Source organism: Lepus europaeus, chromosome 3 (genome assembly GCF_033115175.1).
Source record: "Lepus europaeus isolate LE1 chromosome 3, mLepTim1.pri, whole genome shotgun sequence".
NCBI lineage: Eukaryota > Metazoa > Chordata > Mammalia > Lagomorpha > Leporidae > Lepus > Lepus europaeus.
The window spans coordinates 108543877-108605952 of record NC_084829.1 but is presented as its reverse complement, the minus strand read 5'-3'; the positions used below and the strand labels follow the sequence as shown (position 1 = coordinate 108605952).

The 62076-nt window shown below is 44.9% G+C and overlaps 1 protein-coding gene and 1 pseudogene across 3 annotated transcripts; both read right to left on the bottom strand.

Annotated features, from left to right (window-relative positions):
• Window positions 1-13866: 13866 nt before the first annotated feature.
• On the bottom strand, window positions 13867-14942 carry LOC133756620 (large ribosomal subunit protein uL18-like; annotated as a pseudogene).
• Window positions 14943-21426: 6484 nt separating this feature from the next.
• AMD1 (adenosylmethionine decarboxylase 1) lies at window positions 21427-41987 on the bottom strand. 3 transcript variants are annotated; one of them, XM_062186605.1, is made up of 10 exons: window positions 41551-41638; window positions 39945-40102; window positions 28033-28119; window positions 26937-27063; window positions 26178-26280; window positions 24672-24714; window positions 24430-24574; window positions 24214-24306; window positions 23975-24130; window positions 21427-23608 (listed from the first exon to the last, which is right to left on the bottom strand). In XM_062186605.1, the coding sequence occupies exons 4-10, from the start codon at window positions 27051-27053 to the stop codon at window positions 23468-23470; spliced, it is 798 nt and encodes a 265-aa protein (XP_062042589.1). In that variant the 5' UTR covers window positions 27054-27063; window positions 28033-28119; window positions 39945-40102; window positions 41551-41638; the 3' UTR covers window positions 21427-23467. The 3 variants fall into 3 exon arrangements, with proteins under 3 accessions (XP_062042589.1, XP_062042587.1, XP_062042588.1); XM_062186603.1 differs by lacking the exon at window positions 39945-40102 and having other exon boundaries at window positions 41551-41987; XM_062186604.1 differs by lacking the exon at window positions 39945-40102 and having other exon boundaries at window positions 26178-26259; window positions 41551-41987.
• Window positions 41988-62076: the final 20089 nt, after the last annotated feature.

Sequence of the window (62076 nt, the reverse complement as noted above, 5' to 3'; positions counted from 1 at the left end):
TCTTTCAAATAAATAAAATAAATATAAAAAAAAGAAAAAAGAAAGGAAAAGCACCATGGGAGCTCTGAACAGCATAGGAAGGAAGGTCAATGATGATTCCTGACATTTACTCAGCCTGTGGGACACAGCACCCTGGAGGAAGAAGTGAGCTAGCATCACTGCAGAGTACCATGTGATCAGGGAAAAAGCTGCAGCTGTAAGCCAAGCTTGTTTCTATGAGCAATTTGATGGCAACAATTTCTTTTTTATAGATTTACTTATTTATTTGAGAGGCAGAGTTACAGAGAGTGGCTGCAATGAATGGAGCTGGGACAGACCAAAGCCAAGAGCCAGGAACCTCTTCCAGGTCTCCCACATTGGTATAAGGGCCCAAGCACTTGGGCCATCTTCCACTGCTTTCCCAGGCCACAGCAAAGAGCTGGATAGGAAGAGAAGCAGCCAGGACATGAGCTGGTGCCCATATAGCACAGTGCCAGCCCCGATGGTGTCAGTTTAAGAGCAACAGTTAGGCTCTTATTCCTGGTTCTAAGCACAAACCTTTGGAACACACCTGTTTCTCATCTGAAAGAGGACAAATCTGTGAACACACCTGAACCTGAGCTACGAACTTCATCATTCTGTGCTCCCCAGTGTGGAACTGGCTTCTCACTCAGACAACAGAACACAACCTGCAGTTGTAGTCTTGTCTAATTGTGAGGTTCCTACCATTTTCTGGTGCCAATGTTACTTTGGTTAATCTCTGAAGAAAAATATTTTACTATATGAACACAAGTAAAACCCACTTTATCTTTATTGCGTTGAGAACTAATGGTGAAAAAGCCTGAGCTAACCTGTTGCCAGCTGTAGGAGTGTAGCTTCATTAAATATTTATTGAGTACCTCTGGTGCGTATTCTTTTATGTATTCATGAGTGTAGGGAGAAATCAAACAGTGGAGATGCAATCTGATGAGATGCATTATTTATGAGGCTGTGATTTGCCCATCAAGATGTTTCTTTTCACGCTTTGATTGAGGCAGGATGGCAACTACTTAAGGATGAGAACACTAAACAGTAAGCAGATTACCAATATTAAGAAGACTTTAAGTCATTATCATTGTATCTTCCTCTTGCTATGTTTCAACTTCTTCATATTTTTTAAAGATTTTTTATTTATTTATTTGACAGGTTACAGACAAAGACAGAGAGAAAGGTCTTCCATCCGTTTGTTCACCCCCCAAATGGCCGCTATGGCCAGCGCTGCACCAATCTGAAGCCAGGAGCCAGGTGCTTCCTCCTGGTCTCCCATACAGGTGCAGGGCCCAAGCACTTGGACCATCCTCCATTGCCTTTCCGGGCCACAGCAGAGAGCTGGACTGGAAGAGGAGCAACCAGGACTAGAACCCGGCGCCCATATGGGATGCCAGTGCCGCAGGCGGAGGATTAACCAAGTGAGCCATGGCGCTGGCCCTCACCTTCTTCATTTTCAAAAATAATAATATTTTCAAAAATAACTAATATGCAATGAATACAATAGGCATCATCTTAACTGGATTCTCTCATGTTCTGTTTTTTAGTTTATATTTATTTTTTCAGGTATTACATACCTGTTTTCTTTAAAATAGGCAGGGAGAGAGAGACAAAGATCTCCCAGTTCCCTGGTTCACCCCCAAGTGCCCCCAACAGCCAGGGATGGACCAAAGTCAGCAACTCAGTTCTGGTCTCCCTCATAGGTGGCAGGGACCCACCCACTTGAGGCATCACCTACTGCCTCCCAGGGTGTGCGTTAGCAGAAATCTTCAGTTGGAAGTGGAGCAGGGACTTGAACCCAGGCACTCTGATGCAGGATGCTGGCTTCCCAAACACATCCCAGCCTCTATGCCAAATACCCACCCCCATTTTCTTTGTTTTCAAAGGAGAGAAACTCACCTCAATGCTAGAGTTCCCATACTAATTCATCATGTAATTGTCTTTTTGGAAGTCACTGTGTTAACTTGGAAGCACCAGTGGGCATCTTGGTTTCTCATTAGGCCATGATACCCTTAGACACACTTCTGGAACAGGAAAAAACATTTCACGTGCATTGTGCTATGTTAACAGGATCCATTTGTCTTTCATGGAACTTGTGTTTCACGATCTGATAAGCAGTAGGAGAACAGAAGACTACGTCTTACTCCTGTGTGTTGTGGTGTCAAGAAAGAAATAGAACATACTGTAGAGGCTTGACATATATTTAATGAATTGGAACAAAATCTACTCTGCAGACAAAAATTCAGCACAGAGCGGCACAGAGGCATTGACTTGGGGGAGTAAACCCTCAGTTCTTCTAATGTTCCTCACATCACAGATACACACACACATACACACACACACGTATTTGTGCCTGGGACCCTGCCACCACTGTGGAAGGCCTGGATGCAGTTCTTAAAAAAAATTTACACTCCTCACAGGGGTGTGGGCATGGGACAGTAGGAAGTCTAAGACATCCTAAAAAGACTAAGTCTAATAGAAAGCAGAAATATCGTGTCCCTCATCCATAGGAAAGAAAAAGCCTATGACCTCGGATAAGTTCGTCAACAGACCTCAGCCGCCTCATTTATAAAATGAGAAACTTGGATTGTGTGCAACTAGGGTTGCAGCATCGTGCTTTCTCAGGAACAAACATCTCGTGGCTAAGACAGGAGCTGGCAAAAACCAGCACGATGTGAAGGATGATAGAATAAAATGTGGTGGCATTCATTCAGTAAGTCACAGGCACCCTTTCATCTACCTGATGTCATCCACAGTTACGACATTTTGCCAGAATTTTCCATTGAAGGGTTTTCTGTGTTCCAGAGATGAATGCCTGACGGTGTGGCAGTTGGGAAAGCTTTGAGCCAGTCTCGGCTGCAGCCGCCTCATTACGCAAGGTGTTGGTAGTCTCTCTGTCCTGCGATCCCTGGGAAGGCAGGCGTCACACCCTGTCACATCCATACCCCTTTCTACCGTGCTTTGCTGATAACAGGTATTCAATAAGTGTCTTTGATGGTCTCCTTGTCTAGAAGTTCATCTCGAAAGCCAGTTTTTAAATGGCCTTTTGTATCAAATCATATAAGATCCATATAGTGTCCTTCACCTGAAATATTTGGTTTTCTTTATCTCATTACATGAAGCACTGCCCATGATCTAATGATCAGTAAGAGAACACAAGAGCCGGCGTCATGGCTCACTTGGCTAATCCTCCACCTGCGGCGCCAGCACCCCGGGTTCTAGTCCCAGTTGGGGCACCGGTTCTGTCCCGGTTGCTCCTCTTCCAGTCCAGCTCTCTGCTGTGGCCCAGGAAGGCAGTGGAGGATGGCCCAAGTGCTTGGGCGCTGCACCTGCATGGAAAACCAGGAGGAAGCACCTGGCTCCTGATCGACGCAGGTGCCGGCCACAGCGGCCATTTAGGGGGTGAATCAAAGGAAGGAAGACCTTTCTCTCTCTCTCTCTCTCTCTCTCTCTCACTAACTCTGCCTGTCAAAAAAAAAAAAAAAATGAGAGAACACAAGACCACATCTTACTCCTGTGTCTTTTGGTGTCAAGCAAGAAATAGAACATCCTGCAGGGGGCTTGTGCTCTCCTTCCTGCAGAAGTTGGAGTGATATCGTCTAACTATAAGCCAAGATTAACATCTCGAGCTCTTCTCTCAAACTTAGTGAAGCATGCTAAACATAGACAAGACAGGCAGCATGGTAAAACTCAGAATTTATTTGGGGAAGTGAGAGAAATACACAGGAACGTGAGGGCTTTATTTAAAGGAGCAAGTGGTCAGAAAGATGAACCAGGAGTTCCGTACCAGGCAGAGAGCAGACCAGGGGCCACGTGTGGGAGTCCACAGGCCAGATACGCGCTGGCAGAACCAGCTGCAAAATACGATGGTGAACAAAGGTGAACAGGGGACACAACCAGGGGACAGGCCAGGGGCCCTCCACGCCTTTTATTCATTTCCAAAAGGGCGTGGTTACCTAGTCTGATTGGCAGGTGGGCATATACAGATGAGATCAGGTTGGAGCATGGGGCGTGGTCTCCAGCTCAGGAATTTGATCAAACGAATCCTATCTGCATCAGGTGGGGGGCACAATCAGGTTCACCCTTCTCTATGAAGCACTGAACAACAGCTACAGCCCTCAGTGCTGGCAGCCTCTTATCTATGGTGCCTTTCAAGTGGCTTAGCACACTGGGGAGGGTCTATGTTGCTACTTTTGATTTCTGGTTCAGCACAGAGAGGAAGCACTGAATGCCTGCTTGAATCCTGTAAACATGGTGCCTTCTCCACAAAGGTGCGGACTATTTATTTGATGATGATCACAATGATCAATACATGGCTTACTGTTAAAGGTTCATGTCCATTGCCTGTCACAACCAACAACATACTTTAACTGCATATCCTCTGCAGAGAAAGTGCTGCGCCAGTGACAGCGTCCCTCCCAGGCTTCTGCAACCTGCCTCAGGTCATAGCCAAGGAGTCCTGTCTGTAGCAAGGAGGGAAATTAGAATATTCTTCTGGTGGCAGGACTTTTGGAGCTGCATAGAAGATGCTCGTTGGGATCCCCTCTGGGGGACTCAAGCCGGGGTTCAAGTCCCTACTCTGCCGTTGACTCAGCTTCCTGCTAAAGCTCACCCTGGGAGGCAGCGGGTGATGGCTCAAGTCCTTCAGTCCTTCCACTCCTGGGGAGATCTAGATGGAGCTCCTGGCTCCTGGCTTTGGCCTGGTCTAGCCCTGGCTGTTGTGGACACTTGGAGAGTGAACCAGTAGATGGAAGATCTCTCTCTTGCTCACCCTCCTTCCCTCTATCTCTGTTCTCTCTCTCTCTCTCTTTTTTTTTTTGACAGGCAGAGTGGACAGTGAGAGAGAGAGACAGAGAGAAAGGTCTTCCTTTGCCGTTGGTTCACCCTCCAATGGCTGCCGCGGCTGGCGCGCTGCGACCAGCACACCGCGCTGATCCGATGGCAGGAGCCAGGTGCTTCTCCTGGTCTCCCATGGGGTGCAGGGCCCAAGCACTTGGGCCATCCTTCACTGCACTCCTGGGCCACAGCAGAGAGCTGGACTGGAAGAGGGGCAACTGGGACAGAATCCGGCGCCCCAACCGGGACTAGAACCCGGTGTGCCGACGCCGCAAGGCAGAGGATTAGCCTATTGAGCCACTGCACTGGCCTTCTCTGTCCTCTCATTGACTTTCAGATAAATAAAATAAATACAAATTTTGTAATTTTTTTCTGTGATTTAACTGTGAACATAATGCACAAAAGGTTAACAAAAGAATAGAAAAACAGCTTTAAAAAAATGATTTTAGGGGTTGGTGCTGTGACACAGCAGGTTAACATCCTGGCCTGAAGCGCCAGCATCCCATATGGCACTGGTTCGAGACTTGGCTGCTCCATTTCCAATCCATCTCTCTGCTATGGCCTGGGAAAGCAGTAGAAGATGGCCCAAGTCCTTGGGCCCCTGTACCCTTGTGGGAGACCTGGAAGAAGCTCCTGGCTTCAGATCAGCACAGCTCTGGCCATAGTGGCCAATTGGGGAGTGAACCAGCAGATGGAAGACCTCTCTCTGCCTCTCCCTGTCTTTAACTCTGCCTATCAAATAAATAAATAAATCTTAAAAAAAAAAAAAAAGACGAATACCATATATTTTCTCTGATTTGCAGTAACCAAGATACAGAATACAAAGAAGATGTGATGTGCATGAGCAACATTGGCATTTTGAGATTTGATTATTGTTTGCAGCCCTTGTTTGTACTCTTGAGGAACAGTGGTTTTTCCACTCACCATTTGTTGACTTCTGTGTTGCATCTGGTGAAGCCGCCGTGGAGGGTTAAGCTTGTGATTTAGAAGGTAAACTGAAGTATGTCGTGGTGCACTTTAAAAGAACAATCAGAAAGGAAGGAGGAGAGAGTGTGGGCAGGAGGGAGGGCAGGCTGGGAAGTATCATAAATCTGTATCTATGAAGTTCATGAAAACTGTTCCCCTTATACAAAGCAAAAGGACAAACGGTAAAAATGTGTGTAACACAGAAAAACATAATGCACCAAATATAGAAAACTGGATCTCTAGACCCGGAGCCAGTACTGCACAAAGGAGACAGAGTCGGGAAGAGGAGAGGGGAAGGCAGCAGCGGGGGGTTAGGAGGAGGTGGTGGTGGGGTGACAGGAAGTGCTCCCCCCCCCAGGTGCAGAGTCAGCAGGCTAAGAAACTGGTTAGGTAAGCAGCAGGAGGGAACATTGTTAAGGGACCGGAAGGCTCAAGGTAAACAATTTACAAGGAGCAAGGAGTGGCTAACATCCTGCAAAGGTTGAGGATGAAGGACTTAGGTGTGTTGGAAGGGTGACTGAGGGATATGAGCCTTCTCTCTGACCGAGCAGATCATTAGGAAGTGGCAGAAGTCAAAGGCACATGGTCCTTATACCCTGAGCTTGGCCCCCTAGGAGAGGATAACGCTTAACCAGATATGGGTAATATGTTTGAAATTGTTAGGTAGGAAGTTAGGTATGAGCTTATGTGTGTATGACAGGCCTAAAGAGAAGACATCTATGTCCAGCATATGCATCTGCATCTCAAAGTCATCCCGATAATGTTTCAGGGCAGCCCGGCCTTCGCATCCTGCCCTGCCCCCTTCTACCTAAAAACCTGCCAGGTGGAGGTCCCCACCCCTTCTGCCTGACAAATCTTCCACAATCTCCCAGATGCAGCCCAGTATCTGCATTTCAAACACCCTGCTCCGGATCCCCATTCTCTAGGGGGTCCTGCTCACCCTTCCTCTGAACCCAGGATGATGCCAGCTAGGCTTCCTCCTGTCTGATACCTTCAAGGGAAAACTCAGATAGGAGCTTCTTAATAATTACAGCCATAAAATCCTTTGTTTCAGGAGGAGATGTGTGAAGACAAAGATCCATCTCATTCCCCCCCCCCCCCCCAACTGGACTGAGCGCTCAGCCCTCTGCCTCTATGCTGAGTCGCCTGCCTGCCTGGTCAGGTGTAATCTCTCTACTCAACCAAGTAACCTCCCTCCCTCCTTCCCACCCCCTCCTTTCTGAGCAACTGGGCACTCTCTCAGTCTGAGGCTCTGTCTGGAGAGGTGCCCATCCATCCTTACGGATGTCCCTTCCCTAATAAACCTTGCTATTTTACCTCCTACTATTCTGTCTCATGCCTGAATTCTTTCTTGCGCGAAGACAAGAACCCTGCAATTCTCCGGTAACAAAATGAAGATGAGGGCTGGTGCTGCAGCTCAATAGGCTAATCCTCCACCTGCGGCGCCAGCACCCCAGGTTCTAGTCCCAGTTGGGGTGCCAGTTCTGTCTCAGTTGCCCCTCTTCCAGGCCAGCTCTCTGCTGTGGCCTGGGAGTGCAGTGGAGGATAGCCCAAGTGCTTGGGCCCTGCACCTGTGGCGGCCATTTTGAGGGTGAACCAACGGAAAAGGAAGACCTTTCTCTCTGTCTCTCTCATTAACTCTGCCTGTCAAAAAAAAAAAAAAAAAAAAAAAAGAAGAAAAAGAAGAAGAAAAGAAAGAAAGAAATGAAGGTGAGAGAGATTCCTGAGACAAGGGTGCTATAATATGTTACTCCAAGAAAAATATCTTTTTTTTTTTTGACAGGCAGAGTTAGACAGTGAGAGAGAGAGACAGAGAGAAAGGTCTTCCTTCCGTTGGTTCACCCCCTAAATGGTCGCCATGGCCGGCGTACTGCGCCGATCCGAAGCCAGGAGCTAGGTGCTTCTCCTGGTCTCCCATGAGGGTGCAGGGCCCAAGGACTTGGGCCATCCTCCACTGCCTTCCCAGGCCACAGCAGAGAGTTGGCCTGGAAGAGGAGCAACCGGGATAGAAACGGTGCCCCAACTGGAACTAGAACCCGGCGCCCCAACCGGGACTAGAACCCAGGGTGCCGGCACCTCAGGCAGAGGATTAACCAAATGAGCTGCGGCGCTGGCTGAAAAATATCTCTCGACCACCTACCTTGTGTCAGGAACAGTGTGAGGTGGAGAAACAGTAACCAGACAGACCGCGATCGTGTTGTTAGAAAACAAGCGCTGTCTGCACAGACAGCATCTGTATGGGAAACCAACTGTGAGCACTGGCTGCGGAGACCAAGGTGGAAGCAGGGACAGGGGCCGAAGAAGACCCACTCAACTGTAACACATGCACGTGTTAACTTGAACGCTTTATACTTTGGGGGCTAGCGTTGTGGGGCAACAGGTTAAGCCCCCGCCTACAAGGCTGGCATCCCATATGAGCACTGTTCGATGCCCAGCTGCTGCACTTCCAATCCAGCTCCCTGCAAACAGCCTGGGAAAAGCAGTGGAAGATGGCCCGGGGACTTGGGCCCCTACACCCATGTGGGAGACCTGAAAGGAGTTCCTGGCTCCTGGTTCCTGGCTTTGGCCTGGCTTAACCCCAGCCATTGTGGGCATCTGGGGAGTGAACAAGTAGATGAAAGATTCTCTCCAAGTCCACCGCCCCCTTCTCTCTTTGTAATAAATAAATAAATAAATAAATAAATCTTTTAAAATAGTTTTTTTTTTTTTTTTTTAGAAGATGAAGGTCCTAAGGTATACTCACACACAGGTATGCAAACACTTTTGCCTGTGTATGCTCTGCAAATTCATACTGTTAGGTAGGAAGTCAGAAATGAGCTTCTGTGTGTGTGACAAAGGCCTAAGGAGTTGACATCTAGGTCCAGCATCCGCATCTCAAAGTCACCCCAAAGTCATCCCGATAACCTTCCAGGTGTAGCCCAGCATCTGCACTTCGGATCCCGATGACCTTCCAGGAGGTCCTGCCCCTTCTACCCGATAAACATCCTTCCTCTAAGGCGGGGCTATGCCAGCCAGGCTTCCCCTGTCTGATAACTTCAGTGGGAAAACTCAGACAGGAATTTTTCATATTTACATCCAACAAGTCCTTTGTTTGGGAGGAGGAGAGGGAGAGGCAAGACCCATCCCCTTAAAAGCCCCAGCCTAAATGTAAACTGCGCACGCTCTCAGGTCCTGTCTAGAGAGGTGCGCAGCCGTTCTTACAGATGTCTCTACCCTAATACACCTTGCTATGTTGCTTTCCCCTGCTCTCTGTCTCACACCTGAATTCTTTCTTGTGCGAAGACAAGAACCCTTTGCTTCTCCGGTGACAGCAACTAGCAAAACCTCTGGGCCTCAGGTATTGTGTAGGTGGGGAATAGAGGTAGGAGAAGGAGTGGCTATTCACTCTCTACCATTTTTGGTACCATTTGCATTTTTGTGAACTCAATGATTGAATAACCAAGGTACAAGTATTACTCAATAAAAAAGTGAGTTTGTTAAATAGTAAGCAGAAACCTGGGAATGAATCATAGTTTCACGGAGACAGAGAATCCCACAAGTTTTGAATGTGTTTTCTCTACCAGCGTGCTTTCCCTAAGTTGTAACTTTTCCCAAAATTAACATTCAAGGGGAAACAGGGTGTGTGCACAGGGCAGGGGAACCACAACAACTTCGGGATTTGCCAACAGCAGGGAATCAGAATATTTTGGCCTTTGGCTAATGTGGGAACACCTCCTCAGCTATCAAAATGCCGTAGATAAGGTTACATGACTGCCTAGGGCAGTTTCACTCCAGACAATAGACACTGTGTGGAAATAGGTTCTGTGGGGGCCAGCCTCCTCCACCCAAGGCTGCAGGGATTTGGTGCTTTCTTGTCGACTCACCCTGACAGCTTGTACTGTGTTCTCCGTCTACACGGACTCACGGACCCACACCCCACACCATCCCAGACAAAATGCGGACGATGAAACCCATCATTCTAGCATGGATCAGGGATGGCCAAGTTGGTGAAAGCATTGACTAGCAAACTTGCTTCATTGGAGGGGGAAGTGACACTCAGGAAATGAGACACGCTAACAGGTTTACAACTTGGCACATTTGGTGGGGGGGGGAGGTCTACAACTGTTGCCACTTTGGAGGTAATGGACCCACTTCCCCCCCACACCCCCACCCCCGTGTTATGATCCCTTCCTGCTGCCCCTCCAGGCTCCTCTCCTCTCTAAGCCATCACTGATCTTTGTGTCACCATAGATCGGTTTGCATTTTCTGTTTTGTATAAATGGAAACCTACTGTATGTATTTTTTTGGTCTGCTTCTTTCACTCAGCATAATTTAAGAATATTTCCTCCCATTTGATTTGAAAGCCTAGAGACAGAGATCTTTCATCTGCTGGTTCACCCCCAAATACCTACAGTAGCCAGTCTGGGCCAAATCAAAGCCAGGAGCCCAGAACTCAGTCTGGGTCTCCCACAGGCAGGGCAGGGACCCAAATACTTGCACCTGTATTTCACTGCTGCTTCTCAGGATGTGTAAGCAGGAAGCTGGATCAGAAGCAGGCCCTTGGGGGTGGCACTGTGGTGTGGTGGGAAAAGCCACTGCCTATGACACTGGCATCCCATAGGGGTGCCAGTTTTCGTGTCCCGGCCACTCCACTTCTGATCTGGCTCCCTGTTACTGTGACTGGGAAGGCAGTGGAAGATGGCCCCAGTGCTTGCACACCTGCCAGCCACGTGGGAGACCTGGATGAAGCTCCTGGCTGCAGCCTGGCCCAGAGCTGGCCGTTGTGGCTACCTGGGGAGTAAACCAGTGGATGGAAGATCCCTCTCTCTTTCTTTCTCTGTGTAATTCTGACTTTAAAAATAGATACATCTTTTAAAAAATGTATTACATAAAAAAAGAAGCAGGCACTTGAACCAGGTACTCTGATGTAGGTGCAGGTGTCCCAAGGAGTGACTTCAATGCCGCACCACATGCGCACCCTCATTCAGCATGAATATTTTGAGATTCACCTCTGTGGTATATACTAAGATTTTGTTTCTTATTAAAAATTTTTATTTTCAGTTCCCATTCCGTTGTAAAAAAATAATGCTGAGAGCTTTCCCATTTACTCAGTTTCCCCAAATGGTAACAACGTGTTACGCCGTCACAAAACACAACAAACACCGGAGTAAGGGAAGGGGTTTATTGGAGAAAATCCAGCAGACCGGAGGGAAGGGGCGAAGAGGGAAAAAGGGAGAGGAGAGTATAAGAGAGAGACAGAGAGGAGAGTGTTAGGAAACTGGCGCAGTTTTAGCCAGGTGGCCACTTGGCGCAGCTACCTGAGCCAGGCTCTACCCCCATCCTAATGGGATTCGCTGCTCCTGCTTCCCTGCCCGCCCTCAAGCGAAGTTTTAAAAGGGCCTGTTCCTGAACACGTGCTCTCCTGGTTTTCCTCTCTTGGCCCCTCTCTCCTGCGCCCTCTCGGTTCTTCTTTCTAGCCTCCTCCTCTGGTCTCTTGGCTCTCTCTCTCGGCTCCTCTCTGCTCTCTCTCTCCCCTCTGTCTCTCTCTTATACTTTCTCTTTCCCTTTGCTGCCCCTTCACTCCGGTCTGTTGGGTGTTCCCAAATAAACCCTTTCCCCTACTCTAGTGTTCAGTGTGTTTTGTGACGGCTAACATTAATATATAACAGAGGCCGGCACTGCAGCTCACTAGGCTAATCCTCCGCCTTGCGGTGCCGGCACACCGGGTTCTAGTCCCAGTCGGGGCACCGGATTCTGTCCTGGTTGCCCCTCTTCCAGGCCAGCTCTCTGCTGTGGCCAGGGAGTGCAGTGGAGGATGGCCCAAGTCCTTGGGCCCTGCACCCGCATGGGAGACCAGGAGAAGCACCTGGCTCCTGCCTTCGGATAGGTGCAGTGCGCCGGCCGCAGCGGCCATTGGAGGGTGAACCAACGGCAAAAGGAAGACCTTTCTCTCTGTCTCTCTCTCTCACTGTCTACTCTGCCTGTCAAAAAAAAAAAAAATATATATATATATATATATATATATATATATATATATAACAGAGGAGCTAGTGAGGAGAGGAGAAGTGAGAGCGAGCAGGAGAGCAGAGAGAGGAGAGGAGAGGGACGAGAGGAGGAGAGGGGAGGGGGGGAGAGGAGAGGGACGAGAGGAGGAGAAGGGAGGGGAGGGACCAGCGGAGGGGAGGGGAGGGGAGGGGAGCAGAGAACACGTGTTCAGGAACAGGCCCTCTTAAAACTTTGCCAGAGGGTGGGCAGGGAAGCAGGAGCAGTGAATCCCATTAGGATGGGGGGTGGAGCTTGACACCGGTGGTTGGGCCACGTGGCCACCTGGCTTCCAGCAATGGCGGTGGGGGCTACAGCCTAGGATGGTGTTAGGGTGTAGATCGTGTCATAGATAAGACTGCGCCATTTTCCTTTATTATTATTTTTTTTATTTTTGACAGGCAGAGTGGACAGTGAGAGAGAGAGACAAAGAGAAAGGTCTTCCTTTGCCGTTGGTTCACCCTCCAATGGCCGCCACGGCTGGCGTACCGCACTGATCCGTAGCCAGGAGCCAGGTGCTTCTCCTGGTCTCCCATGGGGTGCAGGGCCCAAGCACTTGGGCCATCCTCCACTGCCTTCTCGGGCCACAGCAGAGAGCTGGCCTGGAAGAGGGGCAACCGGGACAGAATCCGATGCCCCGACTGGGACTAGAACCCAGTGTGCTGGCGCCACAGGCAGAGGATTAGCCTGTTGAGCCACGGCACCGGCCAAGCGCCATTTTCCTAACACAACTAATTGCAAAACTATATAATAGGTATAATAGCACATTCAGGATGTTGGCACTGACAGTCTACCGATTCTACACCCTTGAGTGCATTTAGCTCTGTACAGTTATATCACAGATTCGTGTATCTTTAAGATACCAAGTGGGCCGGTGCCGTGGCTCAATAGGCTAATCCTCTGCCTTCGGCGCTGGCACACCGGGTTCTAGTCCTGATTGGGGCACCGGATTCTGTCCCAGTTGCCCCTCTTCCAGGCCAGCTCTCTGCTGTGGCCAGGGAGTGCTGTGGAGGATGGCTCAAGTGCTTGGGCCCTGCACCCCACGGGAGACCAGGTTAAGCACCTGGCTCCTGCCATTGGATCAGCGCGGTGCGCCAGCCACGGCAGCCATTGGAGGGTGAACCAACGGCAAAGGAAGACCTTTCTCTCTGTCTCTCTCTCTCTCTCACTGTCCACTCTGCCTGTCAAAAAAAAAAATACCAAGTGGCTTTATCATCTCAAGGATTTCCTGCTTCCCTCTTATAACCCCACCCATCTCTCCACCACATCCCTCTCCCAAGTCTATCCCTTGTTCTTGCTGAGTACTTATCCAGTGTAGGTTTGGAATAGCTCGGGGTTCTGGCCTTTTGTACCCCCAGAAAAGAGAGACGGAAAAAGGAAATGGAGATCGACCTCAACAGAGACAGGTTGCTTTATTGAAGCAAAGAGGTTGGTGCCAGTCTCCGGAGGAGATGGTACGCAAAGCACAATTTGGGCTGTGGTTTTATCTGGTGATGGAGGGAGTTTGCTGCTGTTGCTGTGGGGGAGGGAGAAGACTGTGCAGCTGGCGGAAAGTGGGGAATAGGGGCCTCTTTGAAGCCTCTGTGAACTTTTCCCCTTATCTGTTTCACAAGCTGCCCTGTGCAGCTCATCTGTTTTGCAAGGAGTCTTGGGGAGGTTGCGCCTGGTTCTGCACCAAGGGTCTCAATCAGAAGGGAGGAAATGGGGTGGGGAGGAAATGTGGGGGGAGGGGCAACCTGCCCTTTAGTATGTACATACCATGGTGTTTATTAATTTACCTACCAATGGATATTTGGGTTGCTCCCTGCTTCTGACTCTTAAAAAAAGTTGCTTTAAACATTCACGTGCAAGTCTTTGAACACATCTATTTCTCTTGGGTAAATACCTAGGAGTGAAATTGGTAAGTTTATTGTCTTTATTGGAAAAAACCTTCCTAGATATTTGTTTGGTTTAGGCTCAGCAGCCAGCTCCTTACCTGCCTTGTTGCAGGTAAGAGACGCTGTGGGATGGTCCCAGCTCTTCTTTGTCACTTCTCTCTCAGGCCTCCTTACACAGCTCCTTCATCGCGTCTGGAGTCACACTGTCCTTACATATTGAGATAACTGTTCCTTGTAAGCATCTTCATCTCCCCTTAGGGAACGCGTACCATCTGCAACGTTGGCCACGTGATGTGCTTCCACACTCAACCCTTTGCTTTCAGAATCATAACCAGGGAAGCGTTTAGTGCTGTGAGGGATAACACGAGCCTCCATGCACATTCCCCTTCAGGGCTCCAGCAACCTTACGGCCGGAGTAGTCCTGGCAAGGCCTGCCCCCAACTGCAGGTGAAGGCACCCGGTTGGCTTTGAGTGCTGTCCACACTGTGCTCATCTCTGGTCACTTCCCTGTGGTCTTCATAGATTTTGTCCACCCAAACCTACTGAGAAGCCCGCGAGCCAGCAGCAGGCCAGCGCCACATGCTGCAGATTAAGTAATCTGTCGGGCTGATCTCCGCATTGTATTTTGCTTATTCATGTGCGTAAGCCTTGTAGTCCCTCCAGGGTGGGCATAGCAAGGACAGATAGACTTGTAACTTTTTTAAGAAACTGACAAGTGTTCTCAAAGTGGCTATTCCCAGTAGTAGTGTATGAGGGTTCTCCCAGTCTCCACCTTTTTTTTTTTTTTTTTAAAAGCTATGTTGTGAGAGAGGGGTCTTCAAAAAGTACCCAGAAAATGTATGTTATGAAGAAAACTACGCATGAGTCTCAAAATATTTTTTTGCATACACAAAATAAACCCATACTAATTTGCTACAACACTTCTGCACAGGATTTAAGAAGGCTTAGCAATGTTTGAACAGAGCTGCTATCAGAAGAACACAGGTTCTCCTAAGGTTGAAACAGGGACAAACTTTATACAATATTTATACCAAAGGTTGGGGGGAAGAACGGTTAAATCATGGATGCCTTTTGAAAAATTTATGCAGACAATGCTTTCCAGAGATCAGCAGTTTACAACTATTTGGTTTGCAGGAGGGACCTTGACTTCAAGGTTGAAGACAGAGCCTGCAGCGGCAGCCCATCCACATCAATTTGATGATTAACAGCAGAACCAACAGCCAACGCCACAGACATCTCAGCTGGTTGAGTTTACACAACTGACTGAAAAGTGAAAGTACAGCCAACTTTCTGCTCACCAGACGCCAAAACTGTTGCACCTCGAGTGGACAAGAGCAGAGCTTTCGCTGGAATTTTTCTTTTTTTTTTTCTTTCCTTTTGACAGAGTGGACAGTGAAAGAGAGAGACAGAGAGAAAGGTCTTCCTTTTTGCCGTTGGTTCACCCTCCAATGGCCGCTGCGGCCTGCGCACCACGCTGATCTGAAGCCAGGAGCCAGGTGCTTCTCCTGGTCTCCCATGCGGGTGCAGGGCCCAAGCACTTGGGCCATCCTCGACTGCCTTCCCGGGCCACAGCAGAGAGCTGGCCTGGAAGAGGGGCAACCGGGACAGGATCCGGTGCCCCGACTGGGACTAGAACCCGGTGTGCCGGCGCCGCAAGGCGGAGGATTAGCCTGTTGAGCCACGGTGCCGGCTCCTTCTATGTCTTATCCTTCAGTAATATCTGTGGATTATTTCAAAGGAAACCCTATGTGAGAGTGCTACAACTCAAGAGAGTTACATACTAATAGTGACAACTACTTGTGGCCTGAGAGCAGCCAAAGGGAAGGCTCCGAGGCAGGCAAAACATGGGACCTTCAGGCTACATGACAGTTAAAAACAACTAAGACACGCTATTAAGGTCATCACAAAGTATACTGGAAAAAGGGGGACTTTCACAGCTGTGGCTGCCTGGGGATACTTCAAAATAGAGGTCGTCTTTAGTCCCACCATTGTACTTTTGTTTCTTTTGTTCACAGGTAACAGAGCGGTTACCTAACGATCACAGTCAGTAGCACTGTTTATGTAAAAGCAGAGTCACAATGTCAACATCTGATACTGTGGGAAGAAAACTCATCTTTCCTTGAGACAGCTTAGAACTCTTGGTTTCTACATTAGCACTTCAGATCTAATTGATGAAAGATCAGACTGTAGGCCGGCGCTGTGGCTCACTTGGTTAATCCTCCACCTGTGGTGCTGGCATCCCCCATATGGGCGCAGGTTCTAGTCCCAGTTGCTCCTCTTCCAGTCCAGCTCTCTGCTGTGGCCTGGGAGGGCAGTGGAGAATGGCCTAGGTGCTTGGGCCTCTGCACCCACATGGGAGACCAGGAAGAAGCACCTGGCTCCTGGCTTCGGATCGGCGCAGCACCAGCTTTAGCAGCCACTTGGGGGGTGAACCAACAGAAGGAAGACTTTTCTCTAAGAACAACAACAACAAAAAAAAAACCCCAAAAAAACAAAAAACCCACACTGTGAAGCAATCACTTCAGTTGGGTTCTATAACATCCTTGAAAACTTCCTCAATACAGTAAATTTTATTTAAAGTCTTTTTCTTGGGGACTGGCCGTGTTGTGGTGCAGCTGGTTATGCCACTGCCTGAGATTTGTGTATCTGAGTGCGTTTAATTCCTGGCTGCTCCACTCCATCAAGCTCCCTGCAAATACACCTGAGAAAACCGCATTAGATGGCCTGAGTACTTGGGCTCCTGGCCTTGACCTGCCCCAGCTGTGGCCATTGAGGCCATCTAGAGAGTGAATTGGGAGATGGAAGATCTCTCTCTGGCTGCTTTGCTTTTCAAATAAACCTTAAGAAATTTTTTTCTTGAACTTGTTTTAAATTTTTCTTCTTTGAAAGCGAGTGCACTTGTATCCACTGGTTCACTCCCTGAATGCCAGCAGCCAGGGCTGTCCCAAGCCAAAGCCGGGAGTCAGGAATTCAGTTCATGTCAGTTCAGGGACCCAAGTACTTGAGTCATCACAGGCTGCCTCTCACAGTGTGCATTACCAGAAAGCTGAATCAGAGGTGAGTAGCCAGGACTCAGCTATGGAATGTGGGCATCCTAAGTGGTTAACTTTAACTGCTATGTCACACACCCGCCTCATGGGTATTTTAAGTGGAATGATTTTCCTCTCGACGACATGGGTGTTGCTTTACTTCACATCCATTTTGTAATGTCTAATAAAAACTTCTAAAGATTATCCAGAACCATTCTGCCTTATTAGGGTTTATCTTCTTCAGACAGACAGCGCTAACAATTTTCTTTGAACTTGATGCTGCGTAAGGGGTCAGCATCTGGCTCGGTAAGATATTCCACTTCCTGTTTTAATCAGGGTAGCCTGACTTGCACAAAGGCAGAAAAACGACCTGGTCTCCCGCTCAACCACTTCCCAGCTTCTACCTTTGCGCACGCAGCTCTAGCACAGAGCTGATGGAGTGTGGTCTGTTATCTGGTACCAGTGCCACAATGTTAGCAACTTGCAAAAATAAGCAGCATGCTTATATTTGCCGTTCAGCAGTCATTTTCTCTGAATACATGTTTAAAATGTTATATTTATGTATTTCAGCAATTCATTTTAATAGCAATTAACTTTTTTTTTTTTTTTTTTTTTTTTTTTTTTTACAGGCAGAGTGGATAGTGAGAGAGAGAGACAGAGAGAAAGGTCTTCCTTTTTGCCGTTGGTTCACCCTCCAATGGCCGCTGTGGCCAGTGCATCGCGCTGATCCGAAGCCAGGAGCCAGGTGCTTCTCCTGGTCTCCCATGCGGGTGCAGGGCCCAAGCACTTGGGCCATCCTCCACTGCACTCCCTGGCCACAGCAGAGAGCTGGCCTGGAAGAGGGGCAACCGGGACAGAATCCGGCGCCCCAACCGGGACTAGAACCCGGTGTGCCGGCGCCGCAAGGCGGAGGATTAGCCTGTTAAGCCATGGTGCCGGCCTAATAGCAATTAACTTTTAAAGATTTTTTTTGAGACAGAGGTCTTCCATCTACTGGTTCACTTACCAGATGCCTTGCAATGGCTAAGGCTGGACCTGGCTGAGGCCAGGAGTTAGTAACTCCACCCAGGTCTCTGATGCAGGAACCCAAGTACTTGGGCCAGCATCACTGGCTCCTCCCAAGTCAATTAAGTCCTGTAGTCTGGACTTGAACCAGGCATTTCAGTATGTGACATGAGCATCTCAAGTGGTGGCTTACCCACTGTACCACAGCACCCATCCAAGCAATGACTTATAAGCAGTTTACAAAAGCACCAGTCTGACCGACTGACAGCATCCCTTATGGACACCAGTTCCAGCCCTGGCTGCTCCACTCCTGACCAGCTCTCTGCTATGGCCTGGGAAAGTAGCGGAAGATGGCCCAAGTCCTTGGGCCCCTGCACCCATGTGGGAGCCCTGGAAGAAACTCCTGGTTCCTGGCTTCGTATCAGCTCAGCTCTGGCCATTGTGGTCATCTGGGGAGTGAACCAGTGAATGGAAGACTTCTGTAACTCTTTCAAATAAATAAATCTTAAAAAAAAATTTTTTTTTTGAAAGGCAGTTAGAGAGGTAACTTCCATCCACTGATTCACCACCCCCCCCCCACCCCCCAAAGGCCACAACAGCTAGGCTGGGCCAGGCTGAAGCTAGGAGCTTCTAAGTCTCCCATGAGTGCAGGGGCCCAAGTACTTGGACCATCCTCTGCTACTCTCCCAGGCGCTGGATTGGAAGTAGAGCAGCAGGGATACTGGTGCTGCTGGTAGCATCTTATCCTGCTATTCCACAGTGCCACCCCCACCTTTTAAAAATTACTTGAAAGTAGAGCTACAGAAATCTTCCACTTCTGGTTCTCTCCAAATGGCTTAAAAGTTAAGAGTTTGGTCCAGGTCAAAGTCAGGAGCCAGGAACTCCATTTGCATCTTCCACAGGGGTGGCAGGTACCTGAGTACTTGACCCATCAGCTGCTGCTTCCCAGGGGGCATTAAGAGGCAGCTGATTTGGAAGCAGGGTAGAAGACTTCCACTGTCACTACCATATGGGATGCTGGTGTGACAAGAGGTGGCTTAACCTGCTGTGCCATGCCTGCCTCAGCCTTTTTTTGAATATCTAAATGCAAATGAACCTCCAACACAATGCATTACACTTCTTATGAGACTGACTATACACCTAAAACACTTAAAAAAAAAAAAACCACAAAACTTAGTGTTTATGAGGAATGAGTATCTCACCATAATCTGGGCTTAAACATATTTAGACAGAAAATTTACTTTTAAAGTTCATAAAGACTTCATAAAAAATAACTTCTCACCAAGAAACTAAAGATAGTCAGGACACCCACTGGGAAAAATTCTGCCAAAATATCTGACAAGGGACTTGTATCTAAAATCAATTTTTAAAAAATCACCACAACCAATCAGTCTAACTTAAAAGCGTGCACTTACCAAAAGAACCCTGGTCTGTGGTGAAAAGTGCTGGAAAAGCAGCTGGGATGGTGACTGAATGCTGCTACCTCATCGCCTAGGCAAGGCTATGGGGTTGTTTGTCCTGATAAGATTGCAGGCTCAAAGGTATATCCACGTCTGAGATCTGTGCTTCTCTGAAAAGGTGAATGTGCCAAAGCAGGACGCTGAGATGCCGAAGCTGGCATCATGCTGGTTCAGTGTCCTGCTTTTGTGTACTTTTTGCTCTGTGTAAGGATGTGATGGCAAACCTCAATGTATATACCGGATCCTTAGCCCACTTGCCACCAGCGTACTGGACATTTCTTGCTAAGAGCATTTTATGGTTTTCCCGTAGCAATTTCACTTCAGGTCTCTGTTTTGAGCATCCAGGTTAATGGTGGACATACAGAAACAGTTTGAGTAGTTCAGTTTTGTGGATACCTGACATCACTCAAGGGGCTAACCAAGAAGCCTGAGAAGGAACAAGAGCAAATGGGAGGAAGGGAGAAAAGTATGAAGTGATCAACAGTCTGCACCGCTCAGACCGTCCCAGTCAGTCAGACTGAAAGACAAAACAAAGAGGGAAGTTGTCAGGGGAGAAAACCCATGAAGGCAGGAAGAATGGAATACAAAAGATCAGCACCTGGACAGGATAGAAAAGTGGACCAGTACCCAGTCTGTAGGTGGGCAGCCTGGAATTGGTGACAATTCACTGTCCGTGAGAATAAAAGCAATCAAATTCACCACCTATGTGCCCGGGATTGAAACACATTAATTCCTTTAACGTTCTGTTCCCTAGTGAACCCCAAATTCACTACCTACTTCCTGCAAGTGAACCTTTTAAGTAGGTACTGCATACACGTATAACATTTTTTTTCTTTTTAACAGGCAGAGTGGATAGTGAGAGAGACATAGAGAAAGGTCTTCCTTTTGCCGTTGGTTCACCCTCCAATGGCTGCTGAGGCCTGCGCATCGCGCTGATCCAAAGCCAGGAGCCAGGTACTTCTGGTCTCCCATGCGGGTGCAGGGCCCAAGGACTTGGGCCATCCTCCACTGCCTTCCCGGGCCATAGCAGAGAGCTGGCCTGGAAGAAGGGCAACCAGGATAGAATCCGGCGCCCCACGTGGCTTAACAGGCTAATCCTCCGCCTTGCGGCGCCAGCACACCGGGTTCTAGTCCCGGTTGGGGCACCTATCCTGTCCCGGTTGCCCCTCTTCCAGGCCAGCTCTCTGCTGTGGCCAGGGAGTGCAGTGGAGGATGGCCCAAGTCCTTGGACCCTGCACCCCATGGGAGACCAGGATAAGCACCTGGCTCCTGCCATCAGAACAGCGCGGTGCGCCGGCCGCAGCGTGCCTACTGCGGCGGCCATTGGAGGGTGAACCAACGGCAAAAAGGAAGACCTTTCTCTCTGTCTCCCTCTACTGTCCACTCTGCCTGTCAAAAAATAAATAAATAATAATAATAATAAAGAATCCGGCGCCCCAACCGGGACTAGAACCCGGTGTGCCAGCGCCGCAAGGCGGAGGATTAGCCTGTTAAGCCACGGCGCCGGCTCGTATAACATTTTTTAACAGAAATTATAGGAAGTATTTTCCAGTAAGTACATTCTAAGAACTTGTGTTTTCCTAAGATTATCTTCAAGTTTTAGGTATGAGACTGTAGATCTGAAATTTTACAAAACATGGAAAATGATCAGGGTATATCTATCTACATGGAAAAACAATCGAGCTTTTAATTTATTCTGATCTAACAGAAACATGGGGGTGTTTAGCCTAGTGGTTGTGACATACATGTTCTACTTCAGAGTGCCTGAGTTCTAAATATGGCTCTGCTACTGACTCCAACTTCCCACTAATGAAGATCCTGGGAGGGAGAGGTGGGTTCTGGGTTCCTACCACCTAAGGGGATGACCTGGATTGAATTCCTGGATTCCTAGGTGGGTCCAGTTCTGGCTGTCTGAGGCACTTGGGGAGTGAACCAGCAAACTGGAGCTCATCTGTCTCTCTGCCAATCAAAATATACTTAACACTTAAAACAAGAAAAATAACGATCAGTCAATAGGCTTAGTTTGGACAACCCCCAATTCCACAGTCTAAAGACCTAATTGCTAACATAAAAGCTGGAATTTCTACCTTCAAACTTTTGACTTTTACTCCAAACTCACAAATGTACACCGTTATACTGTTTTTAAATCTCAAATGTACAGCATTTGTTCAAGCAGACTATTCAAAAAACAGGTCAACAGAAAACTTTCTAAATGTCACTACATAATTCATCAAGCAAATTTTTATTGAAGCTTAAATTGTGGTACAGAAATACATTTCAACTGATTTAAGTCCAACACCAATGAAGGGAGAAATTATGGCACCAAACTCTTCCTCCTCTGCCATACTAATTTTAGATTACTAGTCAATCTACACTTTTCATTTTTGTAGGCTCTGTTCCACACAAATTTGTACAAATTTTCCACATTAGAATTATTAGGGAAATCATTAGAAATCAGGGGGAAAAAAAAAAAAATCAGACCTCAAGCCAACAATCATCGTCATCTAACTACTAGGATACTGTTCAAGAACAAAATCCACTTCCAGTATTGGTCCTCAAAACAGCAACTCAAAATAGTAGGTGCTGTGCTCATTACAAAATCAAACTGATCACATTGATTGAAACCTTCCAAGGAAACTTTCAATCAACCACGCGCTTAAACTAAATGAAAACAGTGTTCCAACCACTTGATTTCAAACCAAGATGATTTTATGTTTAGAAACACTTAAAAAAGGTGCTTCATTTATAAATACGGCAGGAACAAAACATCACTGCATCAATCCAGAAATTATTTTAACAAATGTTGTGAAGACAAGAAATAAAAATGTTACCCCATATTACTGTTCTGTCAGTTGCTTAAATCCCACAGTAATTGCAAATATAGCTAAAAGATGCCAACTCTTAAAAGTCTGTATTTCTAGTCATTTCCTATTGACTATTTTGGAATTTTACATTATATTTTGTTCATTTGTATATTGTTTTGTCGTATATCTAAACAACCTGAACAATTCTCATTCTGAGCAGTCATTCATCTCATCCAGTGAATGGCATGGTGAATGGGACACCATAGTTAGAGGCACATGTGAAGTCAGAACACTCACATCCATTACAAAGTCACACAACTTTAAGCTACAAGACGGAAAAGACACCGACTCTGCTCTGAACCAAACTTTACACTATGGTAATCAAAGTTAAGGTCAATAATCCAAGCTGACTTACTGAATCCAGTACATCCTTTGCTAATTCTCCCTGCTAGTCAACTGACAAAAATCCCTTTATACTATGACTTAGGAAGACAGTCAAAGGCATGGCACTCATTAATAGCCAATTTCATTTACTGTGGAGCACAGAATAGCTCAGGTTTTCCACACAGGTGAGGCAGGACACCCTAGTCTCTACAACTCTCTATGGGTCTTCCTTGCTAATTAAAACTGGGTAAGTTTACTTTCATTATCTTCCAAAAGAGTTCATGCCAATTCAAATGACTCATGTTCTTAGAAGACAATTAAGCCCAGGGACCACCCCCCTGCTTCCCCATGTGGGGTATTAGAGTCACTTATAAACCCACAGTGTGACAGTGTATTGCTTTATTTGGGGGATTTGGGGCAGACACCATGGTGAGGGAAGAAATCAATTAAAGTACAAATGCAAGGAGCAATAATGTTAAAATAGAAATACACAAAATGAGTAACTGCAATCATTTTCTTAAGAGGAATCAACTCATGAAGAAAAACTTTAATTGCTGTTGCAAAAAACATCTGTATGAAGTAGAAATTGGTTTCCATAACATTAGTAGAGAATATGTTCTAGAAAGTGGAGGTAACTGGACATAAAATCCTGGCAGCAATAGAACAGTCCCAGATGGTTAGGCTGAGGCCAACATCTAATGAGGACGAAAGCCTTGTCTGTGGGGAATTTTGGACGATACCTGCAGAAATATTACACTGCGCATAAACCAAATTGAATTGTTTTCACAAGTGTTGTAAAGTTTCATATAGTAAAAGTTTTTTTCTACATGCACTTCAATTTCACAGCAAGAGTGGCATAGAATACCTAAACACAGAAGAGAGCATTCATGCAAGATATCTAACTCCTTGATATAATAATGCATACAATTCAAAATGATTCCACTATCATTACATCTAGGGCTCTGTGCAACTACAAAGTGGTGGTTACAGAAAGCATGGCCCCCAGTGTCAACATCTAGAAAGCGGCCACCACCTTCTATGTGTGTTCTCTTTTTGCGTTTTTTCTTCATGTTTCTTAATCAACTCTGCTGTTGTTGCTGCTTCTTAGCAAAACTGGTAAAAACAAAATTGTAATCGTTGAACATAGCACTCTGGCAATCAAGACGTTTAAAGCCTTCAATCTTCTGGGGCGAAGAAAGCACTGTGCGACATTTAGAACTCTGGGAACAAATTCAACAATTATTAGTACATCCAGTGAAAGTTATGCAATAAACACACCTCTATCTTATTGAAACGCTGGCATGGGAGTTACTTCAGCTGCCATCCTACAGACTGCAGTGGGGCATCTTATGTTCCCCTACCAGGTCTGTCAACAGGACAAGATGGAAAACAAGGATGGGCAGAAGTCCCACAAAGCACATACAACCTCTCATCCACCAGCAGCAACCTCCCCGGCAAGGAGTACCTCTGGTGACCATCGGCGTGACTAGTTAAGTGCTCTGTTTTAGAACATGCCTTTATGACAGGCCTTACTAGCCTTACTCCCTCCCTTTAAGATTTTATTGTCAATTAAGAAATCAAATTACCTGATTAACAAACAAGGTGGTCACAAATTTTCCTGGCTTGAAGACTTCCACAACTTTCCTGATCAGGTCATCATAGGAGGTCTGACTTAAGTTTGTTTCAAAGCTAACATAAGAAAATTCTGGTTCCGGAGTGATGTGAATAGTCCAATAAGTTCCCTTAGAGAAACAGCTTTGTGTTAGAATGCAAAGGATATGTTAAAGTATTTAAATAGTTATTGAAGCAAGATATTATTACTTACATCCGATTTCATTCCATTCATTGAATACCCACAAGGATTGAATAGTGTGGCATCAATGACAGAACCTGGTATCAGGTCACGAATTCCACTCTCCTGGGGAAAAAAAAAAAACCAAGATCAAATTAAACACAATCTTGAATTAATACAAAACAAACAAAACAAAACTGAGTGCCCACCCAGAAGAATCTAGCAGTGATTTTTATAGGAAATGCTTACACGAGTGACGTCCTTTGCAGTAACACCATCTTTCATGTAGAACTGGTCCATGACTGCTGGGTCAAGCTCACTCATCAGAATCTCCAGGGTTTGATCTGGCTGGCTGATTACCCGGCTCTCTGGAAAATCCAGAGTATACAGGTACCTACACAATAAAAAAATAGTTTCTAAAAATGCTAATTGGTGGTTTAAAGTAAATCCTACACAAATTACACAAAAATTCCACAGAATTTCAAACATACCAACAGTCAGAATTCATACGTCCCATACAATATGCTGCTCCATCTGTTGAGGAAAGAGAATGTAAAATAAATATAATATCCACTGAACAGGATGGCTTATTAGCAACCTTCTAACAGGCAACATGATAGTGTCTATCATCAATCAGACACATCAGCAGTGAAGGGAAACTAAGTGGGTAAATCTGAGACAAGCAGGATCCCTCCTTGCACTAAGACATTGTCTGGCCATCACTGGGAGGCTGATATTTCGGCCAGTAGGTCTGTCTAAATGGAGATGATAAACAACAGCTTACCCTCCCTGCTAAACTCCTTTAGGAAATGGAGTCTGGTTACCCATTTATCTACTCCCCCAATTAAATACAAAGTTATTTATGCAATATTTCCGATACTGTTTCAAGGTCTCAACACAAACACTTGGCAGGCATTTGTACTGATAATCAACACTCTGATGTAGCTTAGTATGGTTTTTGTGTTGGATCATGTGAGTCACTTTGTGCAGTTATTAAATTATGCTAGGATTTGTCTCATCCAAGAAGTAAGGGTGTTATATCAGAGATCATTTGTAAGCCAGTTCAAAAAATTCTGGGTCAGAGTTCAATAATCTGGAAGGGCTCATAGCTCTTCCTTTATATTGTCAAAGGATACAGGAGGTCACTCAAAAAAGTTCATGGAAGGGGTCAGTGTTTGAGCTAGTGCTTAAGATAGATACCAGTTCTCACATTGCATAGCAGAGTCTGGGTTTGGTACCTCCCCTACAATTCCTGACTCCAGCTTACCCCTACAATGGACCACGGGAGGTAGTGGTGATGCTTCAATTACTTGGGTTCCTGCTACCCAACGTGGAAGACATGAACTGAGTCTCTGGGTCCAGCCTTTGGCCTCCACCCAGCCCCACTGGGGAGTAAACAAATGGACAGGAGATCTCTGTGTCTCTCATTCTGCCTCTTAATAAAATGAAACTAAGTTCATTTTGGTGCAGAAATAATGTTTTTACACTCTGTAAATTCTATCATATAAAGTTTACTATTGTACTGATAAAACATCCAGGTAGGTTTAAAAAGCAAAATATTAGAGGGACAGGCATTGTGGCATAGCAGATAAAGCTGCTGCCTGTAATGCCCTCACCGCACACGGGTGCTGGTTCCAGTCCCAGCTGCAACATGTCCAATTCAACTCCCTCCCAATGGCCTGGGAAAAGCAGCTTTCAAAAGATGGCTCAAGTATTTGGGCCCCTGCCGCCCATGTGGGAAACCCAGAAGCAGCTCCTGGCTCCTGGGTTCAGCCTGGCCTAGTCCTGGGAGATGCAACCACCTGAACAGCAAACCAGCAGATGGAAGATTTCTCTCCCTCTGTGACTCTGACTTTCAAAGTAAACACATCTTAAAATAAATATATATGAAAGAAAATACATAGTGTGCTGTATTTGCATATATATGCATTCTCACACAGAGATATATGAAACATTAAATCCTTTAAGAAGGCAGATTTAAATTCATTTAAACTTACTTGGGAAAATCGCATTAAGAAACTCTATTTCTTCCTGGAAATTCCGGTGTGGGTACCCTTGGTGAGAAGGCTTCATGAAATTCTTACGAGAATAAAAGAAGCTCTTAAGAAGAAGAAGGAAAAAAGGGAACTTTAAGACACAGAATCCTGTACCATTTTTTTCTAAAGCAAAACTATTTTCTGCACATAGAAATTCAGCAAATCAAAATTTTAGTATTTTCCCCAATGTTAAAAAGTATATAATTAGCTTCCTGGACTGATTCTGCTGTAGTCTTAGTGTGCATTTATAGAATACGGCAATGTTTTGTTTCTGAGATCAGTATACCCAGTCTACAGATGGGTCAAAACCATATAGACAAGGCCTACGTCATGGAGAAGTTAAAGCCACTGCTGTTGACACCCAAGCCACCACCCCATATCAGAGTGCTGGTTCGAGTCCTGGCTACTCTGCTTCTATCCAGTTCTCTGCTGATATGCCTTTGGAAGGCAGGAAAGGATGGCCCCAAACTAGGTCATCTCAGTCATGAAATTTTCCTTCTTATCTTGCAGTTTCTCATGCCAACAGTTATTCTGTCTGACTCCTTTACTTTTTTCTCCCATTCGAATTTCATCCCAACAGGCTCAACAGTTTATAGTTCTCTTTCTCCTACAGTGTGGATCATCTCACCACATCCTCTTATGCATTATAACTGGACAGTTAATATAGATTTATTTACGAGGCACATCATAGGCTAAGCATTTATGTTTTTGCTTACTTACTTGAATTGAGTCAAACCCACTGTAGTCCCTAGCAAGCTTCAGCAGGGGAACCAGCGCTTTCAGCAAGAGGGTGGTACCACATGTCTTCAAAATGAAACGTCTCTTGGAGACAAACATGCTACTCTCACTGGGGATGAAAACAGTCACATCATCACAATATTTCTGTACTACTCAGGATCCAATTGACCTATTATTGAATTAAGTTATTTATAACTTTTGGCTAGTATTTTTTGCTAGTATCTCAAGAAAGCAAATAAGTAACATTATTCTTCTCTATTATCCAAAAGTTAGTTGAAGCTTCTGGAGCCTCACAGAAACAGGCCTCATTACACATGTTCTCTCTTGTACTCTGGGTCAGAGTTCAATAATCTGGAAGGGCTCATAGCCCTTCCTCATCTTGCACCACTACTCAGCCTCACAAGTTATTTCTGTAACCATCTCATTATTTCTTCAACTAGATACTAAGCTCCATGAGGAGGGAATGTTTGCTTTTATTCACCACTATACCCCCAGGGCTTGGCACAGAGTAATCATTTTGATGAACATCTGTATGTGCCAAACAAAGGCTTAATAAATAAGAAGTAGGAACTTATGCATCTTGTCTAATCCAATAGCCCAGAGGACCATCACAACATAACATAAGCATTCAAAGTATATATTGAATAGCTTTGCACCTACATAAAAGGTGGGAGGCTCTTTTATATGCCAATACAGAACCCATATTTTTTTAATATGGTGAAGCTAATTTTCACTTCGCCTGAAGTTCTGATACCAAGGTCCTCTGAGAAAAGGACCTGCATCTGGGGTGCTGGGGTAGCATGACATGGAGGTGTGGAGACAGTCAATCCTCCTTTGACAAGTTCTTGCTGCTGGTTATAAGGGAATGATCACAACCAGCATGGAACGCTATTAGGTAAGGTTCCAAAACTAATGGCTACAAACACTCAAATCATTAACATTTTATTTTATACCACACTGGCAAAAATGAGGTAAATATGATTCTAGAACTAAGACTGAGGGGGAACAATTCAATGTTTCACGTGAAGTCACGAGTGAGTCAGGAGCTAGCTGGCTCGCACTTGCTCGAAGGACTTACCTGAGTACATAAGCTTCCTGCTTGTCAGTTTTTGTCACACTTATGATTGAACATTGCACATCCTTCAAAAGTATGTCCCACTCAGATCTATTATTTAACGAAAAAAAAAAAAATACAATTAATAACAGTCCTTGCCTACTCTCAAGTTTAAACTCTCACACTTACAAGTTCCCCAAGACCACATTTTCTCTACTGTTCCAGCTTCTCTTATGAAACCAACATTGATATGTACAGTCCATTTTGCCTTCCATAAAAACAGAAAATTTATACCATTAATTTATAACTTACTGAAAGAAAAATAGACAAAAAACATGAATAAGCCATTTAGAGAGGAAATTCAAAAGCCTACAAGCCAAGGGAAAATTAAAAAAAAAAAAAAAACACACACATCATTTTACTAATTAAATTGACAGATTTAAAAGGCTGCCTGATGGAGTAATCTGTTACTAATATTGTTTAGATATGATTTTCTGCTATCAAACTGGCAGGTGATCAACATAACAGTCTCTATTTGGGAACCATGCAGCTCTCTAATCTGATGGGAAAAAGCCCATTTCAACAGAGTGAAAATTCTAGTACAGCGAGAGAGCAAAATGGAACTATCCTTATTTTCATGGAAGCAAGTGCTTCTTTTTTTGGTATGCCTATTACAAACAAATTTCAAAAGAATTCCAGGGGCTGGCATTGTGGTGCAGCAGGTTAAGCCTCCATCTGCCACACCAGCATCCCATTTGGTCACCAGATTAAGTCCTGGCTGCTTCATTTCCGATCCAGTTCCCTGCTAATGCACCTGGGAAAGCATCGGAGGATGGCCCAAGTACTTGGGCACCTGCAACCACATGGGAGACTGGGAAGAAGCTCCTGCGGCCATCTAGGGAGTGAACCAGCGGATGGAAGATCTCTCTCTTTTTTCCTCCTAAGTAACTGTGCCTTTCAAAAAAAAAAAAAAATCTTAACAACAAAAGAATTCCTAGATATATCTTCAGATTACCAGATTAAGGGCTACAAATCTTAAAGCCCTTGCATGCCAGTCTTTACCCATGAAAAGGGCTCCATCATTTCTTAGCAGATGGATAATCTCTCTGCCTTTCTGTAACTCTGCCTTTTAAACAAATAAATCTTAAACAACAACAACAACAAAAAAAAAACAAAAACAGCACAAACAGTCCTATTAGAATTTTGTGCCTGTTTCATCACTTTGCTAAAAGAAACTGTTACCAGCGACCAGCCATCTTATGGACAACCATCTGAAAATCTTTAAAAGTTATTGAATTAGGCTTGGTAATGATTACAGAACTGAGCTGCTCTATTTGACCGTAACTTTATTAAGCAAATTTTAAAGAGGTTTCAAAAAAAAATTTAAGGTTTATTTTTTGAATAAAAAGTTGTACTGTTTAGACCAAAAAAGCTACAATTAAGATAGCTCTGAGCATCACAAAAATTTTTAGAAAATCCTGTTAAAATAAGTCACCAAGCAATAGCTGAGTTTCCTATTTCTATCTCGAAGTTCATAATTTACAAATGACAATTCAAGACCCACAAATATTTCAATTCCACAAATATGCTTTAGTGCAAAAAACAACTAGCACTAAAGAACATGGGGCACTTTTCTGCTTTGTGACAGTCCTTGAAACCATCCAGTCTTAGACAATCTTTATCTGATAGGAAAGAAATTTTATTTCACTTACTATGAGTAAATGTATACAATGTATACACATATAAATGCTAGATATATAATTAAGAATTCCAACACTTAATAATAAAGAGGTACATAAAAATATCCACCATGATTTAAGTATTAAAAGGATTGAGTAAAATTTTGATCACAGTTCTGTTATCTAACTCAGGTCTGTCACTCTACTGATGTCATTAAAACCCCCTCTGCGTGCAGTTTCAGAAAGGCCAACTGCAGTCACACACCCAGTGCTGGACATCTTCATGGCTTAATGATCCAGGATCAGCCAGGAGACACACTCCCCATTCTGAGCTAGCACACTGCCTACATCACATACCTCATTTCACCTCATCAGATGCATACTGTGTCATCCCTCATCACCACAGGCAGAGGGATGAGTTCATACGAAGACACCGAGACCACAGGCAAATAATGTTTATTACAGTGTATTATCATAATTATTCAATAGTCTTTGTTAACCTCTGATTGTGCCTAAATTATACCCTAAACTTTATCCTAGATATGTACATGTAGGGATTTAGCTCAACACGACTGCATCCATTTTGGTTATGACCACCATCTTGCCCTCTAGGTGACCTTGGAGATTGTCCCAAATCCTATGGGGTATATGAATTGATTAAGATAACCTGAAGGTCCTGGCAGGGTGTGTGTATGAGAGATATTGTAGCACAGTGAGTTGGGCTGCTGCCTGGAACTTTGGCATTTCTACCCCTACTGAAGTGCCTAGGATTAACTCTCACCTCTGCTTGCAATTCAGCTTCTTGATTAATATGCCTAGGAGGCAGATGATCGCACAGGTATTTGGGTTCCTGGTACCCACATGGTAGACCCAGAAAGAGGTGCTGGCTCCTGGCTTTGGCCTGGCCTGGCCCCAGCTGTTGTGAGCATCTGGGGAGTGAACCAGCAAAAAAAGGGGCTGGTGCTGTGTGGGTGGTACCATCCTACATAGGTGCCAGTTTTTCCTGCTACTCCACTTCTGATCCAGCTCTCTGCTAATGCACCTGGGAAATCAGCAGAAGATGGCCCAAGTGCTTGTGTCCTTGGACCCACATGGGAGACTAGGAAGAAGCTCCTGCCTTCAGATTGGTCCACTTCCTGCCACTGAGGCCATTAGGGGGGAGTGAACCAGATCTGTCTCTCCACTCGCTCTCTGTGTTAACTCTGCCTTTCAAATAAATCTTATTATTTTTTTAAAGTTTTATTTATTTGACAGAGTTATAGACAGTGAGAGAGACAGAGAAAGGTCTTCCTTCCATTGGTTCACTCCCCAACTGGCCACTGCTGCGCCACTCCCCAAACGGCCGCTACGGCTGGTGCGCTGTGCCAAACCGAACCCAGGAGCCAGGTGCTTCCTCCTGGTCTCCCATGCGGGTGCAGGGCCCAAGCACTTGGCCCATCCTCCACTGCCCTCCCAGGCTACAGCAGAGAGCTGGACTGGAAGAGCAGCAACTGGGACTAGAACCCAGCGCCTATATGCGATGCCGGCACCACAGGCGGAGGATTAACCAAGTGAGCCACAGCGTCAGCCCCATCAAATAAATCTTAAAAAGAAACAAAAACCCAAAACCAAAAAAACAACTCTGTACTCTCCACATTTTGAATAAATGCCTGGAATATTTATTACAAATGTCACTAATTTTTCCTCTAAACTTTACTGCATAGCAACTATTTACATAGCACTTAGATTGAATTAGGTAATGTAAGTAATCTATAGAGGATTTAAAGTGTATGGGGAGGAACTAGGTAGGTTATATGCAAATACTGTACATGCCATTGGCAAGATCAAGTATTTATGGACTTTGGTAGGTAGAAGGGGGTTCCAGAAAACCAATCCTCATAGATACTACTTACTCTTCACATGGGAAAAAGTATTATTTTTCAGGCATAGTGACCAAGATCATTCAGTTCATGTACTATCGTTAATAAATGGACATCTATTTCTTTGAGATCATTTATTAAAATCTTTGGGTCCCTGCCACCCATGTGAGAAACACAGGTGAAGCTCCTGGTTCTGGCCTGGCCTGGCCTAGCCTAGCCCAGGGCCTTGGCGGCTACCTGGGGAGTAAATCAGCAGACAGAATACCTGTCTTTCCCTCTTCTCTTTCAAATATATAAATCTTTAAAAAAAGTTTTTCAATCAGTACTCCTGACAATTTGATCCAGATAGTTCTGTGTTGCAGGTGACTAACCTATTAACCTATGGGTTGTACAATGTATAATGTGTAGCAGCACTCCCTGTCCTTCCATCCTCCCATGGAGGACAAGGAACTTTAAAAAAAAAAAAAAAAAAAAGATTTATTTTATTTGAAAGGCAGTTACAGAGAGAGGGAAAGGCAGAGATCTTCCATCTGCTGGTTAACTTCCCCAAATGGCCGCAATGGCTGGAACTGGGCCAGATTGAGGTCAGAAGCCAGCAGCTTCTTCTGGGTCTCCCCACATGGGTGCAAGGGCCCAAGGACTTGGGACATTTTCCACTGCTTTCCCAGGCACATTAGCAGGGAGCTAGATTGGAAGTGGAGCAGCTGGGAATTACACTGGTACCCATATGGGATGCCAGTGCTGCAGGTGCCAGCTAGACCAGCTAAGCCACTAAGCCGGAACTAGGATGAGGCATTTAAGATCAGAAAAAGTTATCTCAAGTCAGTAACTCCATAAATCAACATTGCAATCCTATGCTATGAATACATCCCAAAGCCATATCTTCATTCAGCTTTAGTTAGTTAGATTTATTGAACTTTGTGTTTCAGGAGTTTCATACTACAATGATCACCACAGAGCCCAACTTCATAGTTTACAACCTAGACCAGGGATTCTCAGTCTCAGCTGGTGTGCTGTGTTTGGGACAAAGCACAGATAACTTCCATCATCATTACTGTCCCTGATGTGACACCCTAACTTAATACCATGTAAATCTAACACTGAATTCATAGATACATAATTTACAAAGAACCTTGACCAACTGCATAAAATTCTTTTGTCCTTCTCATCATTAATTTGGATAGAAAGCAGAGCACTGAAAAACTACAGAGTAATATTGTAAAGCACGCAGTCTGTGTTGCAACTACTCAGCTCTGCCTTTACAAGGAGAAAACGCTCATACATATCATATATATATATATATATATATATATATATAAAATAAGTGCATATGCCAGATTCCGATAAAGCTTATATTTGAGTTCTTGTAATGGACTAGGCTAGGCAGTGAGGATAGAAACAATGGTGAATTTTTTCTTTCTAAATATTTGTTTATTTCATCTACTTGAAAAGCAGAGAGAGAGGGAGAGAGAGCATGCGCGTGGCACAAGAGCAACTTTCAAATGCTCCCAATAGCTAGGGTTCTTCAAAGCTTAAGTCAGAAGCTTGGAATTCCAACCAAGTCTCTTATGTGTGTGGCAGCAGCCCAAGCACTTGCACCATCATCCGCCACCTTCCAAGATGTGTCAGTAAGGAGCTGGATTAGAAGTGGAGTAGCTGAGACTTAACTAGCTGCACAAGGCTTGTCCTCCTAGAATTTTTTTTTTTTTACTTGTTTGGTTCAATCCACAGATGGGAAACATATGGTCATAGAGGGTCAATCAACTGTAATTTAAAATGTAAGTGAGGTCAAATAACAAGTGTGCCAAGACAACACAATGGGAAGGAAAGAGTCTCTTCAACAAACAGTGCTGGGACAAGTAAGTGTCCACACAATAAACTCCTTGAAGAATACTTATGGTAAAAGCATCAGCAAAGTAGACTTGACGATTTTTTTTGACTCAACACCAAAAGCACAGGCAACAAAAGCCAAACACAAATGGGACTACAAACTTAAAACCTTCAATGTATCAAAGGAAACAATCAACAGAGTGAAAGACAACTTTACACAATCAATAACAGATGATTTCCAAAAATATACAAATGGCCAACAACCTGGAGAAACGCACAGAAAACCACAAAATATCACCTCATCCACATTAGGGTGGTCACTATCAAAAAAACAGACAATAAAAACCGCTGGAGAGCTGGGGCCAGTGTTGTGGCTTAGCAGGAAAAGCCACCGCCTGTAGTGCCGGCACCCCATACTGGTGCCAGTTCAAGTCCTGGCTCCTCCACTTCCTATCCAGCTCTCTGCTATGGCCTAGGGAAGCAGTAGAAGATGGCCCAAGTCCTTGGGCCCCTGCACCCGTGTGGGATACTGGGAAGAAGCTCCTGGTTCCCGGCTTTGGATCAGCGCAGCTCCAGCCATTGCGGCCACCTGGGGAGTGAACCAGCAGATAGAAGACCTCTCTCTTTTTCTGCTCTCCTCTCTGTGTAACTAAGACTTTCAAACGAAAAATAAACAAATCTTTAAACAGTATGGTGGTCCCTCAAAAATTTGAACATATTTCTACTGTATTTAACCAAAAGAATTGAAAACAGGGAGTGGGGGGAAGAGGAGTGCGTTTTAGCCTAGGGGTTAAGATGCTTTCATCCCTTTTCAGAGTTTTTGGCTTCCAGCTTCCTGCTGATGCAGACCCTGGGAGGCAGCAGTGACGACTAAAGTAGTCCAGTACCTGCGGCCCACAAGGAGACCGGATTGAGTTTCCAGACATTGCAGGCATTTGGAGAGTAAATGAGAGGATGGGAGCTCGCACTGTCTTTATCTCTCTATGGCTCTCAAATTTAAAAAGAAAGCTGTCTACAAGATATTTGTATTCCCATGTTCATAGCAGCTTAATCACAATAGCCAAAAAGTGAAAGCAACCTGAATGTCCAAAAGTGGTATGTGTACAATGGATTATGCAACCTTAAAAAAGGAAATCCTGTCACATGCTACAAAGTAGATAAACGAACCAGATTATTATGTTAATGTAAGTCAGACACAAAAGGACAATTGTATTATTTCAATGACATAAAGTGTTTAGCAGTGGGCTCTGCATCCATAGGTTGACTTCTGCAGATCCTACCAACTGTGGATTGAAATTATCTGGAAAAGAAAACTGCCTTCTGAGTTGTACACACTGTCCCCTTGTCCAGTACAGTGTAACAACTATGTAGCACTTACAGTGTATTAGTTATTGTAAGTAGTCTAGAGACATTTCACATATGTGGACAGGATGTGCTTAGCAGTACAAGCAAACATTGCCATTTAAAAGGACTTGAGCATCTGTGGAGGGTCATGGAACTAATCTCCCATGAATACCAAGGGATGACTATATCCAGTTTTAGTTTTACAAGAAAAACAATACTAGCAATCTGCTACACAACAATGAATATAATTAGCACCATAAAATTGTACCCTTAAAATGGTTAAGATGTTAAGATTTTTTTTTTTTAAAAAGTTGCCAATGCTAAAAAACTGAAATGGCAGAAAACAATGCTGCTGGCAGATTTGGATCCTGCCCTCAAATTGAATCGCGTTTTTTTAAAAATGCTTCTGGGGGCCGGTTTGAGCCCTGGCTGCTCCACTTCCGATACAGCTCTCTGCTGTGGCCTGGGAAAGCAGTGGAAGATGGCCCAAGTCCTTCCATCCCTGAACTCACGAGGGAGACACGGTAGAAGCTCCTGGCTCCTTCCTGGCTTCAGATTGGCCCATCTCCAGCAGTTTTGGTCATCTGGGGAGTGAACTAGCAGATGGAAGACCTCTCTCTCTCTTTCTGCCACTGCCTCGCTAATAAATAAATCTTTTTTAAAAAGATGCAGGCTCCTGGATTCAGATCAGTGCAGCTCTGGCTGTTGCGGCCAATTGAGGAGTGAACCAGCGGATGGAAGACCCCTCTCTCTCTCTCTGTGTAACTTTCAAATAAATAAGTAAATCTTAAAAAAAAAAAAAAAAAAAAAAAAAGCTTCTAGGGGGAGGGGATAGTGTGGCACATCAGTAAGCCACCACTTCCAATACAAACAATCCCTATTTGAGTGCCCAAGGTTCAGGTCCTGGCTCTGCTCCGGATCCTAGCTTCCTGCTGACGTGCACCCTGGGAGGCAACAGATGATGGCAAGCACTTGGGTACCTGCTACCTACCTGGGAGATTCAAACTGAGTTCCTGGATTTAGCCAGGCTCAGCCCCTCTTGCTGAGGGCATGTGGAAAGTGAACCAGCAGATAGAAGATCTCCCTCTGTTACTCTTCCTTTCAAATAAATACATCTTTTTAAAAAAGAAAATAAATTTTAAAGAGCTTCTTCTAGGTGTCAAGATTATTTACTACTTCCTAAAGATGGCTGGTTTCAGAGTTAAAGCCTAAACTGACCAGAACCTAGACTCTGAGGATGCTTTCTTAGGACAGTTAATTCAGAGATCCCTACAATTAAGCACCCCTCCTTTGTTCAAAGAAACCAACCTGGAATGTAGTAACAATACTACATATCAACATAGAACTTAGATTGTTTCTCTATCTCAAATTGTTATTCCTAATTAAAATAAACTTTAGATTTTGAAAGGCACAGTTACAAACAGAAAATGCTAATATCTGAGCCCCAGCCAGACACCACACATGAAATTCCTGTTAATTTATTTTTATTTTTTGTGGTGGGGAGGGGTGTTGAGATGTGACAGGTAGGAAAAGTTAAGAGGTAAGACTCCTATTTATGCTTTTATTCATACTTATATAGGAAATATTAAATCCTGACTTGATAATTTTTATCTAGAATCTTCTTTTGATTTTTTTTTTTTTTTAGATTTATATATTTATTTGAGAGGCAGAGTTACAGAGAGTGGGAAAGACAGAGAGAGAAGGAGGGGGGAAGGAAAAGATTGATGAGGGATATGTCTTCCACCCACTGGCTCACTTCCCAAATGGCCCCAATAGCCAGGGCCCGGCCAGGCCAAAGTCAGAAGCCAAGAGATTCTTCTAGGTCTCCCACATGGATGACAGGGACTCAGGAACTTGGGCCATCTTCCACTGCTTTCTCAGATGCATGAAGCAGGGAGTGGATCAGAAGTGGAGCAACCAGGACTCGAGAAAAAAAAAAAAAATCTTAAAACAAAAACCCAAAAAACTGCTGACCACTAAAGGGAAACTATTTTTTTTATTTAATGAATATAAATTTCCAAAGTACAGCTTATGGATTACAATGGCTCCCCCCCATAACTTCCCTCCCACCCGCAACCCTCTCCTTTCCCACTCGCTCTCCCCTTCCATTCACATCAAGATTCATTTTCAATTCTCTTTATATACAAAAAATCAGTTTAGTATATATAAAGATTTCAACAGTTTGCCCTCACATAGCAACACAAAGTGAAAAAATACTGTTGGAGTATTAGTTACAGCATTAAATAACAGTGTACAGCACATTAATGACAGAGATCCTGCATGATATTTCTTAAAAAAAATTGATTTTCTATGTAATTTCCAATTTAACACCAAGTTTTTTTTTTTTTTCATTTTCAATTATCTTTATATACGGAAGATCGATTCAGTATATACTAAGTAAAAATTTCATCAGTTTGCACCCACACAGAAACACAAAGTGTAAAAATACTTTCAGTACTAGCTATAGCATTACTTCACATTGGACAACCCATTAAAGACAGATCCCACATGGGACGTAAGTACACAGTGACTCCTGTTGTTGATTTAACAATTTAACACTCCTGTTTATGGCATCAGTAATCTCCCTAGGCTCTAGTCATGAGTTGCCAAGGCTATGGAAGCCTTTAGGGTTCGCCGACTTCGATCTTATTCCGACAGGGTCATAGTCAAAGTGGAAGTTCTCTCCTCCCTTCAGAGAAAGGTACCTCCTACCTTGATAGCCCCGTTCTTTCTAAAGGGAAACTATTAATAAAATATGCTTCCTTTAAGTTTTAGACTTATGATGTTGATACCATTAGAAAATGAGAAGGAAAGCCATAGATTCTGTAATTGCACAGAAATTCAACAAAAAAGTAGGCAAAACACCAAGCATCTCATAAATCCAAATGGCCAATTAGGATATAAAGACCTCTCTCTCTGTCTAATAAATAAATCTTTTTAAAAAAAGTTTTATAGAAATCTCAAGTCTTTTTTTTGGGAGGTGGTGGTGGCTTCTTTCACTCAGCATCACTACTTATTACTCAAGTTTTTGCATATCTTTTTTTTTTTTTAAGTGCTTTGTAGTATGCTATAGGATAAACACATTACAATCTGTTCATTCACTTGCCTGTTAATATTTGTTTCCAGCTTCTGGGCTTTTACAGATAAAGCTACTATGATCAATCACATCTTTGTATAAAGACCTATTTCCTCTTCTCTTGGGTAAATAAAAATGAATGGTCTGAATCCTGACAATGTTTCACTTTTTGAGAAATGGCCAAACCATTTTCCGAAGTGGTTGTATCCTTTCACATCTCATCAGGAGTTTGTGAGTCCCAATTCCTTCACATTTGGTCAGGTTACTATTTTTCTTTTAAGATCTATTTATTTATTTGAAGGGCAGAGTGAGAGAGAAAAGAACTTCCACCTGCTGGTTCATTCCCAAGGGCCTGGTTTAGGCCAGGTTGAAGCCAGGAGTCAGGAGTTTCATCCAGGTCTCTACGTGGATACTGGGGTCTAAGGACTTAGGCCATCTTCTGCAGCTTTCCCAGGTGCATTAGCTAGATCAGATGCCAGCATTGCAGGAGGTGGCTTAAACTGTTATGCCTCAATGCCTGCCCCTTTGGTTAGGTTTTTATATCAAAATTATACTAACTCCAAAATGAGCCTGGAAGTGTGGTCCTTCTATTTCTTGGAGGAGTATAGAGAGAAGGTAGGAACAATGAAGCAGTCTTTTAATAATGTAACTGTTGACTATTTTAGGATTTCTATTTCTTCTTGAATTCATTTTTTCCCCACAATATCCTATTTTTAATGTCTTTAGCATCCAGAGAAATGGTCTCTTTAGACAACTGAGGCTCCTCTCTTAATTCTATATCTTGTTTAATGTCTAACACATATGTACTTGTTTATTTTAATATGGTCTGTTAGTATCTAGTAACCACAACTTTTATTCACATTTTAATGGAATACTAAAAGTGGGATAACATGCAAGGACTTTTTGAATTTCAAATTTTTATTAAATAAAAAGAAAACTAGTAGGTTACTCTGTTCAAGGATCAATGTAGTCAAGCAGTCTGATATTCTCTGGTGAACCTATTACCTCTCCTCAAATAAAGCTACTTATTGCATGCCAAACTGTCAGGGCGCCTGTTAATGTGCAGCCTTTGGGATATAAATCTAAATTTAAGCTTTCTTCTGTAGCCCCGGTTGCTTAAAAAAAAAGGGGGAGCAAAGGACTTGGTGCAATGTAACAGCTGTCACAGGATGCCTGCAGCAGAAAGCAGGTTCACATCCCAGCTCCTACTCGGATCCAGCATCCTGTTAATGTGTACCCTGAGAGGCAGCAGGTGATGGTTAAGTACTTAGTCCCTTGCAACCCACATGGGATACTCGGATGGAGTTCCCTAGCTATTGTAGGCATCTAGGGAGTGAACCAGGGGACAGAACTCTGCCTTCCAAATAAAATTAAAAATTATAAAAATGTTTTTAAAAAGGGAAAAAATTTTGCCCCTAAAGAATCAAAGGTAAAGATAACACCTAAGAATGTTTGTTAACCTGTTTAATCCTCATAACTACCATGAGGTAAGCACCCAAGACTGCCTCCATTTTAGAGTTCACAGGACTATAAAGTGTTTGAATTCGACCTTATTATTCCAGAAGCCGTGTACTTCAGCATGGATCTGAACCTCACCTCCTCAAAGACCTCCTTCAACTATCCCTTCTTGCTGGGCCACTCGTTTTATATTATTTACCTAGCATATTTTTAAGGTTTTTACCCTGTAGTAAATAACCAGTGCATCCGGTCTTCACTAGTCACTACAAATGTTCCTCAGGAGATTTCCAATGGGCTTCTTAGTTAAACCCAATATTGTAGAAAACCTTGCAATTACTTGGCTTAACTTGCTTTACCTACACACAACATGTGTGATATGATGGTAGGCTGCCGTCAGTGGCTTAATGAATGTTGAATGTTCACAAAATGTATGGCACTAAATCATGAACTCTACAAACAGAATGTTCAGTACTTCGAGACTTTTTTTTGCCATCATTTTAAGAACAACCATTAAGCAGGAAAACGATTTTAGCTGATGAATGTACAAAGTGAAAGTGGTTCTTAAACATTTTTAATAAGCAAGCTGTCTTTTAAAATGCCTTTCTTCCCCTCCTTGACTCAGCAAACGTACCAGCCAAAAACTTAAATTCTGGCATTTTGGCCTTTATTAAAAGGGGGGGGGGTACTTACAAAGTATTAAGGCTTCAAACATGTAAGGAACCAGAGAACACAATTTTAGTTATTTTCTAAGGCTGTTATTCAGCTCTTCCTTGCCAAGATTTTCTAGGTGATAATTCTGATCGCAATCGTTTTTTCCGAACGCCCATCACAAACACCAGCTTTTCCATCTGTGAAATGGAGGCAACAGTAAGCTCCCCCACGTTTATTTCGAGAAAAGCCACCACTTCCTACTACATACATGTTAAAGCATTCGGAAACGAGCCTGGCACACAGTGAGCGCTACATTAGCCACTGTAAGCGTCACACAAAGCTTTGAGAATCAGACCTGTGACATTTAGCTACGACTGCTTCTTTCTACAACGAAATCGTGCAAGACACGCACCTAGAAACTGGGCTTCCCAACTGTGCCTTAACGTCTCGGCAGCACGTGTCCGCCGGGATCCTCCTCCAGTTGCTTTTTGTCGGGGGACGGCGGCGAGCGCAGCCAACATTCCTAAAACGCCCATTGGCCCACACCCTGAGGCCAGGCTCTCGGCCGGGCCCGGGCGCTCATTGGTCGCCGCCTCTCAATGAAGCGGGCCACGCCGGTTCCGCCGCCACACCGCCACCCTCGCCCGCACTTGTGCGCCGAGGGGCCGGGGGAGCGGCGAGCGGCCTAGGAAGGCCCGGGGCTGCTGGTCGTGCGCCCAGGCATCCTCCATGTCGCCGGAGCTCGCCTCTGCGCTGGGATTCCCAAGGGCGAGACCCCGAAAACCGCTGAGGCCAGCTCGCACGCGCGTGGCCGCTCGCAGCGGCAGTTGGGGGCGCCGGTCCTTTGCCCCAGTTTAAGGCATTAAAGGTATTATGTCCCAGGTCAATCGGGCATGGATCCCGTAAACGCAGGCCAACCACCTCACCTCGGCCCGCGCCCCCGGACCCCGCCGACTCCCCAACAGGTTACACAACCCAAGGTCAAGAGGCTCCGCGGCCGGCCCCCGGGCCGCCCCAACGGCTTTGGTGCAGAGCGCGTGAGGGCGGCGGTGGGGCCCAGCCACTGCGACACGACGGCTCCCGCCCAATCCCCGCCGCCTAAGCGACACGGGGACCGCGCGGGCTCGAGGCCTGCTCGCCAGTGCCCCCCCCACCGGCCCAGACCGGGAACGCCCCCGGCCGGCACGAGCCCCGCGCCAGCCCCGCTCCCTCCCTCCCTCCTCCATTCCCGAGGCGGGCACGCCCGAATTAGCGCCTGACTAAGCCCGCCGGGCCACACCTGCCGGGCGCGGACCGCGCGGGGTCCCCCACGCCCCTCGCCCCCGGGGGCCGCCGACTACCCCGGCAGGCGCCGGCTGCGGGACCACCCGAGCCGCGGCGCCGCCCGCCGCCCCGCACGCCGGCCCGGGGACGTTACCTGAGCACGCGGCCGGCGCCTCCCCTCCCCCAGGCAGCGCCGGGCCCGGCAACGGCGGCGGCAGAAGCCGGCTCCGGCCCCGCGTGGACGCGGTCGCTCGGCCCGGAGCTCGGCGCCCTCCGCGGCCGCCCGGGCGACTCTCGCCCCACCTACAGGCTGCGGGGACCCGGTGCCCGCCCGCGCCCGTCGCCTCAGGCCCGGCTCTGTGGGCGAGCCCCGGGCACCCACCTCGGGATAGTACGAAGATCCCCAGATCCTTGGTTGGCGTCGGGTTGCTGCCGGGAGAACCAAACCTCCAGCAGCTTCTCGGTCCCTTCGAAAAAATGTGCAGCTTCCATCACCGTGAGACTAGCGAACAACCAACAACCACAGAAAATCAACTAAATTAAATCTCTTCTCCCGCCGCCGCCGCCGCCGCTGCGGATTGTTCCAGCTGTGTTAGTAAAGTTCAGGTTCCTTTTTTTTTTTTTTTTTTGCTATATTTTATATTAACTTTTTTTTAAAAAAAGGATTAATAAAATTTTTCCCGGCTTTTTTTTTTTTTTTTTATGAGCGCAAGTTGAACGTGAGTCTATTGGAAAAAAGAGGCAGATACAGTTCAGTCTCTTGTAGTCCGCTGCTTCCCCGTTAGAGAGAGTTGAGCGAGCGCTAGCTAATGTCGCCGGCCATACTGTGTAAGCGAGGGCGCTGCGTGAGCGCCGACCTTATATAGCCCATCTCCCCCAAAGGCCCGGAAGTGACGCATGGTCCCGCCCCCCGAGGCTCATTAGCTGCCGCCGCCTGTCAATCGCTCTCCCGCCGAGCGGCGGCTGGTTGGCGGCGGGCGCCTGAGGAACGCTGCCCCGCAGATCTGGCTCTGGCCGTCGGCTGAGTGGGGGACCGCGCCGCGTTGTCCGGCTTGAGGACTTGGGAAACGTGGGGTCGAACGCAGAGATGGTGGGGCGAGGGGGGAACGGAGTGCAGAGAGGCTGTGCGCCGCCGCGCAAAAACTGGTCAGCAGAGAACGTGGGTGGGTCCTCCGGGGTGCTGGCGGGGTTCGGCGCGGGCGGTGGCCAGCGCAGGGTCGGCATGGTGGCTCTCCTCGAGTGTAGGTCCCCGCCCCTGCCGAGGGACTTGGCCGGCTGGAAAAGTGTTTCCCCCAGGCGAACGCCGCCTGGGCGATAAAACCGCCTCTGCCCGTGACGCACACCTTGTCGGGGGTCGAATGAGTAGGCGCAGTGGATCCCGCTCACGCCTCGGCCGGTGTGCGGGCGAACGCAGACCTCGGCCGGTTTACACAATAGCCAGGAGCGGCGTCTCCCTGTTTGAAGAGGGAACAGCAACGTGGCGCCCAACCTTGGAGGGCTCCAGCTCTACCTACCTCCCCGTCGTGGGAGCCTCAGGAGCGGGCAGAGCGCAGCCGCCGCGGGGAAGCCCCGGCAGCGCCGTGCTCCCTCGGGGTCGACGGGTGGGACTCCAGCCTGCAACAACTCTCCCAAGAAATAGCGTCGGAAACTGTTTGGTGATATTTTCCTTTGAGTTTTGTGCCGCTGATGAGCTGATTGCCTTCAACTCGTGTTTAAGAGGGATTCACATGGAAATTCATAGAATGGGGGGAAATTCCATAGCTATCACTAGTGATAATTTATTAAGAACCATCGATCGAATAGGTCACTGAATTTACTAATCGTATATCCTAAAATATAAAATAATTGTCAAGTTGGAGTCCGTTTAACCGGAGGTGGCAAAATGGAGGTAACAAAGTTAACACTTGGAAATGGGGGGGGGGGGGGGGGAGGGAATGCAGCCTGATCTAAAAATTACCATTGTTACAAGACAAAATGATCCTTTCTATGATCCTTAGACAAAAACATTCCTCAAAGTGAAATAAGATAATGTCAGCATGAAAAATCCCCTGAGAAAGATGTGGTTTGAGTTTGCAGCTTAGATACCCTGCAGGGTATACTTGTCTTAAAAGAGCATGCCTCCATGAAACCTGTTCAAAGAAGCTGCGCTTGCCATGTTTTTTTAAAAGCATCCAACTCGAACTGGGGATTGGGACAAAAGATAATACATTATTTTATGATTTTAATAATTGAAAGAATGTGGTTGTTATACTTGGAATAAAGATAAAAGGAGTTTTTCCGTGTTTTACAAGCTTTTCAACTATTTGATGATTGCTTATTGAAAGGAAGACGGTGCCCACTAAACCACCTCAAACACTAATTGTGGTATAAACATAATTTGCCTTATAATTGCTTATAATTAGTTGCTTTTCAATTACTATTATACTCTCCCCCCCATGCAATTTAAGTTAATATGAAAGTGCTGAGAATCTTGGCACCGTAAATCTCTGTTAACTTGGTATAGAATAATGTCTGTGAACCAGATGGGTCCTTTGTAAAATATATTAGTTTTTAAGCATCATTATTATCTTGAAGCTTCAGGTACCTTGTACTAATAAGTAGGTCAGTTCATCTTTTCTTGAAGGTTTAACCGAGCTCAGTATGTACAACACATACTTATCATCCCTAAACTGTTTTCTCATCAGCCCCCTTCATCACAGTGATCATTTTTTCTTACTTTGCCAGTGTCTAAAAAAGATGCTTTTTTTTTTTTTTTTTTGACAGAGTTAGAGAGAGAGACAGAGAGAAAGGTCTTCCTTCCATTGGTTCACCCCCCAAATGGCTGCTACGGCCAGCGCGCTGAGCCAATCCAAAGCCAGGAGCCAGGTGCTTCCTCCTGGTCTCCTATGTGGGTGCAGGACCCAAGCACTTGGGCCATCCTCCGCTGCCTTCCCGGACCACACAGACTGGAAGAGGAACAACCGGGAAAAAGATGCTCATTGAGCATAGCATCACATAAAAGGTTGCTTTGTGGACTCCCCATCTCCTAGGCCTTCCTAGGGTGCCTCTGATTCTTTTTATTAATCATTGCTATTAGGATCTTACCCAAATTTCTAAAAGTCCTTACTTGACCCCACTTCTGCCTTCAGTTATCACCCAATTTATCTGCTCCTCTTAACAGCAAAACTCCCTCAAACACATGTCTGTAGTAGTGGTCTCTACCTCCTCAACTTTTTTTTTTCCCCCAAATATTTCATTTATTTATTTGAGAGGTAGAGTTACAGAGAGGGAGAGACAGAGAGAAAGGTCTTCCATCCACTGGTTCATTCCCCAGATGGCCGCATCAGCTGGAGTTGAGCCGATCAGGAGCCAGGAGCTTCCAAATCTCCATGGGTGCAGGGGCCCAAGTGCTTGGGCCATCTTCCATTGCTTTCCCAGGCTGTACCTTAGAGCTGGATTGGAAGAGGTGCAGCTGGGACTTGAAACAGAGCCCATGTGGGATGCTGGCCCCCTCCTCATTTTTTAAGTTTTATATATTTATTTGAAATAAAGAGAAGGGGGAGAGATCTTTCATTCACAGGTTTACTCCCCAGATAGCTGCAACAAGAGCCAGCAGATTCATCTGGGTCTCCATGCTGGTGCAGAGACCTGGGGACTTGGGCCATCTTCCACTGCTTTTCCCAGGCGCGTTAGCAGGGAACTGGATTGGAAGTGGAGCGGTTGGGATGTGAACCAGTGCCCATAAGGAATGCCGGCATCACAGGGATGCCTTTACCCAATATACCATAAAGCCAGCCCCACCTCATCTTTCCTTCAGATCCTCTGTATGAGTATTTATCCCTGCCCCTGGACTGAAATGGCACTTCTCAGGGCTAAAACCCGCAGTTCAGTGGATAGTCTCAGTTTTCATTTCAGTCAACAGCTTGTGATGCAGTTAATTACACCTTCCTTCTTGAGACAATGCTCCAGGCTCTTATGACATCTGTGTTTTAGTTTTCCTTCTACATCTGAGTTTTCTTCTTGGTGCTGCTGTTCCAGACCTTGGGGATACTTGCCTACCTGACTATTTGAATGTCTAATAAGCATGTAGAAGGTAGCATGATTAAAATAGAGCTCTTGTCACAAGTCTTCTCCCTTTCCATAAAAACAAAAACAAATGCAATGCAAACCCAGTTCTCATCCCAGGCTCTCTTCTTCCATTCTTTCATCCTGGTGGTCCACTCTACCCAACAGTCATCTCATTAAATAGCAGTTGCACAAACCCCAAGTCATTTTTTAAAAATATTTATTTGTTATTTGAAAAGTAGAGTTACAGAGAGTGGGAGACAGAGATCTTCCATCCACTGGTTTACTCCCCAAATGGCCTCAATGGTCAGAGTTGGGCTGGTCCGAAGCCAGGAGCTGCTCCTGGGTCTCCCACATGGTTGCAAGGGCCCAAGCACTTGGGCCACCCTCTGCTGCTTTCCCAAGCCTATCAACTGGGAGCTGGATTGGAATTGGAACATCTGGGACTCAAACAGGAGTCCATATAGGATGTCAGTGCTGCAGGTGGGCAGCTTAACTTGCTATGCTGCAGCACCGGACCCCCAAAGTCATTCTTGAGTCTCCTCTTTCCCATGTCCAACTCACCTTTAGCCATGGTGATACTTCTGAAATACTTTAAGAGATTGTCCTCTCTTCTGTCACCACCCTAGTTCAGAGCACTAAAATTAGTTCCGCTGTACCATTGTGGTAGCTTCCTAAGTAATCTCTTTGCCTTTGCTTTGCCATCTTACTTGATTGACCACAGAGCAGCCAGAGTGATGTTTCAAAAAGATAAGCCTAATTATGGTACTTACTAAAACTTTCCAGTTGTTTCCCATCATACCTAAAGTTCTCACCCTAGAGTCAGGTATTTAGTAGTTAACATGCTGCATAAGAGCCCCGTGTTCCATAACAGGGCACCTGAGTTCAACACTTGGCTGCAGCTCTTGACTCCAGCTTCTGCTACTGCAGACCCTGGGAGGCAGTGGTCCATGGCTCAGCTAATTTGGTTCCCGCAGCCACCTGCCTAGGAAACCTGGATTGAGTTTGTTTTTCCTGGCTTGAGCTCTATGCAACCCCAGCTATTGGAAGCATTTGGGGAGTGAACTAGCAGATGGGGACCTGCCTGTCTCTTTTACTTGCTGTCTCTCTGCCTCTCAAATAAATTTTGAAATTTATTACCCAGCCTTCAAACTCCTATATGATCTGATCCCAGTTTAATTCTCTTCCATCTTCATCTCTACCATTCATTTCCTGTGTGACAACCCTACCCGTCTTTCTCCCTTTAGATCATTTACCTGAAATTCTCTTTCTCCCCCCCACCACCTTTTTTTTTTCCTCTTTTGGTGATGGTTTATGCCTCTTCTGAGACATCATGTATGATAGATCAGATGCGAAACTAATATAATAAAGAGGTCCCCAAATACAGTAATTCAAAAAAGATCAAAGTTTGTCCGCCACGTAACAGTCCAGAGTATGTACATGGTCCAGGATGAGTGAGAAGCTCTGCTCCATAAGATCATTCAGGAAGCAGGTTCCATCTGACTCATTCTATCATACCATGCAATCTTCAGTATCATGATTTGAGCTGGCTCACATCTGTCCACAATCTAGCCTAGAAGAAGAAAAAGAAAAAATAGAGAAAAACCCATTTCCTTACGGAAAACAAGATCTGGAAACTATAATATCGCTTCTCCTCATGCTATGGCTTGAATGTGTTCCTCCAAAATTAAAACACTGCCAATGTGATATTAAGAAGCGTGGCTTTTAAGAGATGATTAGTTCATGAGGGCTCTCCTGAATGGGATTAGGTACTTGACTGGGGAAGTTGGCTTTTTCTTGCCCTTCTGCCTTCTGCTATGTGATAAGAAAGCCCTGTAAAAGGTTTCTGGGAAGAAAAAAGGAAAGAAAGAAAGCTCTCACCAGATATTAGTGCCTTGATCCTGGACAGATCTGTGAGAAATAGATTTCTGTCCTTTACAAACTACCTAATGTCAGGTATTGTGTTATAGCAGCACAAACTGGATGAAGATAATGCACTTAGTTACATGTTTATACCTAGTTGCAAGGTAGGCTGGGAAATGTTATTTGCTAGCTGGATAGTTAGTTGCTTAGCCAAAACTTAGAGGCTTCTATCACTAAAGGGGACAAGGGAGAGAATGGATGTGGGAGACATTTTTGGGTCTGCATTCTTTTCCTTACTTAATAATCTATGGTAGTCAGCTAGTCACTCACTAGCATATCATTCTGTTTTGATTCTTTGCATGCATCCTATTGCTTTCTTGTATTTACTTATTTGTCAGTTTCTTTGCACCCTCAATTTGATCTTAGGCTACCTAAAAGCTTTGTGTTTGCTCAATGGCATAGAGCATCACTCAATAAAATATTTGGTATAAGGTTGGCACTCAGAATTAGTAGAATACATGAATAGTGAATTTTAAAAAAAGTGTTTATTTTAATCTACTTAATAGCAGAACAACAGAGAAAGTTCCACTGATTCCATCCACTGATTCACTTCCCAGATGCCCCCAGTAGTCAGAGCCGGGCCAAGCTAAAGCCAGGAACTCCATCCAGGTCTCCCACGTGGATGGCAGGGGCCCAGGTATTTGAGATATCATCTGCTGCTTCCCAGGATACATTAGAAGGAAGTTGGATTGGAAGCAGAGTAGCTGAGACTGGAATCAGGCACTCCAATACGGAATGCAGGCATCCCAAGTCCCCTCACCCCCAGTAGAGGATGGCCCAAATACTTGGGCCCCTGCACCCATGTGGGAGATCAGCGCAGCTCCGGCTGTTGCAGCCATTTGGGAAGTGAACCAGCGGATAGAAGACCCCTCTCTCTCTCTACCTCTGCCTCTCTTTAACTCTGCCTTTCAAATAAATAAATAAATATTTTTAAAAACATATTAAGATAAAATATGGGATCATTACTGTAAAATATAGAATGAATGGAAGCAAAATTGATGACACCAGACACACACTATAACATTAATATTTTCCATTAAATTGTGCAAAAAAAGTGCTGAGATATAATCTGTCCCCAAAACTGCTTGACGTATATGGTGTGACTAATGCGGATGCCAAAACTGAAAATGCAGTTCTATTTGGAATACTCTCCTTAATGTTCCATATTGTATTTCCATTTATCAGACATTGATGAAATATAAGTAACAGAAGAAATTGAAACTAATAAGAGAGTAAGAAGCTCAAGATGTAACAATTTTAGTGATGGTGTTTCCTAGGATTAATGAAACATTTACCAGTAAATATAAGGTAAAAAAAATTTAAAAAGAATGAACTTGATGGAAATGAGTGAGGCTGTTTATAATCAATGTAGTTGACCCTCTTCTTGGTAAAACATATGGACACAATTTTTTTTTTTTTAAGATTTATTTATTTATTTGAAAGTCAGAGTTACACAGAGAGAAGAGAGGTAGAGAGAGAGAGAGAGAGAGAGAGAGAGAGAGAGAGAGAGAGAGAAGTCTTCCATCTGCTGGTTCACTCCCCAGATGGGGGCAACGGCCGGAGCTGAGCCAATCCGAAACCAGGAGCCAGGAGCTTCCTCTCGGCCTCTCACGTGGGTGCAGGAGCCCAAGGACTTGGGCCATCTTCTACTGCTTTCCCAGGCCATAACAGAGAGCTGGATTGGAAGTGGAGAAGCCGGGTCTCGAACTGGCGCCCATGTGGGATGCCAACACTTCAGGCCAGGGTGTCAACCCACTGCGCCACAGTGCTGGCCCCACAATTTTCTTTTCTAAGATTTATTTATTTGAAAGGCAGAGGCCAACAGAGAGAGAGGTCTTCCACCTGCTGGTTCATTCCCCAGATGGCTGCAATGGCTGGAGCTGTGCCGATCCAAAGCTAGGATCCAAACCAGTGGCCATATGGAATGCTGGCACTGCAGGCTTTGGCTTTACCTACTATGCCACAGCATTGGCCCCAGGACAGAATTTTCTTACTCATTTTACTCACTAATTAAATATTCACTAAACAAATAATTTGTAATGTGCTGTTTGAAAATGTTGATTTAGGTAAACTTCATTGTTTCAGCTTTTAAAAATTAAGCAGATAGACTTGCAAAGTTTTTAACATCTTTTTTTTCTGTTTTTTTTTGTTTGTTTTTTTTTTACTATTTTTGAGCCTACTTTTGTATTTTTTTTTTTAAGATTTATTTTATTTATTTGGAAGGTAGAGTTACAAAGAGGTAGAGGCAGAGAGAGGGTCTTCCATTCACTGGTCTACTCCCCAAATCGCTGAGAGAGAGAGAGAGAGAGGTTTACATTTTATAGTACATTTCCATTTTATGTAAAAATTACATATTAAAATTCATTTCAGGTATTTATTTCAAAAAGCCATTTTTTTCCTCTAAACTTTATAATTATCTATTAAATTAAAAATGCCATGTGAGCTATAATAAATCAGAACATTGTTTCAAAAAGGCTGAAATTTTAAACAAATTTTTGAAAATTTAATGAAAACTTATTAGATATATTTATAAAAATTAAATAATCTACAATCCTAATATTCCATGTCCATTTTGTTAATAATGTAAGGGATCACATTTCTCCTATAGATCTACAAGTACACAAATCTAATAAAATATAGATATTTAATATTGCAGAATGTTTCTTAAGCCTTTAAAATTTCACCCTAATTTGTATCTCTGATGTGCTAAGAAAAGCAAGAAAATGGTGCCGGCGCCGTGGCTCACTAGGCTAATCCTCCGCCTTGCGGCGCCGGCACACCGGGTTCTAGTCCCGGTTGCCCCTCTTCCAGGCCAGCTCTCTGCTGTGGCCAGGGAGTGCAGTGGAGGATGGCCCAAGTGCTTGGGCCCTGCACCAGCATGGGAGACTAGGAGAAGCACCTGGCTCCTGCCATCAGATCAGCGTGGTGCACCGGCCGCAGCGCGCCTACCGCGGCGGCCATTGGAGGGTGAACCAACGGCAAAAAGGAAGACCTTTCTCTCTATCTCTCTCTCTGTCCACTCTGCCTGTCAAAAAAAAAAAAAAAAAAGAAAAAAGAAAAAAAAGAAAATGGATTCTAGATACCAGGAAGAGGTAATTCATTAGGTCAAACGTTACTACAGAGAATTTAGCAAATTAATTATTTTGTCTTTTTTATTATCCACTTCAGCTATTCAAAATCCCACATTCCAAAGCAACCTCTTTCCCCTATTTCAACAGCACCATAAATTATAAGTTTTTATCACATTTGTGTTCCATTGCTTCTTTGCAATGGAGATTTGCAGGGTGTTTCCTTGGATTGTAATTGGTGTGATTTCAAGGAGTGGATGTTTACATTTACAAGTCAATGGCAGTGTGTACTGGATGTGTACTGGATTCCAGGTTGACAGAGGTGCCTGTGTGTTTTGTCAAGGATGCATTTTGGGGTGTATTTGTTACATGCAGAGTTAAGGGCAGGGTCCCTCTTGTTAGGGCTAAGGGTGGTGGTTCTAGTCACAGAGTTTACAGAATTGTTTCTTTTTCACTAAGTGTTGTATTTTATGCTTTTGTTAGTATATATGAAATAATTACCTTAGGGGGCTGGTGCTGTGGCATAGCTGGATAAAGCCCTGGCCTGAAGCACTGGCATTCTCATATGGGCACCAGTTCAAGTCCCGGGAGTCCCGGTTGCCCCCTTTCCGATCCAGCTCTCTGCTATGGCCTGGGATAGCAGTAGAAGATGGCCCAAGTCCTTGGGCCCCTGTGCCCATTTGGGAGACCCTGAAGAAGCCCCTGGCTCCTGGCTTCGAGTTGGCACAGCTCTGGCTGTTGCAGCCAACTGGGGGGTGAACCAGCGGATGGAGGACCTCTCTCTCTGTCTCTACCTCTCTCTGTAATTCTGTCTTTCAAATAAATAAAATAAGTCTTTAAAAAAAGGAAAGAATTAGCCTTGTGAAACAGAAATTCGTGAAACTTCCAAGAGGCAGATGTTAGACTGACAAAAGTAGATTTGTGTATGTGTGTGTCTATACAGATACATACACATACAATTTTATTTATTTATTTTTCTTTTTTTTAAAGATTTATTTTATTTGAAAGTCAGCGTTACACAGAAAGAGAGGAAAGGCAGAGAGAGAAAGAGGTCTTCCATCCACTGGTTCACTCCCACAGTTGGCCACAATGGCCAGAGCTGTGCCGATCTGAAGCCAGGAGCCAGGAGCTTCTTCTGGGTCTCCCACGTGGGTGCAGGGGCCCAAAGACTTGGGCCATCTTCCATTGCTTTCCTAGGTGCATTGGCATAGAGCTGGGTAGGAAGTGGAGCATCTGGGACTCGAACCAATGCCTGTATACTGTATACTGGCATTGCAGGTGGCGGCTTAAGCCACTGACCCATGACAGCAGCCCCCATGTAGTAAGTTTTAAGTCAAGTATTATGATAAGTTCTTCAGAAATTTATAAATTTTTAGGAATTAATTTATAAATTATTAGGAATAATCAGGCCCATTCACTCCACCTCCCCAAAGTTTAGTGCCCAATTTCAGAAAGCAGAATCCGATTTATATCTCCCAGAGCTTTTGGGAAGTTTCTACTCCATGGAAACTGAATAGCTCCAAGTGAAAGAACCCTGTTTATATTTGATGCTCATTGCAAAGGAAGGAACCCAACTTGGTATTTCTTTGGTGAGGAGCACATATCTAGAAGCCAAGGCTATACTGTCAGCTTTGTAATATTTCAAGCATTAGCTAAGTGAAGAAAGCTTTCACCTTGAAAGACAAATCAGAGCTAGTAGGAAACAAAAGGAAACCAGAGGCAACAGAAATAATGCAAGTAGAAGCAAACTTCCAAGCTAAACAGACCAGAAATAGACACAGGGCTGACAGAAAACACTCTGTCAAAACAAAACAAATACAGAATAACGTAATGAAGAAACAACCTGAAACAAATAAGTGGTTCTATTTTTCACAAGGATTGGAGTGTAGGGCATTAGGCCTTCAGACTGAGATACCAATTAGGATGCCAGTGTCCCACAACACAGTGCCAGGGCTTAACTCTTGGCTCAGGCTCCCGATTCCAGCTTCCTGCTAATGCAGACCCTGGCACGCAGCAGTGATGGCTCAAGTAGTTGGGCCTCTGCCACTCATGTGGGAGACCTGGACTGTGTTCCTGCTTCCTGGCTTTGGCCCCTGCCCAGCCCCAGCCTCTTTTTTTAATCTTTTTTTTTTTTTTTTAAGCATCTGAACAGTAAATCAGTGAATGTAAGCTCTCTCTCTCCCCATATCCCTGCCTGTCAAATAATTAAATAAAAATGAAAAGAAAAAAAATAGAAGAACATTTTGGTACAAACTGTCTGAAATCCATGCATACAAGGGAGTCTCAAAGATTCACTGGGAGCAAGTGTTTGGCACACAGCAGTTAGGATGCTGCCCTCCTCCCATACTGGATGCAGTGTTTGGGTTTTTTGAGTCCTGCCTCTGCTTCTGATTCCAGCTCCTGTTAATGTGTATCCTGGGAAACCACACAAATACTTGGGTCCCTGTCACCCATGTGAGAAACCTGGATTGGGTTCTGGGCTCGTGGCTTTGGCCAAGCCCAGCCCTGGCTGTTATAGGAATTTTGGAAGCGAACCAGCAGATGGAAGTTCTGACTGTCTCTATCTCTTTCTCTCTGCCTTTAAAATACGTCTAAAAAATTGTAAAAACTTCATGGAATATATGTACTATGAGAAACACTATGCATGGATTTCAAAATTTTTTGTGCCATAAATGTATATTTTAAATTTGTTTTATTTATTTTGAAGGGCGGAGATACAGCAAGGGTAAGAGGCATAGAGAGAGAGAGAGGGAGAGAGAGGGGGAGAGATCTCCTATCTACAGGTTCATTCTCCAGATGTCCTCAGTAGCTGGGTAGGGCCATGCTGAAGCCAGGAACATGGACTCAGTCTGGGTCTCCTACATGAGTGGCAGGCACTCAACTACCCAAGCCATCACTGCTGCCTCCCAGAGCGCTCATCAGCGAGGAAGCTAGAATTGAACGCTGAGCTGGGACTCTAACCCAGGCACTCTGACAGGAGGTGGAGCATCCCAAGAGGCAGCTGAATCTGCTGTGCCACAATGCACACTCCTACACTTACCTTTCAGTCCTCATTTCCACAAACTTTTTCAAGTGTCCTCCTATATAGCAATTTTATAAGTATGTAATGTTTATGTGAAATGTTTGTGAAAGTAAATTGTTACAACTTACTAACAATTAGGACAAGTGAGCACTACAAATTTTAAAACTCAGAAATAAGATGTGATTGTTCTGGATTTTTTCCCATATATAGACTAGTATTATGATTAAGGCAATAAAACCAAGTGTTAAGTGTAATTAATTAGGTATTAGCTATATTAATTAAGTATAATTAACAAAGTATTAAGAATTATTTAAGTTCTGTTCATGACTGTCTACTGTACTCTTTTTGTTTGAGCAAGCAAATAACTGGACTAATTGGAACAATAAACTATTACTGTCACTATATTATTTCTCAAGGCCTGTACTGTGGTGTAGTGGGTAAAGCTGCCAACTGCAGCACTGGCATCCCATATGGGCGCTGATTCAAACCCTGGCTGCTCCACTTCCGATCTAGCTCCCTGCTAATGGCTTGGGAAAGCAGCGGAAGATGGCCTGAGTATTTGGGCTCCCGCACCACCATGGGAAACATGGAAGAAACTCCTGGCTCTTGACTTCAGCCTGGCCCAGCCCTGGCCATCGTAGTCATTTGGGAGATAAACCAGCAGATGGAAGACCTCTCTCTGACTCTTTCTCTCTCTGTAATTCTTTCTTTCAAATAAATGAATAAATTTTAAATATATATATTTATATTATTTCTCTAAGGGTATTCACATGTGGGGCTGAAGGAAAAAAGCTATTCTAAAATCTAACAACTGATTTAAATTTTTTAAAGTTGTTACACAGATAAAGAGGAAGGACTGACGCTGTGACACAGCAGGTTAAAACCATGGCCTGCAACACCAGCATCCCATATGGGCATCAGTTTGAGTCCTGGCTGCTCCACTTCTGATCCAGCTCCCTGGTAACATGCCTGGGAAAGCAGTGGAGGATGACCTGCACCCACATGAGAGACAGAGGAGGCTCCTGGCTGCTGTCTTAAGCCTGGCCTAGCTCAGTCGTTGTGGCCTTTTGGGGAGTGAACCAGCAAATGGAAGATCTCTGTCTTTCATTCTCTCTCTCTGTAACTCAGCTTTTCAAATAAATAAATAAATATTTAAAGGAGAAAAAAGATAAGAAAGAAGGAGGGAAAGGGCACTCACATCTGTTGATTCAGTCTCCAAATGCCCACAATAATAACTGGGAATGGGCCAGACTGACGCCAGGAGGGAGGAACACATGTGGATGGCAGGAACTCAACCTCTTGAACTATCAACTGAAGATCGATTTTAATTGGCCCTTCAAAACTTCCACACATTCTGGAAGCTAAAGAGGTATTTGGGAACCCAGAACCCCTAACGTTTCAATTTTTTAAAAAATATTTGTTTTATTTGAAAGGCAGTTATAGAGAGAAGGAGTCAGAGAGCTCTTCCATTTGCTGGTTCACCCCTAAAATGGCCACAATGGCCAGAGGCGGCACAGAAAGGAGTCAGGAGATTCTTCCTGGTCTCCCACATGGGTGCAGGGGCACAAGTACTTGGGGCATCCTTTGCTGGTTTCTCAGGCTATTAGCATGGAGCTGGATCGGAAGTGGAGCAGCTGGGAATGGAATCAGTCCCAAATGGGATGCCGGTGTCTCAGACAGCGGCTTAACCCGCTACACCACAGCGCGGGCTCTAGCACTTCAATTTGTAACAGACTGAGCTCTAGAGCTGGGGCTGTGGCGTAGTGGGTAAAGCTGCCACCTCAGGTGCTGGCATCCCGTATGGGCACCAGTTTGAGTCCCGGCTGCTCCACTTCTGATCCAGCTCTCTGCTATGGACTGGGAAAGCAGCAGCAGATGGGCCAGGTCCTTGGGCCCCTGCACCCAAATAGGAGACCTGCAAGAAGCTCCAGGCTCCTGGCTTTGGGTTGGCCCAGCTCTGGACATTGTGGCCATTTAGGTAGTGATCCAGCAGATGAAAGACCTCTGTCTCTCTGCCTCTGCTTCTCTATAAATCTGCTTGTCAAATAAATGAATTAAAAAAAAAGGACTGAGCTATGCCTGTCACACACAAAAATCCTGCTTTACTTTGAAACAGGGAGAATATAAACGGATAGGAGTTTATTCTTTGTCCAAAGCCTCAACCTCCAGCTTGACAAATGGAAACTGAGAAAGTCCAAGTTAACCTATCAGGTGTCTGGGAATGTGGGAACCTAACCACTTTATTCCCACCTGCATTCCATTCTCGGAGAATCTGCCCTGCCAGGAGTGCTTGGAAAGGACAAGACCTTGTCTCCGTAGACACGGCTGATTGAATGGGGACAGAACACCCACTCTGATCAGACTGCTTTGCTCATTGATACTCTGAACTCAGAGAATGGGGCTTGGGGTCAGTAACTCAGTGGAAGCCGCCAGAGCTGCCAGGTTAAGAACAGTCAGGAGTGGTAGTTGTCATTTGCTATGAAAGTGCTAGTAGGTGCCCTGAGAAATCCAGGCATTAGAGCTGTCACAGCCTGGAGGTGCCGAAGGAAACAGAAACCCTGTCACACTAGGCAAAGATGGAGACGGCAGTGGTCTGACAATTTGGGTAATGAACCAATGGACAGAAGCACGCGCTCTCTGCCCCTCTCTCTGTACCTCTGTCTTTCAAATAAATCTTAAAGTGAAATAAAATAAACAAGATTAGGGTATTTTTTAAAATATTTTTTTATTTGAAAGGCAGAGGTACAGAGGAGCCTGGAACTTCACCGGTCTCCCACATAGGTGGCAAAGGCCCAAGCACTTGGGCCATCTTCCATGGAGCATTAGGAGGGTGCTGGATTGGAAATGGAGCTTCTGGGACTCATGGGACAATGGCCTTGCAGGTGGTGGTTTGATCCACTATGCCACAACACTGGCCACCTCTTGTTTTGTTTTGTTTTCTTTTAAGATTTATTTATTTGAAAGGCAGAGTGACATAAAAGACACACATACACAGAGAGAGAGAGAACATGAGCATTTCCATTTGGTGGTTCACTCCCCTAACAGACTGGGTTGGGACAAACTGAAGCCAGGAGCCAGGAATTTCATCCGGGTTTCCCATGGGGGTTGCAGGAACCCAAACACTTGGGCCATCACTGCTGTCTCCCAGGTGCACCAGCAGGAAGCCAGATGGGAAATGGAGAAGCCAGGACTCAAATCAGGCACTCTGAAATGGTATGTAGGCATCCCTAGTAACATCTTAACTCTGTGCCACAAATCCTGCCCCACCTTCTCATTTTATAAAGTTTAGTATTATTTACTCAAAATCCACAGAGTTTGTACCTTAGCAAAATATTGCTGTGTTTACTACATACTTAGTACTACATAATATGAAAAGCACATCAGGACTTTTTGAGGGATCACACATAAAATGTGTGAAACTGGGAATTTATACATTTCAATATAACCCAACTAATGAATTTTATTCTATAGAATGTAAGAATTACACAATAAAGAAGAGATGAACATTTTTATCTGTGGTAAAGTAAGTATTTTTAAAAAAGATTTATTTATTTATTTGAAAGTCAGAGTTACAAAGAGAGAAGGAGAGGTAGAGAGAGAGAGAGAGAGAGAGAGAGAGAGAGAATTTTAACATTTCGAGTAAACATTCTATTGCTGGTTCACTCCAATTGGCCACAACGGCCAGAGCTGTGCCTATCAGAAGCCAGGAGCCAGGAGCTTCTTCCGGGTCTTCCCATGCAGGTACAGGGACCCGAGGACTTGTGCCATCTTCTACTGCTTCCCAAGGCCATAGCAAAGAGCTGGATCAGAAGTAGAGCAGCCAAGACTTCAACTGGTGCCCATATGGGATGCCAGTACTGCAGGCGGCGGCTTTACCCACTATGTCACAGCACGGGCCCCAAAGTAGGTATTATTTTTATGGAGTCACATCATATAATTATGGGTACCCTAGTATCTGGTCATATCAAAATATGTATACTTTTAAAGTAGCTTCTTTTTTTAAAAAAAGCTATATTTATTTGAAAGGTAGAGTGACACAGAGAGAAGGGGTGAGGGAGAGAGACAGAGAGACAGAGAGAGACAGAGAGAGAGACAGAGATAGACATATCTTTCATCCACTGGTTCATTCCCAAATGGTTGCAACAGCTGGAGATGGATCAGGCTGATGCCAGGAGCCAGAAACTCTATCTGGGCCTCCCACATGGATGACAGGCTACTGAGCCATCATCCACTGCTTCCTCTGGTGTACTAGCAGGAAGCTGGGTCAGAAGCAGAGCAGCCAGACTTGAACTGGCCCTCTTATGTGGGCTGTTGGTGTTGCAAGCCATGGCTTAACCGTCTGTGTCACAACATCAGCTGCAGAATTTTAACATTTTGAGTCAGGCATTTGGCACAGTGGTTGAGCCACTACTTGAGACACCTCATCCCTTCTGGAATGTCTGGGTTCAGTCCAGGCAGCATTCTTAATTCCAGCTTCCTGCTAATGCTCACTTTGGGAGGCAGCAGGTGATGGATCAAGTACTTTCCACATGGGAGATCTGGATTGAGTTCCTGGCTCCTGGGTCTGCCCTGTCCCAGTCCTGGCTGTTGTGGCATTTGGAGAGTAAGTTGGTGGGTGAGAGATCTCTGCCTCTCCCTGTCTCTCTTTCTCTCTCTCTCTCTCTGCCTTTCAAATAAAGAAAATTTATAATATGCTTTAAAAAGTAGAATATTTTGTGAATTTAACTACGTATGAATATTTAATTTTTACCTGTTTTGAATGCTGAAGTCACCATATTGTGCCAGGCCAAAGCCAGGAGCTTCATCTCAGTCTCCTATGTCAGTGCAGGGGCCTGAGCACTTGGGCCATCCTCTGCTGCTTTCCCAGGCCATTAGCAGGGAGCTAGACTGGAAGTAGTGTACCTGGAACTTGAACGGGCACCCACATGGGATTCTGGCATTGAAGGCAGTGGCTTTACCCACTATGCTACAGTACCAGTCCCTGTTTACAGTTTCACACCCAAAGTAAAATGTAAAAACTTTTCCATTCTCTTTGATATTTCTTCTACCTATTTCATATTTGACATGTCACTTAGCCTTAAAAAGGAATATAAGCTTTTCCTAAGAAAAACAATATTTTAAAAAAAAAAGATTTATTTATTTGAAAGGCAGAAATGAGAGAGAGAGAGAGAGAAGAAGAGAGAAGAGGAGAGGAGAGGAGAGGAGAGGAGAGGAGAGGAGAGGAGAGGAGAGGATCATTCCCCAAATGGCCACAATGACCAGGGCTGGGCCAGATAGAAGGCAGGAGCCTGGAACTCCATCTGGATCTCCTGTGTTGGTGGTAGGGGCACAAGCCCTTGAATAATCTTCCAGTGCTTTACCATGCCATTAGCAGGGAGCTAGATCAGAAGTAGTGCAGCTGGGACTTGAACCCGTGCTCATGTGGGCTGCTGGCACTGCAGGTGATGGCTTAACCCTGCACCACAGTGCCCTCCCCAGAATATTCAAAGGAGGTAATCGCTTCAATTTATCTAATTACAACTTGAATTATTTAGCAAATGGATATTTAAAGGTTAATTTAAAAAAGAAAGCAGGGGCTAGCATTGTGCACAGTGTGTTAAGCCACTGCCTGTGATGCCAGCATCCCATGTTGGAGCATCAGTTTCAGTCCTGGATATTCCACTTCCTACCCAGCTTCCTGCTGATGAGCCTGGGAGAGCAGAAGAGGATGGCCCAAGTACTTGGGCCCCTGCCACCCATGTGGGAGATCTGGATAGAGTTCAAGGCTCCTGGCTTCAGCCTAGACCAGCTCCAGCCATTGTGGCTGTTTCGGGAGCAAACCAGCCAATGGAAAATCTCTTTCTCTCTGTCTCTCTGCCTTTTAAATAAATAAAATAAATCTTTTTTTTTTTTTTTTAAAGAAAGCAATTACGTGAACAAGAAGTTGCAGTAACTTCAGCTTAGCGTGGTTCATCTAGGCTGGTACTGATGTACTTTATCCACTCAGATTTGCATTATACCCAAAGTTATAGAGAAAAATGTGATTCTTTTCTCCTTTGAATTCATTTAGTTTCCTTTTCATGCACCTTGCTGACCTACACGAAAGCTAGCTGTAACTCATTTAGATTCAGGTCTCCACTATGAAGTAGTGCGTTGCTTAACTCTTACAGAGCTGTAACCCCAAGTGTGAGCTGGGGAGTGTCGGCGTTTCCTAAGAGCAAGGTCTTTAGCAATAAGGTGTGGCATCACTGTGGCTGAAGGATACTATTCCAGTCAAACATGTTTCTGTTCTGCATCTCCCATTGTGTAGTAAGCTCTCTGACATACAAGTGCTAATCCTTAAATAAAGAAAAGAGCAAGAAAGAAAAACAAAATGCCCTGTATAAAACCAAAAGTTTTTTACAGCCTCTGAAAATTCCTGGACATCAAGTATCAGTCACTGTATTTTCCTTCACCCGTGCCAAGTTCCTCAGCTTTGTAGTGAGCTTCCCAACAGGAGCTGGGCAAGCAGCACAAGGAAATGTCGCTAAGTGACACAGGGTACAACTGTGTCGGGGGTCTACTACATGGCACTTGACATTGAGCCCTGTCCTGATTCACAGTCATTGCAAGATGCAAAGAGCTGCAATATTATGTAGATAACATAAGTTTGTGCAGGATACTGTAACAAATTCAGAATGGCAAAAGCACAATTGCTAGTTCCTAAAGATAAAGAAGTTTTTAGAATGATATGGTTACTGATATTCCTCTGAATTTTTCTTGTCAGTCTCCTCTTCATTTCTAATATTCTTAAGTTAGGTATGTTCTTCATTCATTCATTCATTCATTAATTCATTAAATCTTTTTTTAAAAAAGTGTTTTTTTTTTTTAAATTCGAAAGGCAGAGTTACAGAGAGGAAGATGCAGAATGAGAGAGAGAGAGAGAGAGAGAGAGAGAGAAGAGAGAGAAAGAGAGCTCTTCCATCTGCTGGTTCACTCCCAAGATGGCCACATTGCTGGGCTGCACCAATCCAAAGCTAGAAACCAGGAGCTTCTTTCGGGTCTCCCACATCGGTGCTGGGGTCCAAAGACTTGGGCCATCTTCTCCTGCTTTCCCAGACCACAGCAGAGAGTTGGATCAGAAGTGGAGCAGCTGGAACTCGAACTGGCGCCCATATGGGATGCCAGCACTGCAGGTGGTGGCTTTACCTCCTATGTCACAGTGCTGGCCCCCATTCATTAACTCCTGATAATTAGTTCATTAGTTAACAAATTATTTGATCGTTCATTCCACGAATATTCACTGAGTACCTATATGGCATTGTGTTAGGTTATAAATATTAAAATCAAGAACTTTATATTGACATTGTGACATTTCCAGAAATTTGTTATAAAAAATGAAAAAGCAGGGGCCGGTGCTGTGATGTAGTGGGTAAAGCTGCCGCCTGCAGTGCCAGCATCCCATAATGGGATGCTCCACTTCCTAACCTCCTCTCTGCTGTGGCCTGGAAAAGCAGTAGAAGATGGCCCAGCTCTTTGGGCCCCTGCACCAGTGTGGGAGATACGGAAGAAGCTCCTGGATCCTGGCTTTGGATTGGTGCAGCTCCAGCCATTGTGACCAATCGGGGAGTGAACCAGTGGATGGAAGACATCTCTCTCTCTCTCTCTCTCTAACTCTGACTTTCAAATAAATCAATCTTAAAAAAAAAAAAAAAAGAAGAAGAAGAAGAAGAAGAAGAAGAAGAAGAAGCAGCCTAGAACTCCATATGGGTCTCCCGTGGGGGTGGCAAGGGCCCAAGTATTTGAATCATCATCCACTGTCTCCAAGGAGCATTATCAGGAAGCTGGATCGGAAGCAGAGTAGTACTTCCACATGCAATGCTGGCATTTCAAGCAGCAGCTTAACTTGCTGTGCTCCAGCTGCTTGGTTTTATTTAAATAGTCCAATTTGTATTCATTAGAAAAATGATTGTCTAAATTGAGTTGTACTTGTTATTTACTTTTGCATATGCATCCACTCTTCTGCATCTAGGATAATCTTTCTTTTTCTCCTGGTAAATTGAATATGTCTAAGATTTATGAACCATGCCAGCATTTATTGAGCGCTTAATTTATAAAAGTTGTAGTGATGTTTAATACTTTTTTTTTTTCTTCTTACTTAAGCTCATTATCTCCAGTCTACAGATAGTGAACTGAGATTAAGTAGCTAGGCCAAGGTCATGCAGAACTACATCTGGGCAGTCTGTCTCCACAACCCTCCCTCATTAGTCACCATGCTTCTCCTCCTCCTTCTCCTCCTCCTTCTCCTCCTCCTTCTCCTCCTCCTTCTCCTCCTCCTTCTCCTCCTCCTTCTCCTCCTCCTTCTCCTCCTCCTTCTCCTCCTCCTTCTCCTCCTCCTTCTCCTCCTCCTTCTCCTCCTCCTTCTCCTCCTCCTTCTCCTCCTCCTTCTCCTCCTCCTTCTCCTCCTCCTTCTCCTCCTCCTTCTCCTTCTTCTTCTTCTTCTTCTTCTTCTTCTTCTTCTTCTTCTTCTTCTTCTTCTTCTTCTTCTGTATTTATTTAAAAGGCAGAGTTACAGAAAGAGAAGAAGAGAAACAGAAAAAGAGAAAGATCTTCCATTTGCTGGTTCACTCCCCAGAGGGCTGCTATGGCCAGGGCTGGGCCAGGCTGAAGCCAGGAGCCAGGAGCTTCTTCCAGGTCTCCCATAGGGGTGCAGGGATCCAAGCACTTGGGCCATTTTCTGTTTTTCCTAGGCCATTAGCAGATAGCTGGATTGGAATGGGAGCTGCTAGGACTCAAACTGGGATGATGGCAATGTAGGCAGTGGCTATACCAGCTATACCACAACACTGGCCCCATAAATATACTTTACAAAACAAAAACAAAAAACCCTGGA

What these genes read in the sequence shown, in the direction of transcription:
- AMD1 (XM_062186603.1), bottom strand. Translation starts at nt 41,660, where the DNA reads ATGGAAGCTGCACATTTTTTCGAAGGGACCGAGAAGCTGCTGGAGGTT. An exon ending in GATCTTCGTACTATCCCGAG is followed by an intron (nt 28,120 to 41,550) that starts GTGGGTGCCCGG and finishes GTTAAATAATAG; the next exon opens with ATCTGAGTGGGACATACTTT. An exon ending in CGTATGAATTCTGACTGTTG is followed by an intron (nt 24,575 to 24,671) that starts GTATGTTTGAAA and finishes TTTATTGTGTAG; the next exon opens with GTACCTGTATACTCTGGATT.